General features: G+C 32.1%; 3 protein-coding genes and 1 long non-coding RNA gene across 9 annotated transcripts; 1 reads left to right on the top strand and 3 right to left on the bottom strand.

Annotated features, from left to right (window-relative positions):
- Positions 1-13,283: 13,283 nt before the first annotated feature.
- On the bottom strand, positions 13,284-29,270 carry LOC107887860 (sugar transporter ERD6-like 15). Of its 5 annotated transcripts, XR_005904442.1 has the most exons (14): positions 28,776-29,270; positions 28,452-28,680; positions 28,296-28,361; positions 27,999-28,208; positions 27,838-27,902; positions 27,655-27,747; positions 27,485-27,565; positions 27,317-27,401; positions 27,026-27,210; positions 26,888-26,947; positions 14,403-14,485; positions 14,106-14,263; positions 13,847-13,961; positions 13,745-13,766 (listed from the first exon to the last, which is right to left on the bottom strand). XR_005904442.1 is itself a non-coding variant. In XM_041079843.1 (13 exons), exons 8-13 carry the CDS (start codon positions 27,086-27,088, stop codon positions 13,645-13,647), a joined length of 474 nt encoding a protein of 157 aa, XP_040935777.1. In that variant the 5' UTR covers positions 27,167-27,210; positions 27,317-27,401; positions 27,485-27,565; positions 27,655-27,747; positions 27,838-27,902; positions 27,999-28,680; positions 28,776-29,270; the 3' UTR covers positions 13,284-13,644. The 5 variants fall into 5 exon arrangements, 2 of the variants coding, with proteins under 2 accessions (XP_040935777.1, XP_040935779.1); XM_041079843.1 differs by having other exon boundaries at positions 13,284-13,766; positions 14,204-14,263; positions 14,403-14,456; ... (1 more) ...; positions 27,167-27,210; positions 27,999-28,680; XM_041079845.1 differs by having other exon boundaries at positions 13,284-13,766; positions 14,204-14,263; positions 14,403-14,456; positions 27,317-27,383; positions 27,999-28,680.
- On the top strand, positions 17,073-19,143 carry LOC121209329 (uncharacterized). The gene is made up of 4 exons (XR_005904446.1): positions 17,073-17,411; positions 18,743-18,811; positions 18,899-18,993; positions 19,120-19,143. It is a non-coding gene; the product is annotated as an uncharacterized lncRNA (long non-coding RNA).
- Positions 29,271-43,591: 14,321 nt separating the features above from the next.
- LOC107887869 (sugar transporter ERD6-like 14) lies at positions 43,592-45,760 on the bottom strand. Of its 2 annotated transcripts, XM_041079847.1 has the most exons (7): positions 45,578-45,760; positions 44,945-45,368; positions 44,608-44,667; positions 44,466-44,519; positions 44,173-44,327; positions 43,977-44,091; positions 43,605-43,893 (listed from the first exon to the last, which is right to left on the bottom strand). In XM_041079847.1, exons 2-6 carry the CDS (start codon positions 44,999-45,001, stop codon positions 44,079-44,081), a joined length of 339 nt encoding a protein of 112 aa, XP_040935781.1. In that variant the 5' UTR covers positions 45,002-45,368; positions 45,578-45,760; the 3' UTR covers positions 43,605-43,893; positions 43,977-44,078. The 2 variants fall into 2 exon arrangements, with proteins under 2 accessions (XP_040935780.1, XP_040935781.1); XM_041079846.1 differs by having other exon boundaries at positions 43,592-43,893; positions 43,977-44,327.
- A 13,624-nt stretch (positions 45,761-59,384) lies between these two features.
- LOC121209328 (phytochrome A) lies at positions 59,385-65,934 on the bottom strand. Its single transcript, XM_041079830.1, has 5 exons — positions 64,841-65,934; positions 61,988-64,040; positions 61,046-61,862; positions 60,160-60,450; positions 59,385-59,899 (listed from the first exon to the last, which is right to left on the bottom strand). Exons 2-5 carry the CDS (start codon positions 64,032-64,034, stop codon positions 59,683-59,685), a joined length of 3,372 nt encoding a protein of 1,123 aa, XP_040935764.1. The 5' UTR covers positions 64,035-64,040; positions 64,841-65,934; the 3' UTR covers positions 59,385-59,682.
- Positions 65,935-68,465: the final 2,531 nt, after the last annotated feature.

Raw genomic sequence — 68,465 nt, 5'->3', positions numbered from 1 at the left:
TGAAGAGTTACATCACCTGTACTAAAAAATTCATATTATGACAACACAATCAAATTGATCCAATAGTCACATAATATTCACCACAACTATAATTTAAACATATAACCTTCATAATAAGTCCATAACATCATAAAACATAAATCCCTAATAGTAATGCTAAAAATGAAAGTTAAGTGTTTGACTGAGCTCCCGCGACACCGACCCAATCAAGACTAATAATTACCTCCTGAAATCCAGTCAATAAAAGGGTGAGTTGTGAACTTAATGCATAAAAAGGAATGTAATTCAATAATGGTTGCTTATAACGGAATTCCAGTTTAGAGATTTGGTTAGACATAGAAGCATGTCCAATTCAGATTCAGAGCAGAGGAGTTACATATATGTACATATACTATTCCAGTTCAGATACAGTTCAGACTCGATTCAGATGCAATGTTCCTAATTCCATCCGCTACACACCAATTTCAGCTATCTCAACACACCACTAAGGACATTTAATGCCCATCCATCCCTGCACACCTTTAGAGTGTTCAATGAAACTTTCACAAAAATGCAGCTTAATTGCTAGATCAATATGCGACAAGCACTAAAATTAGAGTGTTACTCGTTGTGGCATAGCCACGATTTCAGTACAAACTTCTTTTCTCTTCACAATCTCCCACCACATGTTAATCCAGAATGCAATTATCCGTAACACATGTCCAATCATTCTAATACATTACATAATTAATAAAATAGTTCAATATCAGAGTGGCATTACAATGCACATTCAGGTATGTGATTCAAAGATCAGTCTTAGTGTGTCAGACAGTTCTCATGTAAACAAATTCAGTCATCCGTACAATGAAGAAACCAATAACCAAGTTTAGCAACATCCTTAGCCTCAGAAACAGTTTCTCGGACCTAATATCCGCCATTCGGTCTGGGCACACGCCCATGTGCCTTGGCCATGTGGTTTTTTAAACACAAACAGTGAGTTACATAGCTTGGGCACACGTCCGTGTCCCTAGCCGTGTGAACCCTACACTAGCATAGCCACACATGGCCTAGTCACACGCCCGTGTGGCTGGCCGTGTAGTGTCAATAGCCACCATTTTTAGCAATTCGAAACTTGTGAATTAAGGTTTCCGGTACGCATCTGATTTTGTTTTAATGGAGAAGTAATACGGAGACTACCGGGAACCTAATTAATCATTTTACAATCAATTACACTATCAATTTCAACATTTAACAAAATCAACCTATCGTTAAAAATATGTCGAAAGGTTCGACGCAATTCTATTCCAATTCATACACTCACCTCATACGAAACAGAAGAAATCAAACTAATATGACATATTAACGTCTTTTGCAGTATCCTTGCCTAAACAAAGTAACCAACCGAAGGTTTAACATAAGTCAAATAAATGAGCGAAGACTCCTTTTGACAGAAAAATGTTAACAGAACGAAATTCACAAATGGAAAGAAGTCGCAACGAAACTTACGCGAAATCAACCTCACAGGCAACCAGACTTCACAATTCACACAACAATCAATTGATGAAAGAAGAAAAATAAAAGAGGGAAGAAAGGAGAAACAAGATACAAACAGATGCTTAACCAGTGAACCAGCAAGCTCATTCTTGACATTGATCTACCCAGAATTGCACTTAACCATCTATCCCACGGATAAGGGTTGTTTTAAACTAACTAAACTTTAGCAACGCAATTCGAACTTCAAACCTTAAACACAAACGCAGAGCACAGAACCACAGATATAGAAATTTAATTACTGCAGATTCTCACAATTAGACTCTATTTTTTTTTGGTCATTACATACAGACTATCAAATGTTACCATTGGATTGATCATTAATGCCATGTTAGTATAAATTAATGGTGTAAGTGCAAAGATACTAACTTGTGTGACGAAATACAAATTCAAATACTAACTAGGTAAAAAAGAATTAGACATTAATTATGTACAAATGAACAAGTTAGAGGGCAAAAAGAAGAAAAAGAAAAATGTTGTTAATTGAACAACCTTTAGTTATTTTGATCACTGTAATTAGTAATAGTAAAGGATATAGAGGAGATGCGAAACTCAAATATTTGTAAGTTTCTTGTTGTTTTCTTCTTTTTTTCAATCTAACAAATAATACAACCAATGAACAAATTTACTTACAATTATGTTGAATATATCATTATGCCTTTATTTTATTGAGAAATGAGATGTGAAAGGATTTTTATTCGAATAGTAAGTCATTTTGTTATTTTTGGAAGAAAGGAAAAAAAACAAAAATAGTCCACTGTAATAACTGCTATGATGAAGACAAAACCTAAGCGGCAAGCAAACGATATACCATATAGGTTTCAAATCAAAAGGTTAGTGAAATAGTGAATTTATTTTATGTACCCTCCTCATTTTATTTGTTTATGTGTTTGATTAAGTCGGGTCTTTTAAAATTTTAAGTTTGTCTGTTCAGTCCAGATTCAGTATAAAAATTGGGTCTAAAACTTGGTCCAAATCTAATTCGGATAAAAAATGTTAAAACTCGAGTCTAATCTAGCCCGCCTAAATTAAAATTTTCATATTATCGTTTATAAAAAAATTTATAAATATAGTACATCAAAAATACTAAAAATATTAAAATAAATATTTCCTAGCAAATTAAAAATAAATTTAAAAATATTTATACTTAAATTAAGATATTTCCCAACATCAAGGTTTGGGGTTTGAGGTTTTGGGTTTTGGGTTTAGGGTTTGAGTTTGGGGTTTGAGTTCGGGGTTTGAGATTCACGGTTCAAGGTAAAAAAAATTATCAAAATTATGTGTAAACGACATGAAAAAAAATTGTTAAAATGTCATTAAATAGTTAGAAACGTACCATGAATGGTGTGGTGAGAATGATCCATAAAATAATTTCTCGATAAAATAATTCAAATTTCTCAATCGATTTCTTTTCAAAAATAGAATCTAGATGCAACACACCTATAACGGACCTGATCGCTAAGCCAAGATATCGGGATGCTACATTTGTTGCTGAAGCAACGATAGTCAAATTCGTTTCATTCTGAGTACTTATTTCATCACTTTGATCAATTTAAGCTTTTGATATGTCTTAGTATCATTTTCAAGTATTATACGGGTTTATTACAGCCTTTAAAATAGTCTAAAGAGGAACAAAGACTAGAGCGAAAGGTTTTCAAATTTTAGGAGTAATTTCGGGATGTCGAGGGATTCCTCGTTGCGACGTCACAAACTGACTCATGTCGTTGCAATGTGGTTCCTCTATCGTCACGTCAAGAATTCTATTTCCCATGTTTTACCATATTTCAAGTTTTTAACATCCAAGTCTCTTTTCAATAGCTCAAAATTCAATCAATTCAACTCATTTCACATAGCAAATCATTCTCATTTAAGTATTTATAGTTTCAAGTCCACATAATATAACATGATATTCAATTAGAAATATAAGACTTATAAAATTAACACAATTATCAAAGTTTTCAAATAAGTCTATTAGAGGACTCACACTTACAAATACAATTTACTTTTTCTACATGACTAATGCCAATATATATATACCTATTGTACAGCCCAATTCTTGCCCAAGCCCAAAAATTAACTCTAGCCCAAACAACACAAAAAAGAGAGAAAAGAAAAAAAAGTCAGAAATTTCAAACCCTAGGTGCGCCGCACCTAGGGCCTTCTGCCTTCAACCATCGTCTGCCACCCCACCTGCTCCACTGCCATCCACTAGCCTACAAAAATGAAACAAACACGCAAGCAATAGATTAAAAAGGCATGGTGAAAGGGCTATAAAAGGGGAAGAAAATCGAATGTAAAGGGGGGCTTTTCTTTTTTTTTTTTTCGGAAAATTTCATCAATAATACAAAAAGACATTGATTCAAATAGACATTGAAATAAAAAAAAACACACAACAAACATTGAAGAAAAACAGATTCAAACGTGCCGAGGTTTTATCTCCTTTTCCCTTTTATTTTCATTTCTTGACTACACATACGTACATTTTTCTTTTTTTTTTCTTCTTAAAAACAGTATATATATTTATATATAAATATAGTAAAAAAATAAAAAAAAATAAACCTTTTTATTTTTCAGCCACCGTGTGGCTGGCGACGATCAGTGGCAGAGACTAGCCAGAGTCCTCGCCGGAGCACGCACCTGTAGAGAGAAAACAAAAGAAAAGAATTTTTTTTTAGAACTGTTAACAAATGATTTTTTTTCATTTTTTTGACTTATATAGGCCACCCAAAACGACGTCGTTTTGGGACTGGCCTTAAATGCCCAAAACAACGTCGTTTTGCCCCCTCTGACCCGACCCGACCCGCTCCAGGCCTAGGATCCGCGTGTTTTCGTTTGATGATCTAATTGCGCATTTGGCCCTTCCACATTTTTCTACTTTTAAATTTCATTTTTTTGGCTTTTAATTTATGCCCAGAAATTTTATTTCTTTTCCAATTGAATCCCTTTGAAGCTGTGCATTTTGGGACAAGAGGTTATTGCAAATTTTAGTCCCTCCTGGTTGTTTGCACATGCGATTTGATCCCCTTCTATTTTATTTATTTCGGATTTGCCCCAAAATTTTGTTTTCAGATTCAATTACGTCCTTTTTATTACTTTTGGTTGTTTTATTACATTATTTATATTATTATTATACTTGTACATGTATTTATTTTATTCTAATGTTATTGTTACCACTTCTATTATTATTATTACTTTTTTTTACTACCATTATTTTTCATACATATATACATCTTTATTTACATTATTACTATCTCTTTTATGTTTATTCTTGGTAATATTGTTATTGTAATCTTATTTTATTACTATTATTCTTATTAATATATTAATATTTTTACCATATTATTATTTCCTATTTTTATATATTATTATTATTGTTATTAACATATATCATTATCACTAATGTATTGTATTATTTAGTATTATTGTTATTACTATTCCTATTATTCCTATATCTTTCCTTCTATTATGTATTATCAATATATTATTACTACTATCGTCACTATTATTATTATTATTATTATTATTATAACTACTATTTATACTCTATTATTATTACTTATTATTTTATTATTGTTATCTAATATACTATTATTATCACTATTATTATTTTACTATTGTAACTTAATATTTTTGTTTTCATTATTATTATTATTATTACTATTATTATTAAACTAATTAATTTCATATTGTTATTATATTATATACTTCCCTTTCTATATTTATTCGCTTATTACTTTATTACTAATTAACTTAATTTATTAATTATTATTATTATTATTATCACTGTTGTTATTACTTTACTATTGTGTTTTAATGTATTACTAATGTTACTCTTATTTTCATTATTATTATTATTACTATTATTCTTTATTGTCATGGTTATTATTTTTTTATTTTTATAGCTATTATTTTTTAATATCACTATTATTATATTTAGTATTATTTTTACTTTTATTATAACTACTATCATTATTATTATGGTTTTTCTTTTATGTATTTACGTTTTTTATATAATACACTGATTTTATTTTATTATTTATTCGTTTATACTCTTATGTAATTTTCGACTTTGAATTTTTATTCTTTTTTATTTATTTTGTATCATTATTTTGTTCCATATAATACTTATTTATATTTATACCATTATTATTATTTAATCTTTTTAATTATTTGTTCACACATTTTACATAATATTTATTATTTTTATTATCCTTGTTATTATTATTATTAAAAAAACAATTCCACACACTGTTTCTTTACTCATCTGTTTATTTACTTATCCCCGATTTAAAATCAAATTTATACTATAATTTGCTTTATTATTTCATTTATCATCATATTTATTTCATATTTATTTCGTTATGTTCACATTATCATTATTTTATTATATATGTCTCTATGTATCTGCAAGTTTATGTTATTCGTCATTATTATTGTGTTTATATAATCACATTTGTTATTATTATTTTACTATGCATATTAATGCTGCAATTTGTTTCACCATGCAATTATGATTGCATTAGTCTTTTACTCAACGCATACAATTGTGTTTTCTAAAATAAAACAAGCTTCGTATTTAGAAAATTCGAGAAAATTGTGCCCTAACTTATTGGGTTCCGATTTTTCTCGTTTAATCTAAATAACAACATAATCTTCTTAAATCACAACACGAGTTTTGAAAAAATGTTTATTCTCGGAAATACGAGGTGTTGTGCCCTAACTTACCGGGTATGACATTTTGTTAGCTCGAAATAAGATTTTCACAAGTAAAGGCAATATTCGGTGTTTGGAAATTCAAGGAAACGTGTCCTAACTTACTGGGTTTCGATTTTCCTCGTTTACCCTAACTAACCGAATACCCTTTTAAAAAGGGGTTAAAATATACGAATTTCTGAGTAAAAGGCAAGCTCATTCTCAAAAGTTCGAGATGTCGTGTCCTAACTCACTGGATATGACATTTTGTTGCTTCGAGACGAGAATGTCTTTAACGTTCGAATTTTTTTTCACAAAAGGAAGGATCGTGTTTCAAACTTTTTCAAGTTTTCAATTTTCGATCTTAAGACACTAATTAATCAATTAGGTACCAATTTTGGGCGTTACGAGGGTGATAATCCTTCCTCATATGTAACCGACTCCCGAGCTCATTTTTTTAAACTCTGCAGACCAAAATCGTTGTTTAAATAAATCAAATCATTTATTAAAAATAACCACTTTTACGAGGTGACTCGATCACACCTCATCAAAAAGGATTGGTGGCGACTCCCATTTTTTATTTTCATTTTCAAAATGCAAGTCGATCCTCGTTTTTTTCAAAAAATGGTTTCGACACCTATTAATTTATCAATTAGAACTTCACCAATTTATTTTTTGAGAATCACTTACTTAGTACCTCAACAAAGCATTTGAACTTATTTTATATATTTTCAAGTCCATTATTTGCAACAATTCCTTAGTATTACCCCTCTTCTATTATTTTGCCTCCCCCTCCTCCCCGTCCTCTCCATTACACATCGTTAATATTTTTATATATACATAAATCTTTTTCTCTTAACATATCATGCCTACGTGTGACATTAATTAAGGTTTTTTTCTAATTACACACTACTCTTATCAATGTTGTCCATTTGAGTGATAGTCACTAAATTATTTATATCTTGGCCTACAGGATTTGAAATTAAGATCTGCTTTTTATTCTTGAAACTAGACTCGTTGAAATTGTTGCACACACGATAGTGAAATAAGCAGTAATGTAAAATATTTATTTAAATCACAAGGTTGAACCAGGACAATATAGATATACATATATATATAATCTGGAAAACATAAATAAAGACTAGATCGAAATATTATATTCGTAGGTAGGCAGGAAAAATGAACTGGTAGTTGAGGCCTGTTTTCACAGTTTCTTTAAGATAGATTCGGTCGCTCCGTTGCTGTTGGAGAAATGTTGGTCGACTATCTCCCAAGATGCAACAAGGAGATGAGCACGATAGTAGCACGGCTACAGTGATCAACAAACTGTAACCTTGCCTTCGTCTATCACCAAAAATGGTTTGAAAAATATGCAGGGAAAATATCTCTCGAAATTTTGGAAAATTCTATGTGTATCTTTTCCTACAAATTATTTGGTTTTAAATAAAATTCAAATGAAGAACTTTTGGAAATTTTGACTAAATGAGCTAATAACGTCCGTGAATTAAAGAGTCATTAAACCCAAATTAACGTTTGAATTAAAGGACCCATTAACTCCTTTTAATACTCCTTTAATTCCAAACAGATAAGCTAGAAAAATAAAATTACGTATTGGGCCAAAATATCTATAAGCCTAGGTGTGGGTGCACCCCTAACCCCGACAGGTTTGGATTTGCACCCCAAGGCGCGAGGGAGAGTATTAGTTTAGTCATTCAATAATCACCAAGTTGGTTCATATATATAAGCATATTCCACACTTGATATCTAACCAATGTGGGACTAGGCTTTCAATTTTCCTCAACATAATTCACAAGTGGCTTATTTTAAGCATCAATTTCTCATTCATCACTCAACTATTTTGAGCATAGGATATATCGTTGTAAAGGTCTCATAGAGTAGAAAATAAAATCATAATTTTATGATTCAAATCTCCATCTTTACTAATCTTGAATATGCCTCAAAGTTTCCTCAAAGTTTCTAAAAAATCTATTTTTTTCCAACAATCCCCCACATAAATGAAAATTGATAGCTTTAATGAAAAACATTGACTAGTTGTGGCGATAGAATCTACGATCGATAGTTGCATAGGATAGGTAGGCATTAACCCTTGAACTTTCCCTTGTGAAAGTATATTTACTTTACTAGCCAACCAGTAGACTCGATGTCCTTGAACTATTCTGTCGTTTGTATAAACAATGTTATACCTTACACAACTACCTCCCTGCCAAGATGCAACCAATTGACGAAAGGACCAACTATATACATTATTGAAAGCTACGAGACCCGTCATCTACAGAATTAGTTGCTAAGAACATGCCACACCAAGTAACTGTGACCTAAATCTTATTAAGTTTAGAATTTACCTGTACTCTAGCAGAAAATCCTCCCCTAAGGTTCTTCGGTGTTAACTCAACAAGATATATTGGCAATTGTTCTGGGTCGAATTACTTATACCATTAGCCATCTTCATATGATTATATGTATCAAATGGGAAATGGAATAATTATAACATATACCAAATAAGCAGCAATTCCATTTCTGAATCCCATCAATAATCTTCCTACATCAAGCAACCAAGGAATCTTTCCAGCACATAAAAATACAACATTAAAGACGTAAGATCATGTCCATAAAGGAGAAGTCAGTACAGTGAGTGAAAAAACAGAAGAGCCCTTTGCAAATGCTATTGCAAGTCATCTCATGATGTAAAATATGTTCGAAACCCATATAGTCTAGTTCAAGACATTGATGAATTAGACATGATTTTCTGACCACTGTTCAATAAATGGCTAGAAACAGTTTGGTCATTTAGTAGTCATATAAAAGCTTACATCTTTGTTGGGGATTAACATGATTAAGCAACAAACAAGTAAAAAATAGCGGAAGAAATTGAAAAATTAAACACACAAATTTAATGTGTAAAAACCCCTCCAAAGTTGATAAAAAATCACGGGTAAAGATAATTTTACTATAATGGAAAAAGAACGAAGAGTACAAAAGATGGAGATAAAAACTAAACCTCAAAACCCAAAAATAAAGAACCCTCAAAACGTATAAATTCTCCAAAAGTATTATGAGTTCTAATCTTTTAATGGGTATATTTTCTAAGGTTGTAAAAGAGCTTAAATAGGCTAAATTCGTAGGTCAAATAAATTATGCTAATAAATGTTAAATATATTATACTAATAAATACTAAATCTTCTAAAAATAAAATATATTTTGTTTAACTTGACTTTCAAGCAATCTCTTATTTTATTTAACCGGAATTTGGGTCATACAACTTTAACAATCCCCACATTGACACTAATTCTCACAATGCCATCCTTGCCAAAGCCCGCCACGAGTCTATCTTAAACTTTGCAAGGAATTAACTAAGTTGAATCTGTGCTCAAAAGTTGGAAGACTTCTAGCCTTTGACTTGTGCATTGCTAAATCAAAACTAACTTGGGTTTGATTTTCACGAACGCAGTGCCCTAACATTTCAAAACATACATTCAAAAGAGAATCTCTCTTCAACGAAACGGTCATATATTTTTCCCTCCTATGACCAAATTGTCTCTGCTCCAAACGAGTTGACTTTTTAACGGACAAAGGATGTCCGACTTCACTGGTCAATATAAAACCTTCTAGAATATAAAGACCGTCGGTTCTTTTACCTTTTAACAAAACGAGAGCCCTATAAGACACCTTAATATCGCTCGGCTTGATGTTGATTATGTAACCTTTCGAGTTTAAAATACTCAAGGAGATGAGATTTTTTTTGTAAATCAGGTACATTCTTGACATCTGATAGTGTCCTAATCATCTCATCGTGTATCCTAATTTTAATAGTACTAATACTGATTACCTTACTGGATGAATCATTTCCTATGCACATAACTCCACCTTCAACCGAATTGTATGTGGAGAACCATTCTTTGTTAGGACACATGTGAAAAGAACATTCTGAATCTAGGATCCACTCGAACATAAGCTCGGAGTTATTGCTCGTTGACACTAACAAGAAATCATCACCATTTTTGTCAACCAAATTAACACCAACTACATCTTCCTCGTTACTCTCATAGCCCTTTTATTTCGCAGTTTATAACAATCTGCTTTGACGTGACCTGACTTCTTACAATAGTGATACCTTTTATCTCGCTTCTTTGATGCTACCAAATGGAAACTTGCCTATCTGACTTGCTATCTGAACCAAATTCATTGTCGAGCTTGTCTTTACTCAATAAATGACCCTCCACATCCTCGAATGAAAGTTTGTCTCTGTCATAATTAGAGTCTCCCTGAAAGACTTGTATAAAGAGGGTAAAGAGCACAATAATAACATAACCTGATCTTCATTGTCAATCTTAACCTCAATATTCTTTAAATCATTTAAAAGAGTAATAAATTGACTAATGTGATCTCTAAGAAGCTCACCTTCATTCATGCGAAATGTAAATAGACGTTGTTTCAACACTAAATGGTTAGCTAGATACTTAATCACATAAAGAATTTCTAACCTTTTCCACAAGGCGGATGATGTTTTCTCCATCAACACCTTCTGCAGTATCCTATTCGCAAGGCACAACTGGATTGTAGACATGGCCTTTTCATCAAGTTTTTCCCTATTCAGTCTGATCTATATTCTCACACTTTTCTTCGACGACGACAATTTTCAGGCCAGTCTGAGCTAGAATTGCCATCATTCGAACTTGCCACAGATTAAAATTTGTGACACCATCGAACTTCTCAATGTCAAGCTTTTTTGCCGCCATCTTTGAATGGGTTAATCTACGACAAATTGAACCTGACTTTGATATCATTTGTTGGGGATTGACCCGATTAAGCAACAAACAAGTAAACAATAGCGAAAGAAATTGAGAAATTGAACACACAAATTTAACGTGGAAAAACCTCTTCAAAGAGGATAAAAATCACGGGTAATGATAATTTTACTAGAATAGCAAAAAAAAAACAAAGAGTACAAAATATGGAGATAAAAATTAAACCTCAAAACTCAAAAACAAAGAACCCTAAAAACGTAAACATAAAATTCTCTAAAAGTGTTATGAATTCTAATATTTTAATGGAAGTGTTTTCTAATATTATAAAAGAGCCTATTTATAGACTAAATTCTTAGGTCAAATAAATTATGTTAATAAATGCTAAATATATTATACTAATAAATATTAAATCTTTTAGAAAAAAAATATATTGTGTTTAACTTAACTTGCAAGAAATATCTTGTCTTATTTAACAGGAATAGCTTTTACGACGAAGGAATGGAAGATTTAATAGTGAACCAAAAAGTGAAAACTGCACAGCACATAGAGTTGTTTGAATTTTCAAGTTGGCTTCTCTTTATACCCACACAAGTAAGAAAAATGATCGTCCCGGAGTCTTTTAGTAAGCATTGTGCGTTACCTCTGCAAGAGAAAGACCCAGGTCCTCCATGATTACAGATTGAGTAGGTGATGAATATCCCATTTTTGAAAAAAAGCCATGAACATGGAAAAGGAATAAAAGCCTCAACCAGTAATTTCCATTTCCACGGTACTAGCAGATAATCAAAGTAAGCTATGGTTTGACATATGCAAAATGCGGTGGTGAGTCTACTTACAATATATACATCCAAAACCAAAGGAAATGCAAGCTGCCACAAAGGTGCTAAGAACAAGTGTAGTTGTTATTTTTGAACTATTCTGCTGCTCACCACCATGTCCTTCTCTAACAAGCAAAAACTAGGACTGTAACTCTGTAGCTCTTTCTTCCCCCATTCTATTTTGGTCCTGGAAACGCAAAAACACTAATAATGAATCAACGATGAGAATGTTAGTGGCACATAAAAAGTGCTTGGGAATCTTACACTAAATTTCGCTTTCCTTTTTCATCTTTGATATTTCTGCTACCTACCCTTGAGAGAAATGACATCAACGTGTAAAAATATCACATAACAAAAAGTTAAAGGCTTAATGTACTTTTTAGTCCCTTAAGTATACCGCTTCCACTTTATTCTCTAAAGTTTTTTTTTTCTAACTTCGTCCCTAACTCTCAATTTAATCCCTAATATTATGAGACATTTTTTATTCAATCTTTTTGGCTTTAAAAAAAGGCTAGTCAATTATATGCTACTACATGTCATACAATTACATCACTATGACATCATCATCATCTGAAAATTTTTTTAAAAATTAAAAAATATTTAAATAATTAGGAATTTTATTAAATTTATTAAAAATAGAAAAAATGATAAAAATTGTAAAAAAATATTTAAAAATTATTAAAATTACTAAAAATAGATTTTTTTTTAAAATTACTAAAAAATAGAAAAAAATTTATAAATTTACAAAAAAAAATTAAAATATAAAAAGTACTAAATATTAGTAAATATTTTTCAAAAAATATATTAGAAATTTTAATATTATTAAAATATTATAAATCACATTCACTAGAGCTTGAACATGAGATATTTGTCTCTTGGAAGGATACCACCTACAGTATTTATTGATAGTGCAGGAGGACGTGAGTTCAAATGCGTTGATGTTCATTATCCACTTATTTAAGAGTTGGAGAGGGACTATGGATAGTTATAGGCATTGTATAGAAAAACCATCAATTATAAATTTCGATTGATTGAATTATAAAACAGTTATCATAAGTGATATCCTTTCAAGGAGTGAAGATATCATGTTTAAGTTTTAGTAAATGTGATTTATAAAATTTTAAAAATATTAAAATTTCTATTTTTAAATTTTTTTTTGTAAATCTAAGTATTTTTTATATATATTTATATTTTTTTTGTAATTATATATATATATATATTTTCTATTTTTAATAAATTTCTATTTTTATTTTTTACATCAATTTGTAATTTTTACAATTTTTTTGGTAATTTTAAATATTTTCTAAGATTTTTTTATGATGATGTCATAATGATGTCATTGTATGACACAATGTAACATATGATTGGCTGGCTGATTATTTAACGTCCAAGTGATTGAATTGAGAACTTTTAATAATATTAAGGACTAAATTGAGAATGTCTGATAATATTAGGGACTGGAATGAACAAAAATCTTTAAAAATTAAAGCGAGAAAAGTGATATATTTTAGGGAGTAAAGAGTGCATTACGAGCAAAATAAAATAGAAATATACGTTTCGGTCATGAGAGCTGACATCCACATTGTATTATACCCAAATTGCACTTTAGCTCCTTAGCAAATGACCTAGTCCTTGTACATTATAGAAAGTAACAACTTAGTCATCTGTTATATTTTCTGTCCGCTTTTGCCATTCATTAACTACTAATGATATAGAATTTTAAAGGGTAAATTGCATCCTAGGTACTAAACTATTAATAAGCTTAAATTTTGTTATTTAACTTTAAAAAATTATAAAATAATTACTACAGGAAAATAACTCATTACACTTTGTTCTCACTACGGAGAAGTAGTAAGTGATGCTTGTATTTCTTCGAGTGTACGACCCTTCGCCTCCGGTACCATCTTTGCAATAAATATGACACAAACACCACAAATTGCTGAATATATGAAGAATGTCCCTATAATAGTTCCACAACACAAGTCATTCTTCTTTGATCCAAAGCTAAAACAATGTTAAAACGCCTCAGACACTACTTACCTGCTGAGCTCCATTGGAATAAGAAGTTAAAGCTGTATGAAACAGTCCAAGAACAAATATTCCCAGTCAAACCGGCTAAGCTCCCAGCTGCACCTTTTACGTTTATGGGAAAAATCTGAAACATATTCCCTTCACTGTTAAATATGTGCAGTAAAACATATTTATGATTGACTTGCTGAATGGTGTGTGTTTTGGTTACGTGTATGAATAAGTTTTTAACAAGTATTCGGAAGATCTTTGGATGAGCATATCAACGTACCCTTGTCCAGAGCCAGGAATATTCCTAGAAAATTAAGTCGGAACAACATAGGATTGGTATGTAAATGGAGAGGATGTTAGAAAACAAAGTAAATTAACCTCTGCCACTATAAGCCATGGAATTCCTTCCATCCCTGCTTGGTATGAGCCCATATACACCTGACATACAAGCCAAATAATGAACTCTCTCTCTTAATCTCTTACATCTGTAGCTTACATATAAATATACACTCAAATAAGTAAAAAGAATAAAGAAATTACATTCTCGTATGCTATGCCAGAAGAGAATGCAACTTACCCAAATGCTAATCAGTGCCAAAATTCGAGTTTCTCCCCTCCACAAGTGATGACCCTGCTTGTGGTCATTTAAGTTTTAAGTCACTACACCAAAACAGACTTTTAGCTGCGTTTTAAACGAAAACGCCAGAAAAAATCGAATAGATGGAGTTTTAGCGGCGTTTTGGTAAAACGCCGCTAAAAGGTTAAGCAAAACAACGCCGCTTTACATGAGCTTTATTGGCAAAACGCCGCTAAAATGTTAAGCAAAACGACGTCGTTTTTTATGAGCTTCAATGACATTAGCGGTGCTGTCCTAAAAACGCCGCAATAGCTCGCACTTTAGCGGCATTTTTGTAAAAAAAGTCGCTATAGGTCTCTCCATTAGCGGTGTTTTCCAAAAACGCCGCTAATAGGTTAATCAAAACGACGTCGTTTTAAATTAGCTTCAATGGCATTAGCGGCGCTTTACTAAAAATGCCGCAATACATCAATCTTTAACGGCGTTTTTTAAAAACGCCGCTAAAACATTAAGCAGATCCACGTCATTTTGTTTGAACTTCAATGGCATTAGCGGCGTTTCTCGAAAAACGCCGCTAGAGTTTATGGGGTAGACACATTTTCTTTCTTTAAACAAAGTAAAAGACAACAAAATCATTACATTTTTGAGTTCTTTATTACTTAATATTAGGTGTTTATGGGTGCTAAATATAATATCATATATTTTATATTTGTTTGAATTTATTTTTAGTAGGGTTTAAAATATAGGTTTAACATTTTGTTAAAGCCCACTAATACTTGCAAATGATTAACCTAAGTCTATTTTAAGTCCAATCATATTATATTTTTTATTTTTGTAATAATTATGTCATTTTAATTTAATATTTTTATTTATTTAATTTTTTTATATAGTTATCATAATATTATTTTAATGTTTATATTAGACTACTATTATATATTTAGTATAAATTTATTTTTTTATAAATTATAAAATTACATAGTATATATATAAAATATTATGAAGTTGAAAACGGATTAGACCAAACTCAGGTATTAAATGTTTTAGTCTAACTTATTTTTTTAATGAATTTAAAATTTTCTATTTAAACTGATTTTTAAATTTAATATTTTTATAGGTTTAGGGGTTATGGGTTTAAGGGTTATGATTTAGGGTTGATTATTTATGTTTTATGATTTAGGGTTTGAGGTTTATAATTTTAGAGGTTAGGGGTTTAGGGTTTAAGGGTTAGTGGTTAGTGGTTAGGATTAAGGGATATATATGGGTTTAAGGTTTATGGGTTAGGTGTTAGGGGTTTATATGGGGTAAGAGGATAGAGGATACGGGTTTAGTGTTTTAAAGTTTATTATTTGGGGTTTAGTGTTTAGGGTCTAAGATCTTAGTGTTTAGCGATATTAAGGTTTAAGGGTTATTTGGATAGGGGTTAGGAGTTTAGGGGTTAAGGTTCAATGGTTTATGAATTATGTTTTGTAGTTTAGGGTTTAAGGGATATAGGTTGGGGTTAGGGGTTATGGTTTATGATTTATACTTTAGGGGTTAATTAGGGTTTAAGGTCTAGTGTTTGGGGTTTAGGGTTTAGGGTTTATGGTATAGGGTCAGGGTCTTAGCATTGTTCAAGGATTTAGGGATTATGCTATCATGGTTTAAGGTTAGGGTTTAAGCTGGTAAGCAATAAGATTTTATTTTTAGTGTTTTAGGGTGTTAGGGTTAGGGTTTAGAGTTTAGGATTATTTTTAGTGTTTAAGGGTTTAGGGTTTAAGAGTATACATGTTTAATATTTAAGGGTTATACTGGGTTAGGGAGATTTAGGGTTTTAAGGTTTAGAGTTTGTGGATTGAGTTTTGTGGTTTATGGTTTAGGGCTTAGGGTTTGGTGTTTGGGATTTTAGGTTTGGGGTTTAGAGTTTGTAATTTAGGGTTTAGGGTTTAATTTTGGAATTAAAAACTTAAAAACTTAAAATTTAATATTTTAGTTACAAAGTTAAATAAAAAAATTTAAAAAAATGATAATCTCAGCAGGAAAATTTGAAATAAAAAAGCATAGAAAATATATGTTAAAAATGAAAAAAATATTAAAATTGTGCATTAGTGGTGTTTTTGAAAAAAAGCCACAAAAATAAGCTATAGTGGCGTTTGTAATAAAAAAAACGCCACTAAAAGTTTACCTATATCGGCGTTTTAAATAAAAACGCCGCAAATATTTGAGTTTTAATAGGTTAAACGGCGTCGTTTTTTTTTCATACTCTTTATCCCTAAGGTAAGCCCCGATACTTAGTATTTTTTCCCAAAACAAAGTTTCCCCTATACCCTCAGTTTCCCCAAATCAAACCCTAAGTTGCTTTCCTCCATATTTCACCGATTCAAGGCCTGAGCTTGGTGTTTCTTCTCAATCAATCTTCCTTTCTTTTTTTAACTCTCTTTCTCTCTCAAATCCTCGATTCCACTTCACTCTCCAGATCTCCCCAAGTATTATTCAAACCTTTCTTACGTTTTTTTTCTATTATTCTTTAAATTTATCATCTTTTCAGTTTGCACTTCTTTCTCGTTTGTATTTCATCTTAAAATTTGAAATTGTTGTAAAAATTCATTATCAATAATATGTCAAAATTTATGACTATTTTAACACAGACCAATCTGATGAGCCTTCATTGTTTATTCCCAAAAAGGGAATAATGAACTTTTAAAATTGTTTCTCCTTATAAGTACATTACAACCACTTCCTCCTCAACCTTTGCATGATCATTTTGCAAGTTGTCATTCTAATGTCATGCTTGGCTTCTCTTTAAGTGGAAAAGACAACATTGTGAAACTTTGGGATGCTAAGACAGGAGAGAGCTTTGCTCGCTGTGAGTAAATATCTTGGTGAAACTCATAGAAATGCTAACGATTTTAATTATTTTGAGAAGTAATGCAAGTCTTTTGCAGTCATGGCCATAAAAATACAGTACTTTGTGTCAGTTGGAACCAGAATGGGAATTGGGTGTTGACTGCTGCAAAGGATCAAACCATTAAGGTCACTATCCTTTTTCTCCCTGCATTATTTAATTGATGGGAGTCTATATATATATATGGATTATTAAGTTGGTGTGTGACAATGCTAATTATTAGAGGCATTCAAATGTTTGAAACATTTAGTCTATAGACCTTGATAGGGTTAAACTCGAAGTTATAACCATTACGGCTGATAATATTATAAATGAACAAGACTTTTTACCCAAGAAAAATTATTATTTTATTGTATATTAATTTTTTTTTCATATTGAAATTCTTTTTATGATGTTCATCTATGAACATGGTCATCCGTTTTAATATATATAATACATGTGCAAGGTTCATTACGCCCTTCCATATCCAAAGCTAATTTATTTCTCTTTTATTTCAAATATTAGTTTTATATTTATTGTTGTTCTTTGGAAGACTAAAGTAACAAAAAGAGTCTTGAACTTTATCACTTTTTTTACTTTAGCCCTTACACATTTATTTGGGTACTATAAAGCATTGAGTCTTGCTTAGAAAAAGTGATGAATTCCATGTAAGGTTTGTGTTTCATTTAATTTCTTCTCTCTTTCCCTTTTTAATTTCTTTTTTCTCTGAATTACTTTTTGGGTATTTTAACACACATTTATTTGGGTACTATAAGGTTTTTGGAATTATGGAATGTTTATTCCTTTGTAGTAGTTATGCTAAATTTATGCCTAATTTAATCTGGATTTCATGTTTTTGCCCAATTATTTTCTCTTTGAGCTGTTATATGCGAGGAGATATTTTTTGCTAGTTTGAATTTGGGAAAAGCAGCAGAAGCTACCATACCTGAATTATTAGTATTTTAAATGATCGCCAGCAATTGTTTTATTTGATAAATGTAATTTTGATCCGAATAGGCATTGCTGGTACCTTGCATTTATATATGCAAAGAACGACTCCTGTCATGTTTGATCTCAAATGCGTATAATCGCGTGTCAGATACTAGTTTGTGTTCAATATTTTCGAAGCTTTTCCGTATGTTTGAAGGATTTTATCTCAATCCTCTGAATATGTGCAAGGCATATGTGCCAGTTTTCAGAAAACGAGAACAGTTCGTGTAACATAGCATTAAGTAGGATTGAAGTACATATTCGGTTGAACTTACAAACATGTAGGAAGTTAGTCTTAAACAAGTAGCATTAAACGTTAATCTTACAAGAATAATTCAAATGAATAATTCATGTGTCTGCAACTATTGGTTCAACTGAAGTTGCCATTTAATCTTCGAAGTAATATTTGGTATTGATATTATCAAGTTTTTATATTTGCTTGAACTGAAATATATTTGGTGCTACTCTTATTATCTTACATCTTTTGTAGGTACTATCGAGCACCTAAATTAATATTTGGTGCAACTAAATACACCACAGCCATTAACATCTGTTCTAGGTACATGTTTTGTTGCTAAATTACTTAACTTATTTCTATGCATTTTTGCTTTAACTTACTTAAGAAATGCAACTTTTTTTACTCCAGCCTCTGTTTGCTGGTGAGAGTGGAGTAGACCAGGTTGTTGAAAAACTACTTTGTCAGGTGAAAGGGGAACCAAACATATCTTACATCAGTTCTAGGTACTATCGAGCACGTATTTCATTGCATACTTCTTTTTGCTTATTTATATGCATTTTCACTTTCAATTACTTAACAAATACTACTTTTCTGACTCCAACCTCTGTTTCCTGGTGAGAGTGGAGTAGACCAGCTTGTTGAAATTATTAAGGTACGTTTTAGTTCAAAATTCGCATAAAAAATAGTTTCATCATGATGATTTTGAAAAAAATCATTTTACTTAGATATATGATTTGGTATGAAGTAATGATAAGTATGGTTTATAATTAGCTCATCTTGGTAAGATTGTTAATTGGTATGATATGCATTTGTGGTTGTTATAATTCGGCTCAAGTGAATTAAGTATGGTTGTTGGATGTGTTTTGGGTATGGTTTATTATTGAATTACATTTTGACTGTAATTTGTTTATTTATTAGTTTGGGAAATGGCAGTGATGAGTTGTTATATTTGGTTGATGATAGATAAATGAATACATATGTACTTATGTCATGAATTTTGGTGATTTGGGATGTAAAGGTCAAATTGTTATATATATATATGTTATTGTATGTTCGGCTATGATATTTGACTATTTATGTTTGGTTTACGATGGCAAGAATGAATATGTTTTAACTGTTATATTGAAGTCATATTAAATGACCGAATATATATAAATTGATTTACTTGTGTATATGAAATTTCAGCATGATTTATAGCATATGAAATTGACATGTTTTGATTTGGCTAAATGACATGAAAAATGATTAATGTTAATCAAGTGAGCAATGTATGAATTGGTTATGTTGCAAGTGAAATTTGGTTATTTAGATATGCTTGTATGTGTTTGTACAATTTTGCTTACTTAACCATGAGGTATAGTTCAACTTACAGTAATATGCGCATGTGGGATATCCTTTATGGGATAGAAAAACAAGCACACCCTTTATTTCATAACATTAATCAAATGTATGAATTGCAGCCCTTTAAATGTATGAATTGCAGCCCTTTAAATAAACTTGAACCAGACCTGATTCTTGTAGCTTAATTATTATTTAAAGTATGAATAAGTATGAATAAGTTTTTATATTTGGTTCAACTTAATTATTATTTGATTCAACTTAAGTACGAATAAGTATGAATTAATTTTATTACCATGTAGCTTGCTTGTCCATTAAAATTACAACAATAGCTGACCTTCTCTCCAACCTTATTTTAAATATTTTAAAGATTCAAAGTATATAGGCTGGAAACCTGACGGGTTGCCTTATATCGAGCTGTAAGATATAATGGATCCTCCCTAGGTGTAACAACGCCACGTATGATGAATCTTAAAAAATTCAAAAAGACTTGAAAAAAGTTCTATCGAGCTCATTTACTATTGAATATTTATATAACCTTAATTTATTTCCAATTTACTTATAAAAATTAAACTACGATTCTTTTTTGATATTATTATATTCAAATTACTATTTTCTTATATTAATAATGTTTGATTTTAATATTTAATATTATTAAAGGTATTTTTATAAAAAAAAAGATTTCAAAAAAAGTTCTATGGAGCTTATAAATAATTCTATCGACCTTAAAAAAGATTTAAAAAATTCAACGACTGAAGGGCCACTTATAAATAATTTTATCAATATAATAATATTGATCATTGTTTAAATATATTATAATATAAAAATTAAACTACGATTCTTTTTTATATTATTATATTCAAATTACAATTGTTTTATATAAATAATGTTTGATTTTAATATTTAATAATTTTAAATGTCTTTAAAAGTTATAACTAATTTTTATCAAAATAGTATTAATATTGATCATTACTTAAATAAATTACACAACTTACATAACTTAACTAATACATGTAGTTTAATCTAATAATTTCCTTAAAAGCATATAGTTTAAAGTTCAAATTTCATAACTTACATAATCTACATAACTTACATAAAACATAAATATATATCATATCAAGACTTACATAATAAACAACTTACCCGTGTAACTTATTGCCAACTTTAGACTTCAACAACTACGAAATGGATAGGACTTGGATGAATTTCTCAAGGGCAAGCAACAGTATCAAAATGGAGTTCAATCTTTTTTAGATTTTGCATTTCACAATTCAAGCCAAGAGAATATGATTCTTTGCCTGTGTAAGAAGTGTGGCAATATCTATTGGCATTATTGTGAAGTTGTCTACGAACATCTAATTGTTGATGGCTTCATTCGGGGGTATAAAAAATAGATTTTCCATGGAGAGTGTACACCTAGTGGAGCCTCTTCGACGATTAATCCGGGTTATCCTTATAGTGGTTACCGTCAGTATGTTAGAGAAGATAACATGGAAGGTATGATGCGGGATACATTTAATATGCGGAGTGAAGGCTTCCAATCATTTCCACCAAACTATGTTGCATCCGATGATTATAATATCGGTGGGAATACTTTTATGGAAACGAGAAGAAGTGTACCGGATGAACAACCGAATGAAGAAGCGGCGAAGTTCTACACATTACTTGGTGAAATGAATGAATAACTTTATGAGGGATCAAAATTTTCGAAAATGTCATTCTGTATTCACCTTTTCCACTTAAAATGTTTGGGAGGGTGGACCGGAAACTCTTTGACAATGCTGTTAGAGCTTTTGAGAGAAATGTTCCCGTTTGCAAAAATCCCTCAATCATGTAAAGACATGAAGAAAGTGATAAAAGATTTGGGCCTTGGGTACAACAAAATTCATAGTTGCCCAAATGATTGCATGTTGTATTGGGGTGATCAGAGAAATCAACAGTCTTGTCATGTTTGCGGTGAATCTCGTTGGATGAATAGAGATGCAGAAGATGTTAATGAGGATGAATATGGGCCACAGTCAATAAGGAAGCCGAACAAGATTTTGCGATATTTCCCGCTAATCCCAAGGCTTCAAAGGCTATTCATGTCGTCAAAGACAGCCGAGTTTATGACGTGGCATCATGATCAACGAACGGATGATGGATTATTAAGGCATCCTGCAGATTCTTTAGCATGGAAATCATTTGACAATAAATTTCCAAGCTTTGCAAGTGATCCTCGGAGTGTAAGGCTCGGGTTAGCATCTGACAGATTTAATCCTTTTAAAATCATGAGCACTTCGTACAGTACTTGGCCTGTGGTCCTTGTTTCTTATAATTTGCTTCCATGGCTTTGCATGAAGCAATCTTCTTTGATATTATCTATGATTATCCCCAGAAAGAAAGACCCCGAAAATGATATTGACATATATCTGCAGCCACTTATTGAAGAGTTAAAACAATTATGGGCGGGTGTTGAGACGTATGATGTATTGAGAAAGGAGAACTTTTACCTACGTGCTGCTTTGCTGTGGACAATTAATGATTTCCCGGCATATGCGAATTTATCTGGTTGGAGTACCAGAGGACGTTATGCTTGTCCTTGTTGTGCTGCTCAAACGTGTTCACAGTGGTTATATAATGGGAAGAAGTTCTGCTATATGGGGCATTGTCGGTGGTTAGTTGAAAATCATAGCTATAGATTTCAGAGGGCTTTATTTGACGGTACTGAAGAGTTGAAAAAGCTCCTGAGCAGACCATTGGATTTGAAATCTTATTCATGTTAAAAGATATGGATTTCAGTTACGGGAAGCTGAATCAACCATCTAACAGACAAACAAATAGACGATCGAGGGATGAATCTGATGATGAATCTGACGAGGAGGATGACCCTAATGAGGCGGACTTGTGGAAGAAAAGAAATATTTTTTTTGAGTTGACTTATTGGGAGCATCACATATTATGCCACAATCTTGATGTGATGCATATTGAGAAGAATGTCTACGAGAACATCATCCAGACAATTTTGAACGTTGATGGTAAATCAAAAAATAATCTTCAGAGTCAATTTGATTTAGTTCACATGGGAATTAGGCGTGATCTTCATCCCTAAGTACTTCCTAATGGAAAATATTGGTTGCCGCCTACAATTTTTGCAATGTCAAAGGAAGAGAAAGAAATGTTCTGCACGGTGTTGAAGGATATAAAGGTTCCGGATGCGTATGCATCAAATATATCTTGATGTGTAAGTCTTAAAGATCGAAGACTATATTCATTAAAATCACATGACTATCACATCTTGATGCAAGATCTACTTCCAGTTGCTTTACGGTGCTGTATGTCAAAGAAGGTAATGTCCTGTATAATTGAACTATCCAATATAATGAAAGCAATTTGTGGCAAAGTTCTAAATGTCGAAGAACTTGAAAAAGTACAAGATCGAGCCGCTTTGACATTATGCAATTTGGAGAAGATCTTTCCACCTTCCTTCTTCATTATTATGGTGCACCTTGTCATTCATCTCCCTCGTGAAGCAATAATTGGTGGCCAAATTTCTATCGTTGGATGTATCCAATTGAAAGGTGCTAATTTATTTCAAAGGCATTCACCTTTATACCTATAGTTACCAGTTTTGATAATGTTGTATATGGTGTTTAGGTTCCTAAGCAAATTGAAGTCTTATTGCCGTAATAAGCGTTATTCGGAAGGATCAATTGCTGAAGGCTACTTGGCAGGGGAGTGTATGACATTCTGTTCTAGATATTTAGAAAATGTTGAAACAAGATTGAATAGACCAAGTAGAAATGCCGGACTCAATGATCCTACTTGGCCGAAACTTATTTATTTCAAAGTTATGGAGAACCAATCGGCAAAGTTGAAATTGCAGAATTAGATGACCGATCTTGGATACAAGCACATAGATATGTTCTTTTCCACCACGATGCACTTGAACAATTACGCAAGTAAGTTCTAGAATATGATAAATATTCATCTTTTTTTATTTGTTAATTTTTTAACGAATTAAACATGTTTTTAACATAGTGAGTACAAACAAATCTTAAGATCTCGTTCACGCTCATGAAGATTACAACATCGCGAGATTAATAAGTTATTCACAGAATCTTTTCATGAATGGTTAAGCCAAACGGTATGCAACTCAACATTTTATTGACAAATAATAATGTTTTCTCATAACATTTACAATTACTCAATTTACTTTTGATTCAATAGGTTTGGAGTGGGAATGTCATTAATGACGAAGTTAAATGGCTTTCTCAAGGTCCGAATCGAGTAGTAAAAAGATATAGTGGCTTCATCATGAATGGATTCAGATTTCATACCAAATATCGCGAGAGATTGAGGAGAACTCAAAATTGTGGAGTAGTTGTTAATTCTTTAATTACAAGTTACGCTAGTGCTAGGGACAGTAATCCTGTCGAGGGAAATGTAGAGTATTACGGATTTCTAACCGACATTATTGAGTTGGATTACTATGGAAAATGGAAAGTTTTCTTATTTCGATGTGATTGGGCTGATGCTAATACTGCTCGCGGAATTAAAAATGATCAGTTTGGTTTTACAATGGTGAATTTCTCTCGATTAATTCACACTGGAGAACATTTGATAAACGAGCCGTATGTATTTTCTTCTCAAGTTAAACAAGTTTTTTACTCGAAAGATCCAATTGATGAGGGTTGGTACGTTGTACTCCGAAACACCCCTAGACTTGTTTGAAATGGGGAATGGAAGTAGAGATGACATCGTTGAAAGATAAAAAACTTTGCCTTTTCCAGAACAAAACTTAAATGAAAATATCCCTAGTACTAGTACACAATTTCAATGGGTTCGTCAGGATGTGAACGAAGATATTTACGATTTATGATGTAGTAAGATTTTATTATTTTTTATTTATATGTAATGTTATAATTTTAACATTGGTCATGTTATATAATTTAACTATTTTATATTTACTATTGTTGTTATTTCTTACTAAAATTTTAACTATTTTATGTGTTGCAGGAAAAATGCCTAGAAGAAGATTAAGAGATCTTAGTATTGTACAGAATACTACAAATTCGAAAGAAGTAAGTACTAAACAGCAGACAGTTGTTGGATCTTCAAGCGTGCCGGAGACACTTGACGAGTCTGTGGAATTTCAAAGTAATGTTAAGTTTATTTTACAAATTGTATTAAATTTTATTACTGATTTATTTTTAAATTTCAATATAGTAATAATATATTATTTTTCAGCTGAAAATGGTGGGACGCGCAGAGGTCGAGGACGTACGCTCCTAACAGACTTATATAACTTAAATTCTGTCGAGCGTGTCAAAGTAACTAGAAACAGTCATGGTCAGCCTGTTGGACAAGAAGCTCGGCTTTTAGCAGGCTATTTGGGCATTATAGCACGAAATGAAAATATGTTGCCCATCAACTACGAATCATGGCATAACATGCATGATAGCAATAAAAATAAAGCTCTCTCTAATATTAAGGTAACAAAACGTTAATGTAATTTATAATACTTTGGTTTAAGTTTCATTTATATTTACTTCCTAAACTTGTGTTTTTTTAGGAGAGGTTTGCTTTAGAGGTCTCTGATGCCTATATCAAGAAGGCATTGGGTAAAAAAATGGAGAGACCATAAAAGCATTTTGAAAAAAGAATATTTTAAAAAACCCATAAGCCTCGAAGAAAAATTGCAAAATGTCCCACCGGGAATGCTGAGGTACCAATGGGAAGATGCGGTTTGATTTTGGAATTCGAAGAAAGGAGAGGTATTATGTACTTGCAAACTCTTATAAATTTTTTGGTTTATAGTATTTACTATATACATAATAATAATTTCATTATGTAGGACCGTGAGCGAGTTGGAACAAGCAGCAGGCAAAAACAAAAATTTACGCACACGGCAGGGTCGAGAAGTTTTGCTTGTGTAGCTCAGGCCGCGGTACTATGGATTTATTAATTCTATCAAGTATTAATGACTTTTTACTATTAAATAATATTTTTACTACTATATTGTAGGAAGCCTCGTCTGGTCAAAAAGTTGGACGCCTTCAGCTTTTTGACATTACGCACAGGAAAAAAGATGGAACTCCGATGACATCTGAGGCTGCAGAAATTATGGTATATTTACTTAATAAAATTTGATTCATTATAAATATTTATAATATTTAATTATAATGTTTTAATTCGTCGTTTTTATGTTGTATTCCTTTTTATTGTATATTTCGTTTCTAACTCTTTGACTGATTTATTAGGAGAAACTAAAAGATAAGAAGACAGAGTATAAAGCGACTGCTTCGACTGATAGTTCTGTTAATTTTGAGGATATTTATAACAGAATTATTAATGAAGTTTTGGGTCTTGAAAGGTATGGTCGTGTTAGATTTCAAGGATCTGGTGTTAACCCGACCCAATATTTTGGATCCACCTCGCACCAATACATGCCTTCCGGGAGTCAAAGTCAAGCTGAAGTTCAGAGGCTAAAAGATCAGATAGTTCAGATACAAGCTAGCACAGATGAGCAAATTTCTCAACTTAGAGCGGAGGCAGCAGCGCGGGAGGCGGAGGCAGCAGCGAGGGAGGCGGAGCAGAACAGAAAATACAATGAACTCCAGCTACAGCTTCAGTCTATGATGACTATGTTCCAACAATTTCAAAATTAGCCATCTTAGACATTTGTTTTCTTGTAACTTTTAACATTATTGTAAGAATATTTTGAATATTCATTTACAATTTATATAATATATTTTCGTATAATTTTGTATTATTTAAATTTACGGGTTTTGGTTGGATTTCATGGTATATTTGCTGTTTTTGGTTGAATTTCTTGTAGGAGGGTTGGATATAGGTGCAAAAATACATATTGCAAAACTGGACAAATTAGCGGCGTTTTTTAAAAAAGCGTCGCTAAAAGTCTTGGTCTTTAGCAGCGTTTTTTTCAAACAAATGCCGCTAATTTTAATGGTGTTACATATAGCGACGTAAAAAAAAGCCGCCAAAAGTCTGTTTTCTGTTATGCACAAAGAACAGTCAAAATATAAAAGAATGTAGTTTTGTTTTTTCAAAAGAAACCTGTAAAAGGAATGATATCCCAGTAAGGAAGCTGCCAAAGCATAATCCAGCTGAAGATACCTGAAAAATATTGCAATATCAGCCAACTATTTAGCCAGAAAACACCTTTCAATTCAGAAAATTTCTCAGTTTTCTGACCAGAAGAAGTGCTCGTCTTCCGAACTTATCGATTAAACTTGCACCAACAATCGCCGTTATCATCTATAAACATGAATATAGGAATATTCAGTTTCTCATATATGCAGTTCATAATTTTAAAACAGCATAGGAGCATAGGACCTGGATAACAGCCAACGTACTAAGCCCGACGTATTTCGATAAGCCTACAGAAAATAAAAAGAATCTCATCTTGTAAAATGGTTGAGATTTTTTTTGTTCATTTTAATAATGTGATGTAGATATTATTAGGGTTTAGGACACATCATTTACCTGCAGAGGTAAAAATAACTCCCGAGTAATATGTATATGCATTGCTCCCTCCTCAGTGTTGAAGTACCTTCAGCCCAATTCCAATCTGTGAGCAATTTGAGAAGTTTATAGATAAAAGACACTTACAAAGAGAAACTAGAAGTTGTGAAATCATGATTCGGTTCTTACAATTAGGGAATGAAAATATTTTGGCTTAAACAAATCCAACATTCCTCCCCCTGACAATCGTTTGAGTGAATCCGCATAGTCCTGAAAAGGATCTGATCTTATTTCTTTTCTTCAAGCAACATTGTACCTGTTTTCTTACAGAAGTTATGCATATGATGTTGAAATGTTACTTTTATAGAAGCTGCTTCCTCAAAAACATTGGCTTTCTTTCCCCTGAGGGACCGCAGCACGGTTTCAAACTCCTCTTCTCGACCAACATTTACCTACAGAGAAATCAAAAGTTAAAGCAAAACTACATTATTTCAGGCATTGTTTTGCAACACAAAGAAATCAAATCTTAAAATCTGACTCACCAGCCATCTAGGAGACTCTGGAATGTAGAATAGAAGAGGGAGTTGTACAAGACTCGGAATTATACCTACGCATAAAATAACCCCCCCCCCCCAAAAAAAAAAAAGAAGTTAAGTTTAGATTGCAGTTCTAATACAGTTCACATGGCAAGAAAGTTTGGTACCGATTAGAGCCAAGATGCGCCAATTGATGAAAGGACCAACTATATACATCGTTGAAAGGCCTAAGATAGCCATCGTCTGCAGAATCAGCTGTTAAGAACATGATGCACCTACTAACAGTAACCCGAATTTGATTAAGTTCAGAATTTGCCTGTACTCCAGCAGTAAATCTTCCCCTAAGGTTTTTCGGTGTTAGCAAGATATACTGGCAACTGTTTGGGGTTGAAATGTTTATACCATTAGCCATCGTTATATGATTAAATGTATCAAATGGGAAATGGAATGTTTACAACATATACCAAATAACCAGCAATTCCATTGCTGAATCCCAGCAATAATCTTCCTACATCAAGCAACCAAGGAACCTTTCCAACACACGAAAATACAACATTAAAGACGTAAGAGCATATCCATAAAAGAAAAGTCAGTAGAGTGAATGAAAAAATAGAAGAAACCTTTGCAAATGCTATTGCAAGCCATCCCACTATGTAGAATAAGTACAAAACCCACATGGTCTGGTTCAAGACATTAAGGAATTAAACAATAAATGGCTAGAGATAGTATGGTCAGTTCAGTAGTCATATCGAAACTTACGCCTTTACAACCAAGGAGATCTATAGTCTTCCCACTTACTAATGCCCCTAGAATTGATCCAAGGTTTAACAGTGAACCAAAAAGTGAAAACTGCAGAGAACAGAGAGTACTTATTTAAAAGTTCAAACTGGCTTCTCTTTACACCCACATAACAAAAATGAGGAATATCCAGCATTTTGTATTACCTCTGCAATAGAAAGACCCAGGTCCTCCATGATTACAGACTGATTAGGTGATGTATATCCAGCCCGTCGAAAACAAAAATCATGAAAAAGGCTCTAGCAGTCAATCAAACTTCAACGACAAGTAAACAACAATTCAAAAAATACAAGCTAACTAAAATTGGGTCAGAAGTAGAAGAGGTTGTCAAGTAGATGGAACATGGTGAATGAGAAGTAACTTATGCTTTGGCATATGCAAAATGTGGGATCTACTTACAATATATCCAACTCCAAAGGAAATGCTAGCTGCCACAAAGGTGCTAAGAACGAGTGTAGTCGTGACACTTGAACTATTCTCACCAGCTCCTTCTCTAACAAGCAAAGATTCCTACTGTAGCACCGTAGCCCTTTCTTCCCCCATCTTTTTTATTTTTTATTTTGTCCTGAAAACTCGAAATTTTTTTTGAAAATGGTGAATAACTAGGAATTATGAGAATGTTAAAAAGGAAAATAAAAATGCTTGGCGATCTTGCATTCAATCTGGGTTTCCTTTTTAACGTGTTTTTGGCTTCCTACGTAGTACTTGCGCCATGCGATTCTGAAAAAAGAAAAGGACAGATGCATTACAACCACTCAATTAGTCAATTTTTGCTCGTGGGGTTAAGTCACACAGTATCTTTCAGCTTGGATCTAATAAGGGATGTGTCAGTGGGGATCCTTTTGCAATAATTTAGCCCCGACAAAAATTCTAATTATTATGTAATTATTATTTATTTGAAATTTGAACGAGTACCACTAAAAATAGTATTGGAAAAAAAAAGGTTAATTTCCCTTAAAATGGAGGTAAAGCTCAAGGCTAATTTTTCATTAAATGCCTAAAAAGTAAAATATCAAGCCGATTCAAAGAAAAATGACGGGAGTGGGCTAATTTTTGAAAAATGCTTTTAGTTAAATGGTTTTTCAGTTTTTGAAAAATGCTTCTAATTAAAAGATTTATCAGTTGACACGTAAAAATGTGTTTTTAGCTGGAAACTCTTTTTGTCATTTTTAGCAAAAGCGCTTCAGGAAGTTCTTTTCCCTTGATTTTTTTAGTACCATTTTTAATAGGATTAGGGTTTTGTTTATTAAAATTAGGATTTAAGGTTAGGGTTTTGTTTATTTAAAATAGGGTTTAAGGTTTTTTATATTTTTAATTAATTATTTTGTAATAATTTTTTGAGATGTTAACTAATAATTTAATTCAAAATTTAAAAAAAAATCCTATTTTTACACCAATCATTTATCAGAATCTCATAAAATTGAATTGGATTCATAATCGATTGAAAAAGAATATAAAAATTAGACAACATTAAAATATAATAAGAAATATTCTTACTATTTGCAAATTGCAATATATTGATGGAAATATGGTTCTTATCATGACGGATTACAGAACTTGCCATTGATAATTTCAAAAAAAAATGAATACTTTATATTAAAAAAAATATTTTAAGGAAATGCTTAAAATATTTTAAGAAAATGTTAAGCATTTAAAATATTAAATTACCTATATAAAACATTTTAATAAATGGAAAATTCATATAAAACTAATAAATATTAAATTAGAAGTAACATAAATACCTTTTAAAAAATCTAAAAAGATAATTTGAGCAGGCTTAAAATAAGATTAAGTTAACACATTAAAAATATGGATGAATTTAAGCAAAATTTTAAATCAATAATTTTGGTTGGACTAAGCCGAATTTGGGTAAACCTAAAATATGTTAGTATAATACTTATGTCCAACCCAGTCCTCGAAGACTTCTACTTTAAATTTCAATTTTTTTAAAAAAATTCGTACAAGGTTGGGTGAACCAATTTTGTTTTTTTCAACCATAACGTGGGAATCAAAATGTTATGAATCTGCAAATCAAAATCCAAACAGCTTTCTTCTCCAATCTCTAATACTAAGCTTCAGATCAACTTAGATATATGATATGCTCTACTCGTCGATGGATACTAATTTACAATACCGATCGCTGAATCGTTGCTTGAGACTCGTTACCAAAATTTTTAAATAAAAAAAAACTTAACAGCCTAATGACTTGTATAAAAACTTTTGAATAGTTTAATAAATTAAATAAAAAACTTCTGAACATTTAACAATAATTTTATAACTTTTTGAAGTTGAATGATTAAAATATAAATGTACTAACACTTCAGTGAGATTGAGTTGAATTTACCTAATTTTAGAATATTAAGATTATTTTATATATATTTACCTACTAAACCTAGTTAACATATTTACCTATCTATCTATCTTCCTATCTCTTTTAACATTTCCACTAATTTCCTAAAATTTTCTCAAGCTGAATAACACCCAACACTTGATTTTTTTTTATTGTTATTTTGATTCCAAAATTTTTATTTCTTCCAGCCTAAAAAATCACATTAATTCTCGAATATTACCCATTTTGCTCAGGGATAAGACTTTTTTTTGGGGGGGGGGGGGTTTAAAGATTACTAGTAGTTGATGATCGAATGAAGAAAGAGTTACTGTTATTATTTTCAGTATAGATATTCATGTTTGCTAATTAATGATTTTCGTTTTGTTTTGACAGATAGAATAGGAAGGAATTTCAACTTGCTTTCTCACACAATCTTGTTCTTATCTTAATTATTAATTTTGTCATTCAATGCGTCTTTATACTCAATTTCTCTTTATCTATTTAAAATTTCCGAAATCTTCTTGTCGAAAATGTAAATGTAAGAAATTTCCGGGGGTTTTTTTTTTCTCGAAGTTGGGATTCAGATTAAGGGGGTAAGAAGTGGGATTTTCAAAGTTTTGATTCAAAATTTTATATTATCAAAGGTGGGTTTGGGCGAAGGTGGACGAAGGCAAACGCTGGTAATAGTTTCAGGTGGATGTTGCATGAAGGCCGATAGTGGGGTTTGCTTCGACTGCAGCAATTTGGTTTGAAGTGTCAAGTATAGGTTCTTCCTTCAGAGGACTTCATGAAAATGGGGTTTTAGCGGCATTTTATTAAAAAACGCCGCAAAAATTGTAAAACACAGAGCAATAGTGGCGTTTTATCAAAAATGCCGCTAAAAACTAAGCAATAGCGGCGCTTTTGGTAAAACGCCGCTAAAAGACAGAGCTTTGGCGGTGCTTTTGGTAAAACGACGCTAAAAGACAGAGCATTAGCGGCGTTTTTGGTAAAACGCCGCTAAAAGACAGAGTAGTAGCGGCGCTTTTGGTAAAACGCCACTAAAAGTCATATAACTCTTAAAATCTTAAACCCAAAAAATCATAAGCACTGCTTTATAACCCCTAAAATAGTAAACCCCTAAATCCTAACAAACCCTAAACACTAAACTATAACCCTTAAAATCCTAAATGACGCAATAGGTGCATTTTTAGCGGCGCTTGGTTATAAACGCCGCTAATGTTAAATTATTTTGTTCAAAACTTCGTCGTTTATCTGTCTTATATATTTTTTACCCACACCTGATACACTTAACATTTTCTCCATTTTTCCCTAGTTCTATTTCCCCCTTCTTCCTCATCCTAAATCCCTAAAGTATTATCACCCATTCCCAAATTCGACATCCAAATCCCTAGCGAATTTAATAATAATAAAAGTAATTTTAATAATTAAACTTAAATTCAGAAATTTGAAACATAGAGGAATTAAATTCTTAAGAATAGAAATATAATGACTAAATTTTAATTTTACGAAAAGTACAAATACTTATCTCATATTTTAGCTTTTACAGATTAAGTGGTTTAGTATTCAATTTGTTAAAGTATGTTAAGAGAATTACTTTTTCTTTTTAAGATTTAACACTCCTATGTGAGAAAATATTATTTAACTCGTATATTTATTAAAAGTTTATATAAAAATTAATTTAAAAGTCTATATAAAAATTAATTGTTATTTTAATCATAAAGTTAATTGTGTTTCGAATTTTTATTATAGAAAAATATTTGTTAAAAATGAAAAAAATTAAAATACTGTTATTTAAAATAATTTTAAAGTTTTTTGGGTATATGACTTATTGTTTTTTAATTTATATATTAAATAAATTCTTATATAATAGTAAAAGAGATAGTCTTAATAAATTTTAAAATATTGAATTAATTATCATTATAGTTTAAGATTTATGGCTTAGCGTATATGATTTAGGGTTTAAAATATAAGAGTTACTATTTTAAGGTTTATGGATTATGGATTATGGGTTTATGGATTATGGTTTACAGTTTATGGTTTAAGGGTTGGGGTTTAAGGTTTAGGTGTTAGGAGTTAGGGGTTATGGGTTAGGGGTTATGGGTTATGGATTTAAGGGTTATGTTGTATGATTTAGGGTTTAGGGGATAAAAGTTAGGGGTTTAGGTTTAGATTAGTTAATTAGTATTTTTTAATTTATATATTAAATAATTTCTTAAATATTCGTAAAAGAGATAATATTACGGCTCCGTTTGTTTGCAGGTAAAATGTTTTCTGGAAAATAATTTCTGGAAAATAATTTCTTGAAAAATGATTTCTGGAAAATGATTTACTTTTCTGGTGTTTGGATGAATCTGTGTAAAATATTTTCTGTTGTTTGGCAGATTTCCTGAAAATATTTTCCTGAAAAGCTGTTTTAATAAAATTTTATATATTTAAGAATTTATTATCTTTTCCTTGTTTGATTGAGTTTACTTTATATATATATATTAATAAATTTATATTTTAAATTTATATATTAATAAAAAATTTTCCTTCATATTTTACCCGGGTATAATACGTTTCTGCTGGTGCTCTGTTTGAAATTCTTACTTTACCCGGTTAAAGTGTGTTGAAACTCCAACAACATATTATACTTGTTATGGAAATATTTTAAGCAGCTTTCTTTTCTAACATTCACTGGTTTACATAAGAAAAAGACAATTCTAAATATCCCAACTCATATCTCCATTTTATGATGAAATTTGTTAAATGATGAAATTTTATGTAATCAATTAATGCTTTTATATTTAAAAATATTTAATCTAAACAATTTGATATATAAAAATATATAAAAAAATTAAAATTTAATTTAATTATTTTAAATATTACTTAAATTTTTTAAAAAAATTATTTAAAATTAATATAAAAGATATAAAAATTTAATATAAAAATTATAAAAAAGTCAAAAATTAGCGGCGTTTATGATAAAAACGCCGCAAAAGACAAGCAATAGCGGCGTTTATATAAAACGCCGCAAAAGGCAATCAATAGCGGCGTTTATGATAAAAACGCCGCAAAAAGTAATTTATTTTAAATAAAACGGTACCGTTTTGATAAAATATGCGGCTAAATTTTAGTTTTGATTGAAACGACGCCGTTTTATTTCTCCCCCCCAATTCCCTTCTTTCCCGATTCCACTCTCTTTCTCAGCCTGTACTTCTATTTCTCTCCCCCGATTCCCTTTTCTTTCCCAATTCCCTTTTCTTTCTCAGCCTTTCTCTGACTAAGCCATTTGCCTAAATTATAGTTCCCCCGAAACCCTCATTTTCTCCCAAAACATAGTTCCCCCAAAACCCCAAAATTTCCCTAAATCAAACCCATTTGCTGTCTCCCTCTCTCTTTTCGATCGACAGGTATTATAATTTTCTAATCAAACCCAAAGCTCCTTCTTTCATTTTGATTTCATTGCAGCAAGCAAGCCGTTTATTTTTTATTTCATTTCGACTTCGATTTCACTTCTGTTTTATTTTTGCAGCAAGCAGAAAGATTAAGGGATTTCATTTTGAAATCAAACCCGATTGAAGGCTACCTTTGGTGAGTCCATCAAATCGAGGTACTCTTATTTACTTGTTCTTTTGAATCCTAGACTTTAGCATGCTGACATTTATATATTTTTTTCTTTTGTGTTCTTTAGTATATGCCATCTATTGGGAATTTTATTGTTGTTCTCTTTCCCTCTGCGTATGTAGTTAGTTTCCTATTATGGGAATTTATTTTGTTGGTTTTGATTTCTGCGTTTGATTTTGGCTTTTTGGTTCTTTGAGTCGGAAGATTGATGGCCTTTTATGGGCTAGTTTGATTTATATTGGCATTTGATTATACATGATTGGAAAATGGTTTAATATGTATAGATTCTCCAAGACTAGAAACTTTATCCTTGATGTTTCAAGTTACTGAATGATGAACTTGGCTGTCTTGAAACTACAACCTACACATGAGTGACCTTCGATACCGTAAACATGTTTTCGGTTATCAGTTCAGTTTCTTCTCATGTGATCATTGGTAGAAGCAATTCCTTGTAGGATTAGATAGTTTAGGTTAGATAACCCGACCTATATTGAATTGCTTGCTCTATTTATTGTGTTTTGGTTTCAATGGTCAATATTCTGGGCTTATTAAACTCTAAAAATGCGTGTCACCAGTCATCCTCATGAAAACATGCCTCAAAAACACTCTTTGCTTCTGCTGTTGTGCTTGTGCTGCCTTACACTCAAATATTTATGTTACCAATCTTAGCTGGTCCAGTCACCTTTTCTTCCATGATCTTCTGCATATTGTGTAACATTAATACATCCTTCCTTATCCTGCATTGCTTTTACACTATTAAATAGTGGGTAGTAGCTATCCCTGAAGTTTTCTGGCGAACTTTAGAGTCAAAAAAACCCTGGCTAAAGACTTCCTGATTCTGAAATTTGCTGCCTTGCGTTGGAGGGCACTTATTGATATAATTAATAATTACGACCTTTTTTAGGTAAAATAATGTGAATTTGCATTTAATTAAATTGTTTATTTACCATAGAATCTTTTTTTCGCAAGCCCCATGATATATATTTTCATTTCTCATTATTTTCTTCTAAGATCTTTTTATCATAATACTAAATCTACAGTTAATGGCTCTCTACCATCTTAAAAGTTGAATTATAGTCTAAATCACCATTTTTTTCCCTTTAATTTCTTCGGTTAATAATTAGTACGGTAAACGTGGACCAATTGCCATCTTTAAAATTAGTTGAAATGACTCTTGAAACCCACAAAAAAGCTGGTACACTTCTCAAATTTTTATTTTTATTTTGGTGGAAAACATTTCTCAAAATTTTAACCACGGTGTGACAAGAGATATGTATTTCTTCTTAACTTGGCGAGCTATACAGACTTCGCCAATACAAATTAGTCACGCTTCATAATTGTGAATCGGTAAGCAACTCACCATTTTTCTATATAAAAAAACATTTGGGCAAATCAAATTTATTATACATTTTCATGACAAGTCTCGCTAGCTGTTATCAATTTTATTATGTGCATGCCTCGCCATTTTCTTTTTATTTTGGTATATATCATTGAAGCTTGGCAGTATACATACTATTGGTGCTTATAATTTGCTCATATCGTTGGCTATCATTAGTGATACCGTAACTGCATATTTGTTTTATTTTCTCCTTAATCCTCAAGTCATGCTCTAAGAAATACACTCAATTGAAGTTTGGAGCAACTCTATCCTCTTTTAGTTCTCTGATCTTATGAATGTGCAGAGCATGTTTGTAATGTCTCTGTCATAGTGGCTTCATCATATGATATCAATTACTATGTTACACATTGATGGTTAGAAAGCTGTAATTAATTATTTTTTATTCAATTTGATGGCTCGGAATAAATTGTTTGTGGTGACGCATGCATATTCACGTAACAAATGATGTGATTGTTATACATAGCTACTACATGAGTTGAGACCTAATGAGAGTAAGTTGGAGAATAGCCTGTGTTATCCAAAAATTAGTATTTTGTTCTAACAATCACTCTTTTGCGTGCTAACTCAGCATATTACAGTGACATCTGTGTCGGATCAATTGCTTGCCGGCTGGAAAAGAAGGAAGGTGGGGCTATCCATTTGTACATCATGACATTGGGGTTATCCATTTGCCAGCATATTACCCTAGACTTCTGTGATGAGTTAAATGGATTTAACTCAATTGAATAATGATTAATTCACTTGTTTTAAGTGTTTTTTTTTTCATTTTATATTTTTATATAAAAAATATATATACTTAAATCACAAAATGATAACTAAACTATACTTATTTTCCCAAATTGATATTTAAACTTTTTTGTTGTCATAAGTGGTACTTAAACTATACCACTTACCCATTTTATCTCTGTTGTTAAAGAAATTCCCTTAACCAATCATTTTGTGGCACGATATAATTTTTAACCAATCTTTTTGCACTGGTTGAGTATGCAATAAAGCTACGCAAGCCTATGATCTATGGTGCTACCAGGTTATTTGTGAACATCAATTACTCTGTCCTTTTTGTATTGTTTTTATATTGTTGTGTCAATTTTCCCTTGTAATGTGCAGCCATCTTGAGAGGACTAAAATTCTAGTCATGATGTGAACACTATTTTATTCAATTTGGGTTAATTATATCCACTAAGCTGAAGCTTTCTGTTATACTAATAACTATTTCCCTATTACAGGAGCACGCTACTGCTGCCCTCCAGTATTTCCTTGGAATCAGAAGTAAAACAGCATTGCATTCTCTTTTGGTATGGTCTCTATATAAATGTCTGAACTATTATTCAATTTTTTGCAGCTATTTCGTGCTAATGATGTACGTATGCATTTCCTTTTGTAGCACTGAATATGCAGCTACCAAATTTTATTCACCAAAGTCTGCAAGTATGGTTTGCTTTCTCTTTCATTTTCTTTCTCATTCTCTAATAATTCTCATTAGCTTGTATTCTTCTCTGGTAATAAAACGATGAACCCTTTGGTACAACAAATGCGGACGGCTATTGGCAATGGACATGCAATCAGCTTTAATCTTACCTCCTGTACATCGTCCTTATCGAACTCTTTCTGTTTCAAAACAATCATCGACTCAATCTATTTCCTCAACATTAGATCAAGGTTCTAATGCTCCTGAAGCTTATCATATCGGTTGCTTCTAGGATAACACGTAAGTTCACTCTACTTTCTGTTAGCCGAGGTATATTAGCTAAAGCTAGGAAATAGAAAGATCAAATTGATACTAGTGAGTGATGAAAACAAGGTTTCTATATTTACTTACTTTAGGTGATCGAATGAGAATGTTTTAGGACATGTGTATTACATGATGTGATATGCAAATATGCTTATGTGTATGTACGCATGCTAAAAAAAGACATGGATTTAATTATGTTCTGGTGTTGATTTTATTTATGCATGCTTAATTTAGTAAAAATGTTGTGTATTCATGGAATTTTTGCAACGATTCTTTTTATATAAAAAGTAAAGGAGCATTCTGGAATTAAGATGAAATGTAAGATTTTTAGAAGCAAATTAATCAATTAATACTTTTAATCACATGTATTAATCTATTACAATTTATTCTTATTTTGTTTTATTTATATACATGGTTTCCACATGAATGAAATTTGATAACATTAATTCATGAAATATGATAAACCCTGTTTTTATATATTCTGAAAGCTCAGAAGAAGGCACTACTGGATCATGTAAAGTTTTATTTTGGCTGCTAACAACGAAAAGGTCTTCTAATTCTCTCATCAAATGGAATTAAAAAGATGAAGTGAAGCTCTCTATCAAATAACTTGTTCACTTAAATTCTTTTTACTTGCCATTATAGATTTTGAACTACTTTAATCTCTGAACTGTTAAAAAACTTAGCTTGTTTTCTTGCTTGTGTCTGCCATTCCAATCTTATCAGGATGATGCAATATGTGCCTTCCTATGTGATAATAAATTTGAAACCAAATTCCACAGTTTCGCTTTCTTTCATGTTTGATGTGCTAGTATCTTTAGGTTATCTTTGAATGAGAGAAATGAAATGATTTGTTTGGTTGGCTTGATATATATCTATATTTAATGGTAATTGGAGATATGTTTTGATTGATTAGGAATATTAGTCCTTTTGGTGCATACAGGGACCAGTTTCTATTAGTAGTAGTAGTTTTAAGTTGGTTAAGTATTTGTGAGGCAATAGTGTGCCCTGAGATCTTATAGATTATGATTGAACCTTCACAGGAAAGGCAGAGATTGAAGCTCAAATCTTAGCTGCTGAAGCAGCAGCAAAAATGAAGGCAGAGGTTGAGCTGAAAAAGCAACGGGAAAGAGAAGAGAAGCTACTGGAATTACATTACAGAAGGTTTTTATCTTTTTCTTGCGTTTTCTTTTTTGTCCTTATTATGTTTATATAGTGGAGGGTTTTAAAGGCTAGAACACTGTAATACCATATAGTATATACAAAATATGAAACAGACCATGCCATTATTTATTGAACAGGTAAAAAACACTTGAGTTCTAACTTTTGAATTTTAATTGTGCTATTAATTTATTATTTTAAATTGTAAATTTAAATTCATTAATTTTTGTATTTAGTTTTAAAGTTAAAATTTTAATAGAAAATTTTTATATTTATATCATTCAATATTTTGATAATGAATTTTAAATTTTTTATATTTTTCACGATTTTTATAATAATTTATAATTTTTTTTTGAATTTCATGACCTTTAGCGGCGTTTGCGGGAAAAGCGCCGCTAAAGGTCACGACCTTTAGCGGCGTTTTTTTCAAATAAACGCTGCAAACGTTAGCGGCGTCGGAAATAGCGGCGCTTGGGAAAACGCCGCAAATAGTTTTAGTGGCACTTGAAAGCACCGCTAAAGGCCTAAAAAAACGCCGCTAAAAGTCAGTTTTGCTATAGTGACAAGTTTATGATTTGCATTTGGTGAAATTTGAATTGATTTATAGAACCTTAGGAGTCGATAGGCAACTTTGTTATGGATAGAGTTTATGCGACAATGAAGCTTAGCCTATATACAAATATCTAATGGTTAAATTTTTTTATCAGTCCTTGTACTTTTCCAAAGTTATGGATTTAGTCTTGATATTTTAATTTATTTAGTTTTAGGCTTTGTACATTTTAGTTTGGATAAATTTCAAAATTATACACGAACGGATCTGGTGTCATAAGTGTTGTATGTTTGTTTATATACACTTGTCTTTTTTGAACAAATTAGTTTAATAATAATATTCATTAATTACATTAATATCATTGTATATTACCCTTAATTATTTTTGCACGAAAAATAAAATGAAAGTAAATATTGGCTCAGTGTCTATCTAACATTTGACTAAAACTAAGTAATATTACGTGGTTGATTTGTAATATGGAAAGACAACTTATATCAATAGGTGAACTTAAACATTTCATTAGTTTAATTGGAAATGAGCAAACCGATTAAAAGACTAATATGACATCTATCAAGTCCAATTAGGAAAATGTTTTGTCTTAAGCATTAGAGTGAATGACTCTTAAAACATAAAGACATATATAGATGTTACTGACTAGACTAATAGTATATTGGATAGGATCTAAGTAGAATAAATTCTAGATTCGCTTATGGTTTTATTCACTCGTGACGTTCACTGTGGCATACCTTAATCCTAAGTGGATGATGGACTATATATGTGTGACTCGTTTACTTTGATGTAAGTAAAAGCTTGAGTTCAAATAGATAAGGAATTGAAAGTTGGTGCGTCAGGTGACTTCTGCAATATATAGTATCATTCACACAAGTGGAATTCATAGCCCAACTAATAAGTAAATGATATCTTCTCATCGACATTACATAATAGATGAAAAGTAAACAAGGTCACAGATCCTTTGTCTTTGTAATCAATACTATTTGATATTAATTCATTTTTCATGAAAGATGTAATTGTTAACATAATAAAAAATAGGATCACATAAGGAGAATTAATTTATCCCAAAGAGATTAAATATAGCTTATGAGGGTAACACACTTATGACAAAGTCATTGGACAAGCACTGGTTAAGTATTTTTTGTAATGGTATGTAATTAGGTAGAGCTAAATCACGATATTATAGTGAAATGACTTCTTAACTAAATAAGTTTATAATTAATAGGTGAAAAGTTAGAACTTAATTATAAATTATTTGAGCCCTAATTACATATGTTCAATTGGTCCCTTCACTAGATTGTTTAAACTAGAAATGAATTGCATGTAAAATCAAATGAACAAAAATTGATAGAAATGATAAAGTTGGAGAAATAGGTCACATTCCCAAATAAATATGTTTTCTCATTGAGTATAGAAATGACTTGAGAACTAATTTAAGTTTTTTGAATTATTATTTTATTAAATAATTGAAGTTCAGTAATAGAATTAAATTAATTAATAATTGTAAATCCGTTGAATATGGAAATTAAATATATTTTCTCATAGATTCTTTTACGATAAAGTTGTCATAACTTTAACAAAATTGGAATTAAGTTGAAAAAATTATTTAAATTGGAAAAATTAAATTATCTAATTACATTAATAAATAAATAATATTTATTTTAAGAAATAGAAAAACATGTATTAAGTTTATTTAAATTATAAGGTGTTGGGTTAAAAGTTTAGATAACACAATTAATTAGACCCAATACAAGAGAAACTCAAATTCCCATCATATTACATATGAGGGTAACAACCCTAGTGCATTTAACTAGGGAGTGTCACCCCACCTTCTAGTTTAACTAGAATGCTAGTTTTTCTATTGAGTAAATATTATTTGTTTTACTGATTCAACTAGAATTTTCCTCTCTCCTTATAAATATATGACATTGGTAGAGTTATTTATAACACAAATTCAATACAAATTTAAGATATTGTTATTCTCCCAAAAGGTAGAGAGAATTTATTTTCTAAGTATAAATTCTATTTTCTGAGAATAATAATTCTAACGGTTTCTATTGAGAGAGAAAATTAATATCTTATTAAAAGTAATAAATCATTTTTGGTTCTATGTTTGGTTCACGATTGTTTGAGCTTACACTTGAAACAATTTATGGTATGAGAATAGCGGAGAAGGTCATTCGGTTGAAAGCCGAGAATGTCTATGATCAGTCTCGCTCAAAGCACATGTACTTTTCGAGAAAAGTTTATTATTGTAAATATCACAAACCGACTTGATTTTCAAAATTTTAATTTTCCGCTGTGACAAAAAAATATTTTTTAAACCAAAATTTTCCAACACTTAGATTCGATGGGCAATTCTATACATGAACTTTGATTTTGTGCAATTTTATATATGAATTTTTTATTTGATCCATTTCTCACAAATTATTAACACAATTATAGATATAGCCTCATTTTATATTATATATTGCATAAAAATAATTATATTTATCTAATATAAAAATAATTGGATATATTTATTTCTTTAAATGTGTATAACTGAATCAAAATGAAAGTTTCATGAATATATTTGAACCACAATCAAAGTTTCATGTGTATAATTACACCAAATAAAAGTTCATGTATCAAATTGCATATTAAATCAAAGTTCATGTATAATTTTGAGGTTTGTCCCATTTTAGTTCCTATACTTTTTTAAATTTTAAAATTTTAGTCCTGATTCAAAAAGTAGCAATTAATTTTATTTGATTAAATTCAATTACTAATATTATACTATGCGTATAGTCGTAGATTTTGTCCATATTTTTTAATTGTATATTTTAAGTTTTTATACTTTTCAAATTTTAAAATTTCGATCTTAACGTAAATAACCCTCATTAATCCATTAATTAGAACAATAAATTGACATGATATTACACATACAATAATAAGTTTACTACACCAAATTTAGAAAGTAGCAAAATAAATTTAATAGTTATCATTGGTGAGGATTGAAATTTTAAATTTTGAAAAAATATAAAAACTAAAAATGATCAAATTAAATTAAATGAATTAAATCCATAATATTTATATGTTTTTAATTATATATTTATTTATATAGTTACTTATATAAAATTATTTTTTTTATTGTCAATTAAAAAAAAAGCTAATCCAGTTGCATAAAAAAAGGGAAAGAGCATTGATTAAAAGAAAAGGAAAGGACGAGAATGAAAATTGAATTGTTAAAAGCCCTTAAAGCGGCAGTGGGAAAAATGAATTGTGGTGTGGTGAGATTTTCCGGCCTTTGCTATTTATTTATGGGTTGGGTTAAATAAAAAATTTGGGTTAAAGTTAAATAGAAAATTGAAGTCTGTTTTTTAGATTTGAGTCTGACTTAATTTAAAAAATAGACTTAAAATTTTATTTAAGGTTGATCTGAATAAAAATATTAAAACTTAAATTCAAATTAATCGGCATTCAATATTTTCATATAAAAATAAATTTTAAAAATATAATATATCATATACAGTAAAATTATTAAAATAAAAATTTCTCAATAAATAAAAAAAATTAAAAAATATATATACTTAAATAACTTTAAGTCAATAGTAACTTAGCAAGTAAATATATCTAAAATAGTAACAAAATCAATAATAAAATAAGAATTATATAATATCGAAACAATAATAATAAAATAGTAGCAATATATAATAGAAAAATGATAGAAAAATAATAAAAAAACAACTGCTTTGTTTTTTTTTAATTCGAACTGAACTAAAAAAGTTTATCCTAGAAACTGTTTTATTTTTCGAATAGACCTTTAGTATGAGTGGGGGTGTACAAATCTATTGTTATCCAAACGATGGATAGAGCTGCGATTGCACCATTAACCATGCAAATCTCACCGAAACGCAGGTTAAAAGGCTGAATTATAAGTTGATTTGTAAAAGTGGGTAAAATTTTGAATTATTTTTGAATCATTATCTTTTTTTTTTAAGATTATTATTTCTCTCTTTATATGATATATCTAATATATATTATTTATAACTAAATTTTGAATAAGCAGAAATTTCTATATATTTTTCACTAAATATTTATAAATACTTTATTGCTTAAAATTTTATTTTTATAAACCCCATTTAAATTCCAATAAATTATACTTTATACAAAATAAAAATTAATTAATCTAAACAACTTCTAATGTAAAAATTGAAAAAAAAAATTATTTCTAAAATTTTAATACATTCTAGCAATTTTTAGATAATATCTAAAATGGATGCTACAATGACCCCAAATACACGAGATGTGTATACAAGGGAATGTTGCAGGAAAGTATATCAAATAGTTACTCAATACACTTGGTTCTCACTATGGAGAAGTAGTAAGGGGTGCTTGTATTTCTTCAAGTGTACGCCCCTTGGTCTCCGGTATCATCTTTGCAATAAATATGACACAAACACCACAAATTGCTGAAAATATGAAGAATGTCCCTACAAAAATTCCACAAAACAAGTCATTTTTTTCTTAGATCAAAAGCTAAAACAAGGTTAAAACACCAACCGACACTACTCACCTGTTGAGCTCCACTGGAATAAGAAGTTAAAGTTGTATGAAACAGTCCAAGAACAAATATTCCCAGTCAAACCAGCTAAGCTCCCAGCTGCACCTTTTATGTTTATGGGGAAAGTCTGAAACATAATCCTTTCACTGTTAAACATGTGCAGTAAAACATATACTTGGAAGATCTTTGGATGAACATATCAACGTACCCTTGTCCGGAGACAAGGATGTTCCTAGAAAAATTAAGAGTTGGAGCAACATAGGATGGATTTGTAAATGGAGAGAAAGTTAGCAAACTAAGTAAATTAATCTCTGCCACTATAATCCAAGGAATTCCTTCCATCCCTACTGACCCCATATGCACCTGAAATACATGCAACATAATTATCTTTTAATCTCTAACATGTGTAGCTTCTAGCTTGCATATAATTTAAAAAAAAAAACAAAACAAAACAAAGAAACTACATTCCCTAATTCAATGCTATAAGAGAAAGTAACTTACCCAAATGCTAATCAGTGCCAAAATTGGAGTTCCTTCACTCCACAAGGGATGATCCTGCTTGTGGTAACCTAAGTTTTAATGCATTGTTATATGCACAAAGAAGAGCCAAAAGTAAAAGAATGTAGGTTTTTTCAAAAGAAACCTGTAAAAGGAATGACATCCCAGTAAGGAAGCTGCCAACACATAATCCAGCTGAAGATACCTGCAAAATGTTGGAATATCAGCCAACTGTTTAGCCAGAAAATTCCTTTCAATTCTGAGAGTTTTTCATTTTTCGGACCAGGAGAAGCAACACCGAAGCGAAAAGTCCTTTCCGACCATGAAAGTTTTTCATTTTTCGGACCAGAAAACTCCTTTCAATTCTGAAAATCCAGTTTTTCATTTTCCAACACACGATAATACAACACCTAAGCGAATGAAAGCAACGGAGCATATCCATAAAGGAAAAGTTGGTACAGAGAATGGAAAACAGAAGAGACCTTTGCAAATGCTATTGCAAGCCATCCCACAATGTAGAATATGTTCAAAACCCACATGGTCTAGTTCAAGACATTGAGGAATTAGACACGATTTTCCGACCACCGTTGGCATTCAATAAATGGCTAGAAATAGTATGGTCATCAGTTCAGTAGTCATATAGAAACTTACGCCTTTACGACCAAGCAGATCTGCAGTCTTCCCACTTACAAATGCCCCTAGAATTGATCCAAGATTTTAACAGTGAACCAAAAAGTGAAAACTGAACAGCTAGAAAGTTGTTTGAAATCCCAAATTGGCTTCTCATTATACCCACTAACCCACATAAGAAAAATGATATGCATATCCAGCATTTTGTATTGCCTCTGCAATAGAAAGACTCAGGTCCTCCATGATTTCAGACTGAGTAGGTGATTTATAACCAATCTGTTGAAACAAAAATCATGAAAAGGTTCAAGCAATCATTTACATTTCCTCAAGACTAGTAGACAAGTAAACTTCAACAACGATACAAAAAATACAAGCTAACTAAAATTGGGTCAGAAGTAGAAGAGGTTGCAAAGTAGAAGGAACATGGTGAATGAGAAGTAACTTATGCTTCGGTATATGCAAAATGTGGTTATTGATCTACTTACAACACATCCAACGCCAAAGGAAATGCAAGCTGCCACAATAGTGCTAAGAACAAGCGTAGCGGTGACAGTGGAACTATTCTCACAAGCTCCTTCTCTAACAAGCAAAGGCTCCGACTGTAACATTGTAGCTCTTTCTTCCCCCATCTATTTTTTTGTCTTGAAACTCTAAAAAAACTGAAAATAGTGAATAACTAGGAATTATTTAGAATGTTAAAGTGGAACATAAAAGTGCTTGGGGATCTAACATTCAATCTAGGTTTCCTTTAACATGTTTTCCGCTACCTACCTACCCTCATGGGCCATGAGATTCCAAAAGAAATGAGCGTGTTTGAATCCTGTCTGACAAGTATCCCAAAATTATTTGGATATTGAAAGATTCAGGTAAATTCAACATGTTTAGCTCCTGGGGTAAGTGTTTCACAGGATCTTTCAGCTAATAATAAATGATGTGCCAGTGCGGGCTCCTTCTGCATTAATTTAGCCCCGACAAAAGGTGTCATCATTGTTTATTACTTTTAGGAAAAGGATGGAAATGCCTTTTAATTTGACATATGAAGATTTGTTCGAGGGGCAAATAGATTTTGACGGAAAAAAAATTAAAATGCGTCAAATTCAAGCTTCAATCCGATTTGATCCGAATATTATAGATTAAATCACATCAATAGTTACTCAATCTAGGTAGTTGACAAAATATTCATTTAGGTTTTAATTTAGTTATTCAATTTTTGAAAAATAACAAAACAGTCACTAACGTTATTAAAAAGTGATAAATTAGTTACTCATTAACATTTTCCGTTACAGGCTTAACGGGATAGCTGACATGACTAGTTAACTAACTGATGTGACCAGTTAACTTATCATATTGGACAAGTAGTCAAAAGTTCAAAAAGAAAAGTAAAGATTATTAGTTTAGGTAAAAAGAAGAATAGGAGAAGAAGAATAAAAGAAGAAGAGGAGAAGAAGAGAAAATGTAGGAGCTTCGTACCAGCGATTCCCAAGGGTCAAAATTCGGGAACTCAAAGACGACTACACTTCCACAACACTGACACCTCCATGGCCAATGCCCTCTGCCGCATCATGATTATTGAGGTTCCTACCATAGCCATTGGCCTTGTTGAAATCGAAGTAAACTCTTCCGTCCTCAACGACAAGTTCATTGCCCATCAACTGACTAGAGGAGTAATCACCGGAGACAAATAAACTTGACTTTGTATCATAGTTGCACCAATCTTAAACCTTGGAACCACTGTGAAATTGACCCTAGCGTCAACATTGCCATCATTGATTTCGCCTGATAAAAGGGAGTTTTCAGTCACATTTTCCATGTAAATCTCCAAGAAGCTACAGTCTTGCTTTACCTGAAAGATTTGAAATTTGTTCATGCATTGAAAATCCCAAGCAATGAAAGAGCTAAAACCACCTAGACATCTTTGCAAAAGCTGTGAAAAAAGCTATATCCGGGAACCCATCGGAGGTAACTAGCTTCCTTTGGTTCAAATTCCCAAAAGAGGAACACTCCATTTTAGCCTAGACAAGGTTGAGGTACTTGGTTCTAGTGAATCTAGCTAAAAAAAAGCTTGGCCTTTGAGCTAAAAATGATTTAAGATGTGCAGATTTCAAGGTCTTGAATGTGTTGCAATGTTGCTCAATGTCAAGTCTTTTTGAGTCAAAATCTTTTGCGACCCCAAAATTAGGGAAGTCGAAGCCTTCCAACATTGTTTTAAACACAAAGGATTCAAATGTAAAGCACTTATGGCTTTCTCTTGCAAAAATAGCTCTAGGTTCAATGGTTTTAGTAGTTGCATCAAGATATGGCTATGGTGGGAACCTTGGCGATCATGATGTAGCAGAGGGCATTTGCCATGGAGAGATTGGTGTCGTGGAAGCGTAGTTGTCTTTGGGTTCCCAGATTTTGACCTTTGGGAATTGTTGGTAGAAAGCTCCTTCCATTTTCTCTTCTTCTCCATTTCTTCTCTTATTCTTTTTTTTCCCTGGTTCTTCTGCTACCCGAACTTCTTAAATGGGGCTGTTTAAATGATAGCTAGCCCACCCTTAAATGACATGTACCGAAAAATGGTTAGAAGGACTATTTTATTATTTTTTAAAAGTTGAGTAACTGAATTGAAACTTGAGTTACTGTTTTCTCAGCTACCCCAAAGTTGAGTGACTGTTGGTATAATTTACCCTATATTATATTATGTAATTTATAACATATAAAAAATAAATTTATAATAATATATAATATTGTAAGGTAAATATTAAAAAAATATTAAATTGTTTAAGTATAATATTTTAATAAATAAAAAAATATAAAATTATTAAATATTAAATTAAAAAATAAAATAATTTAAAAAAAATAAACAAACTTAATATATGTTAATATGATACTTAAGTCTGACCTAGCTCAGCATCTTTAAAATTCAAATTTTTTTTTAAAATTTGGTTAGATCAACTATTTGTTTCTTTATCAAATTAAATAAAAATTAAAATAAGATTTTGTTCATCTTTTACTTAAAAAAAATCAAATATTTATAAGACATGTTCTATGTATTTATCATATTTATTACTATATTAAAGTGTTTTACTGTCATAGTAATGAATTTATTAAAAGTTCCTCATTTTTAAGAAACTAAAAAATTTTATTATTTCAACCAAAACTATTTCTTTATTGTTATATCATTTTTTTAATTGCTGCATATATTTTTTTACTCATAAATGTGACAAAATTTAGTTTTATATTAAACTTTTAATTAAGTTGGTATCATGAGTCAACTACATATCAATTCAGTTAGAAAATTATTAAAATACTTTTACCTTTTTTTTTACTAAATAACAAATATTAATAGAAATGTATTTTTATCTTTTTCAAGTTTTTAGTAAATTAATATTATGATAGGATAGGAACTTGAGACTTATGAATTTTAAACTTTTAATTTAACCATTTCAACCAAAACTTCATTTAGTTTTAATATAATTTTTTTTATAAATATATTTTTTACATAGATTTGTCATAGATAATGTATTGGGTAAATTGTAGAATTAATTACCCAATTATTAGTGCGTTTCTGTTTTGGTCATCCAACTGAGAAAATTTTTAATTCCACTTTGGCTACTCATATTTTAGATCGTTTCTATTTTGGTCGCTCTTTGTTAAATGGTTAATGGAAGTGATGATGTGGCTTTTTTTTCTAATTATTATAATAACATATTTAGTCCTCAATACTTACACATTCTATCAGTTTGATCTTAATTCTAAATAATTCAATAAATTTAACCATCCCCATTTACAAATTTTATCAATTTGATCCTTAAAAACATATAATTAAATATAAATATAATTATATTGAAACACATTTAATTAAATCTTGATAAACTTATATGTAAACTTGTGATTTTGATAAACCCAAAAACTAAAAATCACCCAAAACTCAGTAAATTTGTGATTTTATAAACTTCTTTTATTATCGTGTTAATAGTGTCCTCAATAGAATAACTTGATTTTTCCTATGAAACCTAACAAATAATTAACAAATAAAAAGAAAAAACTTCCTATAAGCCTTTTTCAAATCATCATCTTTTGCATTCTTGTCAACTTAAAGAACCATGAAATAATATCCACCCATCTCTAAACATAAAATTTATTGTAAAATTTATGGTCATCTAATTTGTTTTCAATTTATTTAGAAAAAAGATGTAAATTTTTTGGGTTTTTGATTTTTCTAACTTGAACTTTTTTTTTGGTAATTTAATTTTTAGATACATATATTTTTATAATTTCTATTTATATTTTAAAAGATGTACATAATTTTTAAATATTTTCATTTAAAAAATAGCTTATGGCATCATTAGTGTCACGTGTCCTAACCTAAGAGTGTCATACGTCCTATATTTAACACCATTATAAAAAAAAGTACCAAAATCCTTGACGGAATAAAAATTTAGGTACCAACTTAGGATAAAAAAAATTGTAAGTACCAAGTTGAGAGGTGTCAAGTTCCGGAGGCTAAATACATATTTGAGCACTATATAATTAAATATAAACTTGTATAATATTATTTATATAACAATAATTTGTTCTTTTTATAATATAGAATTTATATTTAATTATGTGTTTGAGCTTCAAATTGATAAAACTTGTAAATCTGGAGGGTTAAATTTATTGAATTATTTAGAATTAGAATCAAATTGATAGAGTGCGTGAGTATTGATGACTAAATGTAGGGACAAAGCCAAAAAAAAATTTGGGGGGGGGGCGAAATTAAATTGTAATTTTTACGATAGTTAAAATACAATTTCACCATTTTAATAGCCTGTATCTTTATAATTTTTAAAGGACTAAATCAATTTTTTATTATTTTTAGGGGGCCAAAGTGCAATTTTACCTTCACTAATTTAAAATTTTAAAAATTTCAAAGGGCCTAAATGGAAAATTTTCTATTTTAGGGGGGCTGGCAGGGTTTCGCCCCTGACTAAATGTGTTATAAAATCAGTTAGAAAAATGTCACATTATCACTTTCGTCAATCATTTATGGAGAGTGACCAAAATAGAAATGATCTAAAACTTTAGTGGCTAAATTGAAAATTTTCATAGTTGGTGACCAAAATAGAAACACACTAATAGTTAGGTGACTAATTCTGTAATTTATCTTAATGTATTTAATTGGAAAATCCAACAAAGGAAGGGTTAGTTAGATCAACTTCAAGGCGAATACTGTTGGAAAAAGTCCAATTTAAAAACAATTTTTTATTATAGTGGAAAATTAAAAATTTGAAAATTAAGCCGATTTTTTTATATTTATAGCAATAAATTTTTCCTAAAAAGTATTTGTGCATTATGCAAGACGGATCCTTGACGTTCCTAATTTTCAACTGAACAATCTTCTTCGATATTCTTGTACCATGAATCGTTTCGAATGTGGGCTCAAACAATTATGAATCAAACACAAATCCAGAAATAATTTTCTTACTTTCGGTAAGAAAGTAAATATCTTTCTTTATAAAAACCAATAGAATTGTTATACCTAGAAAATGAAATTTATACTTCGAAAATAAATTCTCACTATCTTTGGACAAAATAAAAAATATATCAAAATTGTGTATAATTTATTATTATGTTTTTAGCTTTACCAGTATCATCTATTTATAGAGAGAGAGGAAAGTCCTGGTTAAATTAGTAGATCATAAATAATACTTATTTGATAAAAAAAAAACTAGTTGTCACATCCCGAATTTCTTATTTAGAAAATTGTAAGTTTCTAGTAAGAATGTAAATAATATCTTCTCATTGGCATTACATGATTGATAAAAAAGAAATATGACCACAGGTCACTTGTCATAAGAAAAATGATTTAATTACTATGCATTAGTAATTTCATTTTGGAAGATATAATGAAACTATGAGATAAATAGGATCATATTAGGAGAACGAATCTTATCTCAAAGAGATTAAAGATATCCTATTAGGGTAATACACTTATATAAAGTCATTAGACAAGCATTGAATGAAGTAACTTTCGTAATTGATATATAATAAGGGAGAGTGTATCATGATACTATAGTGAAATGACTCCATGTTTAAATAAATTGTAATTAATAGGAAAAGAGTCGAAACCTTGATTATATATGTCCAATTGGTTCATCCGCTAGCTTGAGAAAACCTAAAATGAATTTCATATAGAATCGATAATATGTGGAATGAATGAAAATGATAAGTTAGAGAAAAGGATCGCATGTGTCACTATCTGTAATATGTTTTCTTGCTAAGTACAAAAGATAACTTAAAATTTTATTTAATTTCTTCGAATTATTATTTAACTAATTGTAATTAAATAGTTGAAGTTAGAAATGAGAACTAAATTAATTAGTCATCATAAAATTATTGGATAAGACAATTAAATTAATTTCATCTGGATTATTTCATTCTAACATGGTAAAATTGTTATGATTTTAACGAAATTAGAATTGGGTTGGGAAAATAAATTAATTAAGAAATTAAATTAGTTAAATTAATTAATTAATATTTTGGGAAATAGAAAATAATTATTGGGTTTGATAAACTATATTTATAAGTGTTGGATAAAAGTTTGAATAACACATATAATTATATCCAAAACATGAAAGACCCAAATAGGCCTAGTTTTAATTGTGAAGGGTGGCAAACCCTAGATACCCTGGGGATGTCGTTGCCCTCCCTCCCCCCGCCAGATTCTACTTAGAGTAGAATTTGTATTTTCTATTAAAATATTATTTTTTAATTAGACTTTATTCGATCAAAACTCTTGTACTATTTTTCTATACATAATAACTATAAGTTAACCTATTTATAGAACTTTAAGAACACTAATATTCTGCTGAAAAATAATGATGATTTATTTTGAAGAATAAATTCTATTTTTCGGGAAAGTACTTATAGTTTCCAATTTATAAACTAAATTAACTTTTTCACTGAAAGTTAAAGAAAAAATTTCATTATGTGCACTTGGTTTGATTTATTTGAACCCACACTCAAAGAAATTTAAGGTTCGAGGATAGCAGAGAAGATCGATCGGTTGAAAGCCGAGAAACGACCTAGACCACCTTTGTACAAAGTATAAATATAATTTTAGTTAAAAATTTATTACTATAAATATCAAAAGGCTTGATTTAAAAATATATATTTTAAACATCCGCTATGCCTAAAAGTATTGTTTTGTAAATCAATTTTTTCAACTATTAGTATCAAACTCAAGTTGTGCTATGTTTATAGTATAAATTGATACCAAATTTTCTCTCTTGCTCTCATTGTTTGATTAAATAAGATACGAAGTGACATTTTTAAATTGTATGCATGTTTTGGATTATTATGTATGTGGGTGAATGTATGGATTATTTTATAATTGTTATGAAGTAATTTTGTCAAATGTTTGTGGTTCCTAAAAATTAGATCGAGCGTAATTTATGTTTTCTAATTTATTGGGTTTGTAATTAGATCGTGAACTAATATCTCCAAGTAGAAATTTTAAATTTTTATTTTTGTAAAATTATAAAAATTCATGTGAGCGGGAAATGGATTAAGTAATCTTTGTAACATAAAAAGTTTTGACAGAACCCAAAGAAGTGAGGCAACCAATGATACAATCAAAACCGACCGAGGCAATGCAAACCTGATAGGAACATATTGTGGTGGCCAATCGATGGTGAGCTGATCGATAGTGGTCGATGGTGGACAGTGGAGCGGTCGAAAAAATCGATAGTGGGCAGCAACGACGATGGTAGATGGTGGTGGCTGGCGACAATGGTCGACGGTGGAGGCCTGGTTGAAAATGGGAATGACTTTCGGTTAATTATTCCAATTTTTGAGTTTTGGGATTAACATTGGCAAACAAGTTAATTTTGGGTTTTGGGATATTTTGATGGGACTCACATTATACTTTACTTTTGCCTAGAAGATCCAAAGAATGTTTTGAAAAAAAGATATTGTAATTTTTATTATTTTCCCATAAGATGGAACTATAAAAACCTTTGGCTGGTTAAAGTCGATTTAATTTTTACAACTTTATAGCATGATATATGAGATTATAAAATAGAATTGATGAGCATGTTCATGCATATATAATAAGCATGCTGTTGTTCCAATAGGGTCGGAAGCGTGTAAATTATTGTACTAAAAAATCACACAAAGTTCAATTCCCAGGAAAGAGAGGTGGATCACATGGATCTCTTAAATACCAAGTCTTTCCTTAGACAGAATATCCCTTCTATAGTAATTTAATAGCACAATTAAATACTACTATTATACCCTCAAATATTGAAAGAAAAATAGGACAAGAAAGAACACAAGAGTTTTAACGAGGTTCGGTAAATTATACCTACGTCCTCGGGCACTAACACCAGATGATAACTTTACTATCTCCAAAGTATTACAAACAAATAGAATTCCTTAAGAATTCTCAAATGGGAGAAGAGAGAAAACTAAGAGAGAAAGATTGGTTGGGATGAATTGAAATGAGAAATGAGAAGGCCTATTTATAGTTGAGGTTTAAGGACCAAACAATAAATAGCCCATTATCTCAAGGACCAAAAAAAATTATCCCATGCCACTTTTTCAAAGTCAACTTTAGGGTGCTAAACTTGCACCACTTTGTATTGTTTGCCATTAATGTTGTCTCCCATTAATGTTAACAATCTCCACCTTGAAGATTTGATTAGGATAATCACATCTTCACACACTTCCTTCAACTCCCCAAATTCGATAAAGCTATCTTTTGTAGTGCCTACAAATGCACTCTCGAGCGCCATACACCTGAAGGTGCTCAAATTCTCAGGATGTTAATCAAGTTCAAACAATGATTAAACTTGATTGTTGTTACCACATTGGTCATCATATCTGCGGGATTATCTGCTGTCGGAATCTTCTGAAGTAGAATTTTTCCTTTTTCAAAGACTTCCCGCACAAAGTGATATCTTACGTCGATATGCTTGGTTCTTGAATGATAGACTTGATTTTTCGCTAAATGAATAGCGCTCTGACTGTCACAATATAAACTTATGTGACTTTGAACAACTCCTAAGTCTTTCAACAATCCATTAAGCCAAATAGCCTCCTTAATAGCTTCTGTAACTGCCATATATTCTGCCTCTGTAGTAGACACAGCTACTGTAGACTGTAAGGTAGACTTCCAACTTACTGGGGCTTTCGCAAGAGTAAACAGATACCCCGTAGTTGAACGACGTTTATCTAAATCACCAGCAAAGTCGGAATCAACATATCCAACTACAAACTGACCAAGTGCTTCATCCTGTTCAAAAATTAAACCAACATCTACGGTTTTTCGAAGATACCGTAGAATCCATTTCACAGCTTGCCAATGTCCTTTTCCAGGATCATGCATATACCTGCTCACAACTCCAACAGCTTGTGAAATGTCAGGCCTCGTACACACCATCGCATACATCAAACTCCCAACTGCATTAGCATATGGGACTTTCGCCATATATTCTCTTTCATCTTCAGTCTTCGGAGATAATTGAGCACTAAGTTTCAAATGAGAAGCAAGTGGGGTACTTACATGTTTTGTGTTTTCATTTACACCAAAACATTGTAATGCCTTTTTCAGATATTGCTTCTGATTTAAATAGAGCTTGCCTCTCGGTCTATCTCTACTTATCTCCATGCCGAGAATCTTCTTGGCCTCACCTAGATCTTTCATCTCGAACTCTTGATTCAACTGAGCCTTCAGCTTATCTATCTCATTTTGGCTCTTCGAAGCGATTAACATATCATCAACATACAAGAGTAGATAAATGAAAGATCCGTCATGCAGCTTCTGCAAATATACACAATTGTCATATTTGCTTCTTGTGTACTTCTGCCTTCTCATAAAGCTATCAAATCGCTTGTACCACTGCCTCGGGGATTGCTTCAATCCATATAGCGATTTGTTCAGCTTACAAACCCAATTTCTACCACCAGCATCTGTGTATCCTTCGGGCTGAGTCATATAGATCTCCTCTTCTAACTCACCATGCAAGAAAGCCGTCTTAACATCAAGTTGAGCTAGCTCCAAATTCAACTGTGCTACCAAGGCCAACAAAATTCTAATGGAGGAATGCTTCACAACAGGGGAAAATACATCATTGTAGTCAATTTCCTCCTTCTGAGCGTAGCCTTTAGCTACCAATCTTGCCTTGTAGCGAATATCCTTCTTGCTAGGAGATCCATCTTTCTTTGCGAATACCCACTTGCATCCGATTGCCCTTTTACCTTTCGGTAATTGCGCCAACTCCCAAGTATTGTTCTTCCGGAGAGACTGCATTTCTTCATCCATGGCGCTTTTCCATTTATCACTTTCTAAGCTTTGCATTGCTTCTTGATAAGTGATAGGAATATCATCAACAACGGGAAGGGCGTAGGCCACCATATCAGTAAATCGAGCAGGTTTACGAATTTCTCTCCGTGGCCTTGCAACTGCAACTGGTTCTGGTGTACTTAGTGGTTCTTGGGTCAGAACCTCTTCAACCTCTAATTCCTCCATTGTGGCTGGAGAATTAGACTTATTAACTAGGCAAATCCCCATCTGCTCAAACTCCACCTGTTTTGGAGTACACTCCACCTGCTGTGGAGTATTGCTCGTCTGAATATCTTTATCTGCTACCTTTTTCAATGTGGCAGATTCATCAAAGGTAACATCTCTGCTACAGATCATTTTCTTTGTGCTTAAGCACCAAAGACGAAATCCCTTCACTCCATAAGTGATTCCCATAAAGAGAGCTTTCTTTGCCCTCGGATCTAACTTTGACTCCTTCACATGGTAATATGCAGTGGTTCCAAACACATGTAAGGAATCATAATCTGTAGCCGGTTTTCCAGACCATACCTCCATAGGAGTTTTTCTTTCTAATGCAGATGATGGCAAACGATTAACAAGATGGCCAGCGTATGTCACAGCCTCAGCCCAAAATTGCTTGCCCAACCCAGCATTGGACAACATACATCGAACTTTCTCCAGCAATGTTCGATTCATACGCTCTGCCAATCCATTCTGCTGTGGTGTATCCCTAACTGTGAAGTGTCGAACAATACCATACTCTTGGCACACATCGAAGAACGGATCACTTTTATATTCCCCTCCATTGTCCGTCCTGAGCCGCTTGATTTTCTTGCCAGTCTGGTTTTCGATCATAGTTTTCCATTTAAGAAAAACTCTAAGCACTTCATCCTTAGTTCTCATGGTATACACCCAAACTCTTCTGGAAAAGTCATCAACAAAAGTAACAAAGTAGTGTTTTCCTCCCAATGAAGGTGTCTTGGAAGGCCCCCACACATCTGAGTGAACATATTCCAAAATACCTTTTGTATTATGGATAGCAGTACCGAATTTCACTCTCTTTTGCTTTCCCAGAACACAATGCTCGCAAAATTTTAATTTGCAAGCCTTTGCACCTTTCAACAATCCTTGCTTTGCCAGAATTTGCAAGGATTTTTCGCTGGCATGTCCCAACTTCATATGCCACAACTGTATTGAGTCCAATTCTTTGTTGCCGGAAGCTGCAGCGACTGCTCCAATAACTGTACTACCTTGGTAGTAATACAAGTTATTTTTCCTGATGCCCTTCAATATCACAAGTGCGCCAGATGTCACTTTCAAAACCCCATCTCTCATAGTAACAACTGAACCATTGGATTCCAAGGCTCCCAATGAGATGAGATTTTTCTTCAAACTGGGCACGTACCGAACATCAGTCAGAACTCTGGTTGATCCATCTTTATTCTTTAATTGGATTGAATCTATCCCAACAGTTTTACAGGCATTGTCATTGCCTATATAAACAACTCCTCCATTTAGTTCTACTAAATCAGAGAACCACTCCCGGTTAGGGGACATATGATAGGTACAACCCGAATCCAATATCCACTCATCTGAATGGAACGACGATGATGATGCAACCAGTGATAGTTCAGAGTCACTAGTATCATGCTTTACAACACAAGCATCTACAGCAGCTTTTCCCTTATTCTTCAGCTTTGGACAATTTTTCTTCCAGTGGCCTTTCTCATGACAAAAGGCACATTCATCTTTCCCGAGTCTGGACTTTGACTTTGATCTCCCCTTTTGAGTTTTCTTCTGAGTGTATGAACGACCTCGGACTACTAAAGCTTCTGTATCTCTGATTGAGTTTTTCTGTTTGTCCTTCTTTTTCTGTTCATAACTGTATAAGTCCGCACAGACTTCGCTCAGAGATATATCACTCCTGCCATGAAGTAGAGTAGTTTCTAGGAACTCAAACTCCTCAGGCAGTGACCCCAACAGCATCAAAGCCAAATCTTCATCTTTGAATGTCTCATCCATATTCAGCAAATCAGTGACTAACTGATTAAATTTGGTGATGTGATTATTCATTGTGGTACTTGGGACGTATGTGAAGCGAAACAGTCTTTTCTTCAAGTGGAGCTTATTTTGACTGTTTTTCTTCAAAAAATTTTCTTCAAGTGCCACCCACAACTTATTTGCAGAAGTCTCATTTGAAAAAGCATACCTCTACTCTCGAGAAAGGCATGATCGAATTGTGCCACATGCCAACCGATTGATCGCCTTCCAATCTTTCTCCTGTACATCATCTGGTTTCTCTTCATCAATGGCAATGTCTAGACCCTGCTGAAAAAGGGCATCTAAAACCTCACTTTGCCACATACCAAAATGGCCCGTGCCATCAAAGATCTCCACGGCCAATCTTGCATTTGCAATTGTCGGTCTTGTCCACATGGACGATGTTGAAGCTCCTACACCGACCGTTTTCTCCATAATCTTTCAATATACCTAAGGAAATCTTTTCTGATGTGGAAGATCAGTTTAAACTGCAACCACAGAGCATACTACGATTAACCTTCGGCTCTTGATACCACTTGTTGTTCCAATAGGGTCGGAAGCGTGTAAATTATTGTACTAAAAAATCACACAAAGTTCAATTCCCAGGAAAGAGAGGTGGATCACATGGATCTCTTAAATACCAAGTCTTTCCTTAGACAAAATATCCCTTCTATAGTAATTTAATAGCACAATTAAATACTACTATTATACCCTCAAATATTGAAAGAAAAATAGGACAAGAAAGAACACAAGAGTTTTAACGAGGTTCGGTAAATTATACCTACGTCCTCGGGCACTAACACCAGATGATAACTTTACTATCTCCAAAGTATTACAAACAAATAGAATTCCTTAAGAATTCTCAAATGGGAGAAGAGAGAAAACTAAGAGAGAAAGATTGGTTGGGATGAATTGAAATGAGAAATGAGAAGGCCTATTTATAGTTGAGGTTTAAGGACCAAACAATAAATAGCCCATTATCTCAAGGACCAAAAAAAATTATCCCATGCCACTTTTTCAAAGTCAACTTTAGGGTGCTAAACTTGCACCACTTTGTATTGTTTGCCATTAATGTTGTCTCCAATTAATGTTAACACATGCCATATAGTTTAGGAAAAAAATGTTACTTGTCATTGCATATTTAATTATTTATGATTGAAACCGAAATAAAAATCTTGCATAGTTTTTAAAATATTGAGTGAGAAAGTCCTTAAACAAAACCTATGACCTCCATCCATGGTCTTTATGTGATGACATGATAATACTTCGAGCCGGTTTTACCCTGGCGGCACCCCCACTATGACTCATTGAGATTATATGATACAGTACTTGTTATATTTATTATATAATTTGTATATACAAAAATAAACACAAAACTTAATCATTAAAAAATTAGTTGTTTAGTTTAATATTTCAATTTCAATTTTTATGTTGAATAAATTTAAAATATTACACTGAAAAAATAACAAATTATTTTTTAGTTATTATCAGAATTTTTATTTTTATTTTTTAATTTTAAAATTAATATAATATCTAAAAATGAGTTAGAAATAATTTCTTTTATTACTATTAGAAAAACAAGTGATGTTATTAAATTAAAGAGGCACCAAAGGGTACATTAAGACAGGCAGGTGATATTGATTCAATTTATAGTATCTGCAATGTGATAACTAAATCTAATAAATACAATTTTGAAATTCTTAATTAACACAGACAAAATACAATTAAGTTTAAAAATAAATAAATCAACATAAGCAAAAATTCATCAATCTTGATTCATTTACGCCCTCTGTTTACTGCCTAAATGCACCAACAAGAAAGAAAGAAAAGGCAGAGCTTTTGTAGTTAAGAGAGAAATCCTGTGACTATAAGTTTTCTTTCCTAAAAGGACTGTTATTATCTCATTGAATTTGTTATGTTTAATTATAAATTGAAATGAAAATGCTGTGCCACGAAGAAGCTGTTCAAGGTTCTTGGTATTTTACTTCAGAAAGGGGAATAACATACCAGATATTATCACTGAAACAATTACATTTTACAATTTCCCAAGTACCAGTTGGCCTGGCAACACTCAACAATAAGTTCCACAAAACTTATTGGAGCACCTTTTACTGCAGCCTTGGAAGAACAGACATCTTATGAAAGTGCAACTCATTCAACAAATAAAACCCACAGGCTTTTGCAAATTACATTGTCAAACACCCAAACTTCTCCTTAACTGTACAGCACCATTGTCAAATCATATCCCAACAAAGTCAGTTAGGTTCTGGAATCTGGACCATTTGCTGCAGCAAGTTCAACTGTCACGATGAAAGTTGACCTGCCTGCTTCCCTCAAGTACTGGATATCTCCATTCATGAGTTTTACCAACTTCCGGCTGATGAGCAAGCTGATAGCCTCCTCTGAAGCGTCTTCCTCATTTCCAAACATTTGGTTCAGCATTGCTTCAGGTACTCCGCCACCTGCATGTGTTATCCTGAACCAAAATATACGTACAAAATGCCTTTTACTTTCAGTGAATTCATATACAGGTGGAGCTCATTTGTGCATAAAACTAGAGTGCATACTATACCAGTTCCATATATACATACTACCGATGAATCAATCTAAATAAAAAAGGAAACAAGATGCTTAAATTGGTGTGCAGGGAACATTCTCGTCTTTGAGGTATATTTAGGACATAAGTCAACTATTAGTATGAAACCATGAATGCAAATGAAAGCAACAAAGCAATACCTGAGCTCCAAATGTGCAAGGTGAACAGACTGTCCTAATTGATCTTTGGTCAAGTTAGCTACAACTAGTAGTTGGCCTCCATTTGGTGTAAAATTAACTGATATCAACAAGAAATCAGCTAAGACCTGTTGAAGTCTAACACTATCTCCATATAAGGTCTCGCTCAGGACATCTTCTGCTGTATCATTGACTATTCGGATACGTTTTCCATTGCTCGTCACCATCACTTGACTAATAGAAGCAGTCAATACCTCATGCAGGGTGAATTCAATCATTTCAAGATCCACATAGCTGTTAAGAATTTAGAGAAACGAAAAAGAGAAAAGAAGTTAAGCACTCAAATAAAAGATATCACAAACCAAAAGTGCTGGGAGGTACTGAGGTATGCAGCCATATTCCGTCATAGTTAAATTCCAATTCTGGCTGGGTGCAAGGTAAGGGAAACCATAGCTCAGGGGTTAAAGAAAAGTGATGGCATTATGCTAGAAGGAATCATTGGTTCTCTGGGGGCACAAGGGAAAGGATATGTGCAAATTCTGATTAACAAGGACCAAATCTAGCATATAAGAAAAGTTGTCTGTCTGGCTGGTGAATGAAGCTCGGGTTATGAAACTCCTACTGGTTGGACACCCGGTAAGTATGAGATAACTATAAGCATGGGCATAGAACCCTCAAAGAAGACAAAGCTGTAGAAAATCCAGAAGTAACAAAATCCAGGCCAATAAAATCATGGTTTATGTTAATATTTTCTTATGAATCTTTTTTTATGCAGGATCTTATGTCTGGCATGGCATCTATGTTTCAAAAGTGTATGCTGCAAAAGTTTATTGCTGATCAAAAAACAAAATGAAAAGTAAGTTCATCGTTTTGCAGGACGTTTTCATACCCATCAATGATGGTGTGCAGGTCTGAATCATCAAGTATCTTCCTAAGCTGGTGTTGGCACAGGGTACTAGTCTGCAGAAGGCGTTTTTGTTCAGGTCCCAACTCTGTGCCTTCCATCATTTGAGTAGAAAAAATAATACCAGAGAGAGGATTATGGATCTGCCTTTTCAAATAAGCTAATGCTTTCAATCTCTTCATGGCAGTTTGCTCTGTTAATCGCTGGACATGAAGTGCTTGCTGCAGCTCATGGCTTGCAAGCTGCAAGAAACAAAAGACACCAGTGACAGCACCCTCTCTGTCCAATTTCTTATTCACACATAACAAGCATTCCACATACTTTCCACTACGACCAAAGAAACCAAAAGGAACCTTTTCAGGCTCATTACCAGCCACAGCATTATTAAGTACAACACCAAGATTGACATAAGATTCTTGATTCTTGAGACTACAGCATGCGTTGTGGGTCCCAAAAATCTCCCCCAACAACATTTTATCTACCACTTCATCTCGGTTCCACCCAGTTATCTTTGTCATTGCTGGATTCCACTCAGAGCACCAGCCAAATTCATCTGTTCCAAATATTGGTGGAATCAGCGGGTTTGGATTTTGTACAATTGCTTTGTAATCACCTTCGATCCGGGTAAATTTGTCCATTACAATTTTCTGACCAGTTATATCTTGAGCCACAAAACAAACCCCCACAACATTTTCATGGAGATCCCGGTTCGCACAAGCATTGACAACTAAACTGACGGGGCCAACCTCAGACCTCAACCCATGAGTTTTGATCTCAAAGTGGATGTTCTTTTCTTCCTTGCCTGATCAGGAAGAATTTAAGTGACAAAATTGTTGATGACTTAAAAGAAGACTAAACGGTAACAGGAAAAGGGGAAAGAGAAAAGAAATAGGAAGAAAAGATACCAAGAAAGGGAAAATTACATACCCTGCAATGCCAAGGACAACATTTTCTTGACTGTTTCAACTGAAGAATCTTCAAGAAGTGTGAGTAAATGCCTTCCAATTGCCTTATCGACTGGAAGACCAGTCAACTCAGCAATTTTCATATTCCACCCATTAACCAGGCCATCAACATCCACCGCCAAAATTGGCACAGTAGCTGTTTCAATCAAACGAACCATCTCACTTGTCACTGCCTCCAGCTCTTGCATCCCCTCTATTTTGAGGTCAGTGAGCTTCGAGTATATGACATTGGTGTTTGTATCTGCGGTCACAACATCTTTGAAAGCATTCCGTAGAATAAGCTGCAAAGAATGGATTGCATCCATTTCATAGTCCTTCCACGGCAAACTCCTTGTCTTGACAACTTCAAGGAAAGCCTTGAATGATGACCTTGGGTGCATTTTCCTATCATCATCTTTCTTGCCAAGTTCCTGCTTTGCACCACCCCATCTAATTTCAGAAGCAGTATGTGACCTGAACCAGAAAAGCATGTCCTTGGGGGTTATCCTCACAGCTGCCATCCCACAAACTACATCACCAAGTCCCAAAGCCCCCGGGAACCCAGCATCATGCAAGCTATCAGTACTCAGACCGGTGGAATCCATATGATACTCAGAAAGCCACGCTGCTATCTCATGTAGTTGGAAATCGCTTGGAGTTACTCCTAGTTTCCATAATTTGTCCTTGTATAATAAGGCAGCCCCATCACATTTCACCAAATCCATTATATTTGGGCTCTGTGATACAATACCGACGGGTGCATCACGCATAAGCATATCACATAAAAGGGTCTGGGTACGAAGGATGTTCTTCTCAATCATTTGGCTTTCCAACTCTAACTCCTTATTGACATGGATGGCAAATACTTGAGCAAGAAACTCACAAGCATACCGGAGTGGGAATGGAACAAACCTAGGAGTGGTGTTATGGCATACTACCAAACCCCACAATCTCTTTCTCTTTTGTTGTGGCTGAGAAGAATTAGTATTATCATCTTCCTCATCTCCATCATTGACAATAACAGCCATAACCAGAGAAGCGATGGAATTCATGTTCTCCATATACTGTAAATGGCAGCTGTGTGGAGCCCTTAGGGTTGAACCACAAAATGTTAGGTCAAAAGGAAGCTTATCATCTTGATATACTTTTACATGTTTTGCTCGACAATCAACAATCATACGGACTTTATTCTTCATAAACAAAAATCGAGCAGCTTGAGGGATATCAGTTGCTGGATAGTGCAAACCTAAATAAGGCTCTAGGCCTGGCTTTGTTATCTCAGAAACCACTTCCCCATGGTCATCATCATGGAACTTATAGGCCATCACCCTGTCATAACCAGTGAGCTCAAAAACCTCCTGCACCATTGTATCACAGAGCCTTTCCATGCTCCCACTAGGTAGAGACTGCAAGCGAGTAATTGCCTTTGCTGCCAGCTTGTACGACTGCAAGGCTCCAGCAGCAGTCATGGGAACTTCATAGGGCTTCACAGGTTCAAAATCAATGATCAAGCTCCCTGTTACCCGATGGATTATTGCATAAAAGGGCTTCCCAGAAGTCTTGCAATGGACCAAGATTGGATTCAAAAGAGAAACCTCCCCAATTCCTAGGGCCTTTAGCAATGCAGAGGAACTGGGGGCAGTAAAAATAGTTTTTATGTCAGTACCAATGCCAAGAACTGGGTAGTCCCCAACACTCGGGACTGCATGACTAACCATGGTTAACATTTCAGGGGCATTCTCACTGTATGCTACGACCTTGTAAGTTTTCTCATCTAAGGCCAGCAAGCACCCAAAGGGTTGGATAAACTTGCCTTTCTGTATGTTATGGAGATATGCTGTGGTAACCTTGTTTGACCTAGGTTGCTGATCTCCACTTACACGCACCGAACTTGAATAGTCAAAGGAGCTACTGGACTCCTCAAATTCTGCATGGAGTTTGGCATCTACAGTGGTTTGAGCAATAACTCGTGCACTGTGCCTTGATCTACCAGAGTTGTTAGACGAGTGGCTTTGCCTTGATGAAGACATTTTCTCCTGATAATAAAAAGAAAAAAAGGACATCTCTATGAATAACAACCACCAGGAAAGAATTCCATACATTGGAAATCGAAACAAGTATTGACAAAGTTGCAATTATTAGTGATTGTGATCATGAACATTACAATAACAATTTTATCATATAGAAATTGTAGCAGAGAAAAATTCTAACTTCTTCTATAACCAGTTTGAGATAAGAAAACTCACTCTGTATTTGGTTGATGCTTTTGCTAGTTTCTCTTTATTTTCTGTTCATTTTTACTTTTTGTATTTTGCAAAAGCAGCATCAAGCAAGCTGAACCATAAAAGCCAAGAATACTGAAGTCTAAACCTAAATATTCCTGATTTTCCCATAGCATTGGAGAAGAAATTTGGAGGGTCAATGATTCCTTTTTCCATTTTTGTGAGACAAAGGTAGGAGGATTAAATTTCAGAGAGACACAAAAGCACGCAATGAAGGATTTGGCTTTCTAATCATAGAAAGTATGACTTTTCCATCAATTAACTACAGTTTATGGGAAGACCAATTACTCAAGTTCCAAACTTGCAGTTCCATGATCCATAGCTCAAAACTCAATCACACAAGATTCATGAACCTTAATCATGATCACCTTCCCCACCCAACAACCCAAATTGGCTCAGTTAAAACAAACCCATCCTTTCCAAACTCATAAGACATGGTAGAGAAAACAGCAAAAAGAACAAACTAGCTATTACAAAACAATAATCCCCATAGTTATTAAGCTGAAAGCTAAAAAAAAAAAAGTAGCATTTGATTTTAGCTAAAGGGGACTAACCTTGGGTTGATAAAGAATAGAGGAAATGGAAAAGGGCAGCTGTTATCTGTGACTGTGATGATGAGTTGCAGAGGCAGTTCGAAGTAGAACTTGGAAACATGAATCCCAAGCTCGGCCAGCAAACCCAGAATCCATCTCCAATCAAATTATAGAAGAAACCCAACAAAACCCAAAAGAAATAAATTATAATAAAAAAGATTAAAAAAATACCTCGACAACCGCCTTGAAAGACTAGCAACACTTTACCATTACCAATCTCTCAGGGGACCACCATGATAACATAAAATAATACTATAATAATAACAAAAAAGTATTTCATGGTGGCATGGGACCAATCCGACATGAAGAATTGCCTATAATTAAAAAAAAAGAAAAAAAAAAGAAAGAATGGGTTTCCTAAACAAGGATGACAGTGGCAGTTTAGTTATCATTGGCTTCTATTTTTGTTTCTATATTTTGTTTGTTAAAGTAAAAAAAATTCTTCTGCATTATGGGCTGTGTCTTTTGTTCCATAAAAGAAATTCTACTTTTATATTGGATTTGGATCATTTGGTTCTTCCCAATTAAATACTTCAATAAACTCATGTTAATTAATTACATGATTCTGAATTACAATATCAGTGTAGTACAAACCTTAACTGATTGTAACACCTCAATATCATATTCAATGAAACAAAATGGTGAGACACATAAATTATAAAACCAACAGGAACAGCTGAGCAGCAAATAGTGGGAAATGCAGAGGCAGCCCATGCCCAATTGCACGTTTTGGTTTTGGGTAAAACCCATTTCTGTTTGCCTTGTGCAAATTCAAGACAAATACCAACAAAAACATGTGTTATGGTGAGAGTCAGCAGTCACATGTAAATAGACAGATTTTGGGCCATACCAGAATCCAAAGAACAAATACAAATGGTAGACTTGGTTGGCTAAATCAGTAGGATCTATGCTAAGTTCCACCTTTTCCCTCCCAACCCTATCTCTTTATCCATTTCTAAAAGGATATATAGAGTACAGATGTGTATGATAGATACCCTTTGCGGTTGTCATCTTCAAACCATCATTTATGGGGGCCTCTATGTGGGCTCCCTTTACCCTTTCTTTCCTCCAAAGAAAGCTCCAGCCTCATGATCATCCATGTATATCATCATCTAGTACCTATTTTTCAAAGAACAATTGGGTTCATCTTCAATCTTTACAACATTTGATTTTTTACCTCTAATTTTAGACATTTTTTTCTTAATTGCCCAAATAGAAAATTAAGGTTGTGTTTAATGGAAATTTTCAATATTTAATATTTTAAATGTATATGATAATTATTTATTTATTTTACTTAATTTAAAATTTTCAATAAAAAATGTTGAATAAGATAAGTAGGTGGTACAACTTATACTAAAATATTAAGTTGACTTTATTTTATTAAAAAAGTGAATATTATCCTTTTTTTTAATGAAATATTCAAATTATTCTATCTACTGTCAATGGAGTAAAAAAACTCTACAAATGGGTCTAGTTTGAAGCCATTTATTTTTAAAGTATAATAAAATAATAATTAAATAATAGAAAAAGACACTTGACGTCATCTTAGACCTGCTTGTGGAGTTTTTTTACTCGACTTATAATGGAGATAATAAACCCTTTTACCTTTCATCCAAAACTATCTAAAATAATATAAAATATTATATTAATAAGATTAAAATTAAAAAAATTAAATAATCTTTTAAAAATTATTTTTATTAAAAAACATAATTATATTTATTACTTATATTTAGTAATCTACATAAACCTTAACACACATAAATGTCACAATGTGTATTTTATAGGTGGTGCGTATTCATCAATTAAGTCACATTATTAGCATTTTTATGTAAAAGATGTTAGACTTTTAATTTGTATATTGTTGTTTTCTTCAAAACTGTGCTTTTTTTTTTTTTTAACATTAAACGATTTTAACATTTGTGTGTGTTAAGGTTTACGTGGATTGAAACTCAACACCTATTTATATCAAAGTCAAGCTTATTTTTTTTTTGTAGAAATTTCTAATGGAAAGTTACTCTCTATTACAACTTAATTCAGAATCAATTATTATAAACATCAAACATTAAATTAAATAATTAACTTAACAATTAATTAAATTTAAATTAATTGTATAAGGGAAAGAATCAAACTCGAGACCTAAAGGTAATTTCACTAACTATTTACTATTAGACCAATTACTCATTTTTATCTCTAAAACTTAAGGATAAATTTAAAAATCTAGCCGTAACTCCTGACTCGGTTCGCAAACCTCGATTCTACTAATCTCATTTTCGAGATGTGATAAGGACTATGAAAGCCACTACAATGTATGCTTTTCTTTAATTAACTCTTCCCATCTTTATAATCCATCTTTATTAACTATGAGTACCAATTTCAAATGAACAGTATTATCTGGAGAAGAACCTTGAGGCAAGGGAAAAGGAGCTCGAGCGTGAGGCGGATCTCGAAGGAAAAGCTCCCAAATTGAAAGCCAAATCAAAGACGTGTAAGCAATTAGCAAAATCATTGGGATTCCAAGCTTTCTAAAACTAGAGAGGTTATTGTCAAAAGGTGTGTATAAACATCAACCTTTATGTATCCCTTGCTTTGTGTTTGAGATCGATCAAAATAGTAAAGAAGAAGAGAGGAGAGGAGAGAAAATAGTCTAATTGTTTTATTATTTAAGTTCTAATAATCCAAAAGGATCGATCCATCTTATTAATACAAGAATGGTTAATTAATTAGCTAAAGAATTCAGTACTAACAATCAATCCTAACTGAACCTTAGCTGATTCACTAACTGAAATGAACATGGTTACAAAACTAACAAATTGACTTAAAATAACTAACTAACAACTAACTTCTAACAGGCTGAAAGCAACTATACAACTTCAGCAGCTTAACCATCTCTATACCTTAATATCCGCCCAATTGGTTGCTCTTCTGCAACTTTTCATATCTACTAACAATTCGAAGTTTGGTCCAGAACTTAATGAAAAACTAGCTGACAGATGCTTGGTGAGCACATTTGCTACAGGATCCTATTTTGGGACATGACCAACAGTTAATTTGCCTACTGCCACTTTCTCTCGAACAAAAAACGAATCAAGTTCCACATGCTTAAACTTTGAATGCATAACCGGATTTGCTAAGTCTGCCACAGCTCCCGAGTTATCACACCATACAACTGTTGGAAATTTTGGACATCACATATATAATAAGGATAATTACATGTTATTATTTACTATCATGATAGGTCAGCCCAAATTAAAAGTGATCTAATTTCGTTAGAATTTTACTGAGTTTTTAATTATTAAATAAAGTATGGATCAAACATGTGTAGATACTCTTCTAATCAAATTCTAATTAATGATGGGCTAATTAGAATTTGATTAGAACTAATATGCTAAGGTTATAAATATTAAGGTTATGGTCCCCAAATTATACACAAGATATATTTTATAATATCCCATCATTAGGAAAGAGAGAGCAGATATTCTCTGAATTTCTTGTGTACTAATTTGGAAGATCAAATCTCCAAAGTTCCAGAAAGTCTCAAGGAATCCATGGATTCAGGTACGCTTCCGCATCTAGTTTTGTTCTTAAT

Source organism: Gossypium hirsutum, chromosome A11 (genome assembly GCF_007990345.1).
Source record: "Gossypium hirsutum isolate 1008001.06 chromosome A11, Gossypium_hirsutum_v2.1, whole genome shotgun sequence".
NCBI classification, from domain to species: Eukaryota; Viridiplantae; Streptophyta; class Magnoliopsida; order Malvales; family Malvaceae; genus Gossypium; species Gossypium hirsutum.
This window is presented reverse-complemented; position numbering and strand designations above follow the sequence as displayed.

Excerpts from the sequence above, each read along its gene's own strand:
- LOC107887860 (XM_041079843.1), bottom strand. The coding sequence starts at position 27,088 with ATGATAACGGCGATTGTTGGTGCAAGTTTAATCGATAAGTTCGGAAGA. Across the intron at positions 14,264-14,402 it reads TGGCACTGATTAGCATTTGG|GTGTATATGGGCTCATACCA; the intron begins GTAAGTTGCATT and ends CTTGTATGTCAG. Across the intron at positions 13,767-13,846 it reads ATTCCAATGGAGCTCAGCAG|GGACATTCTTCATATATTCA; the intron begins GTAAGTAGTGTC and ends GAACTATTATAG.
- LOC107887869 (XM_041079846.1), bottom strand. The coding sequence starts at position 45,001 with ATGTGGGTTTTGAACATATTCTACATTGTGGGATGGCTTGCAATAGCA. Across the intron at positions 44,668-44,944 it reads TTGCAATAGCATTTGCAAAG|GTATCTTCAGCTGGATTATG; the intron begins GTCTCTTCTGTT and ends AACATTTTGCAG. Across the intron at positions 44,520-44,607 it reads GGATGTCATTCCTTTTACAG|GATCATCCCTTGTGGAGTGA; the intron begins GTTTCTTTTGAA and ends TACCACAAGCAG.
- LOC121209328 (XM_041079830.1), bottom strand. The coding sequence starts at position 64,034 with ATGTCTTCATCAAGGCAAAGCCACTCGTCTAACAACTCTGGTAGATCA. Across the intron at positions 60,451-61,045 it reads CTGCACACCATCATTGATGG|CTATGTGGATCTTGAAATGA; the intron begins GTATGAAAACGT and ends AATTCTTAACAG. Across the intron at positions 59,900-60,159 it reads CTTGCACATTTGGAGCTCAG|GATAACACATGCAGGTGGCG; the intron begins GTATTGCTTTGT and ends ATTTTGGTTCAG.